This window comes from Lolium perenne, chromosome 4, assembly GCF_019359855.2.
Source record: "Lolium perenne isolate Kyuss_39 chromosome 4, Kyuss_2.0, whole genome shotgun sequence".
NCBI classification, from domain to species: Eukaryota; Viridiplantae; Streptophyta; class Magnoliopsida; order Poales; family Poaceae; genus Lolium; species Lolium perenne.
The window spans coordinates 257897005-257952808 of record NC_067247.2 but is presented as its reverse complement, the minus strand read 5'-3'; the positions used below and the strand labels follow the sequence as shown (position 1 = coordinate 257952808).

The 55804-nt window shown below is 44.4% G+C and overlaps 3 protein-coding genes and 3 long non-coding RNA genes across 8 annotated transcripts; 2 read left to right on the top strand and 4 right to left on the bottom strand.

Annotated features, from left to right (window-relative positions):
* Positions 1-3632: 3632 nt before the first annotated feature.
* On the top strand, positions 3633-5355 carry LOC127332160 (annexin D3). Of its 2 annotated transcripts, XM_051358420.2 has the most exons (6): positions 3638-3801; positions 3884-4029; positions 4117-4350; positions 4459-4674; positions 4828-4914; positions 4990-5355. In XM_051358420.2, the coding sequence occupies exons 1-6, from the start codon at positions 3726-3728 to the stop codon at positions 5191-5193; spliced, it is 963 nt and encodes a 320-aa protein (XP_051214380.1). In that variant the 5' UTR covers positions 3638-3725; the 3' UTR covers positions 5194-5355. The 2 variants fall into 2 exon arrangements, with proteins under 2 accessions (XP_051214379.1, XP_051214380.1); XM_051358419.2 differs by having other exon boundaries at positions 3633-3801; positions 3884-4350.
* A 161-nt stretch (positions 5356-5516) lies between these two features.
* Positions 5517-9138, bottom strand: LOC127332161 (mitochondrial fission 1 protein A). Its single transcript, XM_051358421.2, has 5 exons — positions 8932-9138; positions 7921-8050; positions 6990-7111; positions 6315-6378; positions 5517-5904 (listed from the first exon to the last, which is right to left on the bottom strand). Exons 1-5 carry the CDS (start codon positions 9022-9024, stop codon positions 5804-5806), a joined length of 510 nt encoding a protein of 169 aa, XP_051214381.1. The 5' UTR covers positions 9025-9138; the 3' UTR covers positions 5517-5803.
* Positions 9139-10286: 1148 nt separating this feature from the next.
* LOC127332162 (uncharacterized) lies at positions 10287-13982 on the top strand. Of its 2 annotated transcripts, XM_051358424.2 has the most exons (6): positions 10290-10660; positions 10827-10933; positions 12511-12619; positions 12703-12864; positions 13074-13247; positions 13693-13982. In XM_051358424.2, exons 1-6 carry the CDS (start codon positions 10433-10435, stop codon positions 13726-13728), a joined length of 816 nt encoding a protein of 271 aa, XP_051214384.1. In that variant the 5' UTR covers positions 10290-10432; the 3' UTR covers positions 13729-13982. The 2 variants fall into 2 exon arrangements, with proteins under 2 accessions (XP_051214382.1, XP_051214384.1); XM_051358422.2 differs by lacking the exon at positions 13693-13982 and having other exon boundaries at positions 10287-10660; positions 13074-13686.
* Positions 13983-33868: 19886 nt separating this feature from the next.
* Positions 33869-35560, bottom strand: LOC139830634 (uncharacterized). Its single transcript, XR_011743552.1, has 2 exons — positions 35400-35560; positions 33869-34074 (listed from the first exon to the last, which is right to left on the bottom strand). It is a non-coding gene; the product is annotated as an uncharacterized lncRNA (long non-coding RNA).
* Positions 35561-35950: 390 nt separating this feature from the next.
* Positions 35951-37013, bottom strand: LOC139829901 (uncharacterized). The gene is made up of 3 exons (XR_007870249.2): positions 36473-37013; positions 36157-36383; positions 35951-36067 (listed from the first exon to the last, which is right to left on the bottom strand). It is a non-coding gene; the product is annotated as an uncharacterized lncRNA (long non-coding RNA).
* Positions 37014-40180: 3167 nt separating this feature from the next.
* Positions 40181-40984, bottom strand: LOC127332163 (uncharacterized). Its single transcript, XR_011756770.1, has 3 exons — positions 40693-40984; positions 40377-40603; positions 40181-40287 (listed from the first exon to the last, which is right to left on the bottom strand). It is a non-coding gene; the product is annotated as an uncharacterized lncRNA (long non-coding RNA).
* Between the last annotated feature and the right edge of the window lie 14820 nt (positions 40985-55804).

Genomic DNA, 55804 nt, shown 5'->3' with positions numbered 1-55804 from the left:
CGAGGAAACTTCCCGCGCGTCTGGTGGCCCCAACTTGTCGGCGAAAGACACCGATCGTCGTCCTCATCGCATCGTCTTCCGCGCGCTGTAAAAGCCTGCCACCGGTCAGTATTCGCCGGACGCGTAGCGCGCGGATCCGCGGTTCTTCCCCGACAACCACGAATCGTCGATCGCGTTCTTCCGGCGCAGGTACGAACGCGAACTCCGGGCGTACGACGGCCCTCCTCCTCCTCCGGCAAGGAATAACGCCGCCGGCCGCCGCCGATGGTGGAGCGCGTCTGGCCGCACCCTCGAGAATGTGCTCGCGCACATCGAGGACGGGAACTCCCCCGTCCTTGGGATGCCGCCGCCGGTGGCGGCTACCGTGTCATGCCGGCACGGTAGTTCCTGGATGCCGAGGAGGATGGCGGCATCCTCCTCCTCGTCTGGCTCGCGGTCGGCGTCCAGGTCCGGCGGGTCGACGCCGGCCACCGTCAAGAAGGAGTGGGCGTCTCCTTCGACCGTCAAGAAGGAACCGGCGTCGCCACCGCCAACCAGAGGGCGCAGCAGCGGCGCCCTCGTCATCCGCGACCAGCCTTCCTCTCCGCAGAGCGGGCGGAAGAGGAAGTCGTCGAAGAAGGAGGCCGTCGCAAACCAGCTCGCCGAGGAGGAGGCGAAGCGCGCGGAGGACGCCGAGGTGGCGGAGGCGATCGCCAGGTCGCTGAAGGACCTGGTGCCCGCCGACAACAACCTCCCCGAGGACGCCGCACTGGAGTGGTCCAGGCGGGACTGGGAGCGCCAGGAGGCGGAGCAGCAGCGGCGGCTGCTGGATCTGGCTGCCGCGCGTCAACTCGCCGCCCGCGCCGCCAGACCATCCGCCGCTAGGAACGCCGCGCCCAGGGAGGTGGTGAAGCTCGAGGAGAGCAGCGACGACGACATCTACCGTCCGTCGCCGCCACGCACCGGCGACGCTGGCCAGGGCACTAGCCGCTGGTACGAGGCGCCGCCGCCCTAGGACAACGCCGGCTCGAGCGACGACGACGACGGCGGCGACTACACGTCCTTATACCGCCATTTAGGCATGTAGTAGGCCTATCGCCGAATTCAAATATATGTACGAATTCGGCCTATTTATGTACGAACTCGCCTCTATATGTTAAATATCATTAAATTTCGCTTATGTTTGAACGAACTCGCCAATTTTGTCTGAATTCGCCGAAGTCTCCTGGGCTCGCGGCTGGAAAATTGGGCCTCCCCAGGCCAAATTTTCATCCAATCCGGACGACAATATCGCCGGATTTGGGCGTGGGGAGCCCAAACGGCTGGAGATGCTCTTAGCACGTGTGGACGTGCTGGCTATGCAATTGTTGGCCTGCCACGTACTGACCACCCAAAGTAAATATATGTTAAATACTGTAATAAAAGATGGCTTTTCCAAAAGAAAAGACATGTAAAGATACATGTGGCTGAAGACATGCTGCAGTATGTGCGATCTATTGTTGGCGGATGTAATTTTTTTCTTACCTTATTGATGCTTCTTGAACCACAACTTTTTTTTCTCAACATAACAAAATATAGTTAGGATATGCGTAATGTCAACGGAGGAGGCGACGGTCAAAGGCATCTGATTTGGCACCAATGATGAATAGAGGAGATGAAGAATCTAAAACTACAAAACCGCAACTAAAAAGTGTCAAAAAAAATTAGGCTACCCATGTTGCATGCGGTGCTTCTAAGTTTTCACAAAATGGAAATGTGTTACTGTATCTTGTGCACCTACACAGTTTAATCCAAAAATAAGACACTGTGTTGGTTGCACACACACAAAAAAGTGTGAATAGCATAGGTTACTATTAACTTAGGTCATTTTCAGTGCGCGGAGGTCACCCGTGTGGTCATATTTTGGTACAAAATTTCATAGACACGCAAGATACAACATAACCCTTTTCTATGATTTTTTTCACACTTTCAAAGCTTGAAAGGATGACATGTGACATGGGGTGTGGGTGCAACTATTTATGGAATATTCACTTTCGCGAAGAATGCAATGGGCAAGGGTGTGTGGAGGCCTGGCAGATGTGAGAAAATTCGTGAGATGTGGTGCATATGATAGATAGATGACTAGGAGACAAGAGATCTTGCATGTTTTTCGCAAAAAAAAAAAGAGAGATCTTGCATGTTCTTTTTAATCGGATTAGTTGATATAACTAGAAGATTAAATATCAAGAAACCACAAATCTTCCAACGAAGTTTTGGGAATTCCACCATTTTCAAAAGAACCATCACTAAACCATAGCTAATAGGACGCACTATTATTGTCCACTCAGTATTGTGTCTCTTCTATTCCCAAATATTTAGTATGGGTTTTATTTTGTAAAAGAAGGACAATAGTTCATAAAACCATAGATTGTTTTTTTAGCAAAAGCCAAAATTGAGTTTTGTAAGAATTATTTTAGGGTTTGAAATTAATATAATGCTAGGTGGTATGATGCATGCTGGCATGATAATGCAAAAAGGAATTAACTAACAAATCTAATATGTAGGGGTAAAGCCTTGGGATGTTACAACGGACACTACAACAAAGGATCTCACCCCGAGATCCACGCCCAGGTCAAAGAAGACTTCGGACTTGGACATGAGTCGAACCAAAACAATCGAGTCTGACCAAGACTCACGTCCAGGTTAGTAGGTGACGTGGCAGCATGTATACACCTTTTTTTACTCCAATGTACTATGATATGTGAGGACTACAATTCTAATTGTTGTATGTTGAGTTACAGCATGATATTTAGGTGGGTTGTAACAATAACGGTTTGACAGTTGTGATTAAGTCAAAATAATTCTGAAGTTGTGGTTCTCTAGAACTTTCGTCTTAGTAGCCGTGGTTCCTTGATATTTACTTGACAAGATACAAAATGGTGATTCTAACATTGTGGTTATGTAGCAATTAAGGTTACAGTATTGTGTGTTACTATTTTCCCAGTTGCTACACTTTTGTGAAATGTGCCAAATTATTTGTTTCTCCCTTTAAGTAATTCACCTTCCTCTTTGCCACATCTTGTGGATTTAGAATTTCATTTCATTGTAGTTTTGCTGTCAACCATTTCCTAATCCTCGTGGAGCACACACGAATATATTATTCTGCCGTGGCATGCATGGCCAGATTAATATGAAGACGAGTTCCTTTGAGAAAATGTCCAGTCCAGGGTGGGGACGTGCGCTCCACAAATCTTTTTTTTTTTAGAGAAATAGGGCATCGCCCCGGCTCCAAAAGCTCCACAAATCCATCCGATGCAACCGCTCGAATTTTTTTCAGGTTAAAGATACACGAGCTATAATAGCTCAGCTATTTCAACGATCATGCCCATCTGGCTGCTTTGACAATAGAAGGGTTTATTGATTGATTAACCATTAACTAGAGCTGTAGTTAGTTGGCACATGATCTTCTCAGGATCGTATCGTTCAACAGGCCTAATAAGGGGAAGAAATAGATTTTTTTTTCTTTGAAAGAGCAAGGGCAATGCACACTGGGAAAACATGAACTGTACATCGGGCCCGACCGTTCGATCTAGACTCTTGTAGGGTCGCATATGCTTGTACCGAGAAGAAAAGCTAGCTGCAATTCGTTCACGAATTCGTCCCCCTTCCCTCTCAACTGAACCGTCCATTCCCCTGTACGTTACCGAACCTTGGGGTTGCCATCTCCGAACTGATAGTCTGAGAACAGGTAGCACGCGCCGGGAGAGATGGCGACCATCGCCGTCCCGACGCCCCTGCCGTCCCCGGCCGCCGACGCCGAGAGCCTGAGAAATGCCATGCAAGGTAACCCTGCGTGCTTCTAGTGGCGTGTTAATGGTGACTTGTCGTCAAGTTCTCATTGATTTTGTTCCGTTTCTGCTTCAAGGTTGGGGCACCGACGAGAAGGCCCTGGTGGAGATCCTCGGCCGGCGAACCGGGGAGCAGCGCGCCGAGATACGGCGCGCCTACGCCAGCGTCTACAAGGAGTCGCTCCTCACCCGCCTCGACTCCGAGCTCTCCAGCCACTTCCAGGTACGCTCCCGTCTCGCATTCACAAGCGATCGATGTAAGATCACGATCGATGATGGACTGGTCTTTTTGCATTTTCTGCCCGTGAAGAAAGCGATGATCCTCCTGACGACGGACCCGGCGGAGAGGGACGCGAAGCTGGTGAGGGCGGCCCTGGAGAAGAAGCGGGGCGACGACAAGGACGCGTGGGTGCTCATCGAGGCCTCCTGCGCGTCCACGCCGGACCACCTCATCGCCGTCCGCCGCGTGTACCGCTCCCTCTTCGGCTGCTCCCTGGAGGAGGACGTCGCCGCCTCCTCCGCGTTCCAGCAGCCGCTCAGAACGGTAGGTGACAACGTCATCACAGGAGAAATTCACTATTACAACAAATTCAGGGAGTAATCAATCATGTCTGTCAGTCGCTGCTTAATTGTCCTGCTTCTTTCTTTGCAGCTGCTGGTGAGCCTGGTGAGATCGTACCGCTGCGCGGAGGAAGCCGTCGACGCGGACCTCGCGAGGCTGGAGGCGGCGACGCTGGCGGAGGCCATCTGGAGGAAGAAGCAGCCGCACGGGAGCGAGGTCCTCCGGATCGTGAGCACCAGGAGCAAGTCGCAGCTCACAGCCACGTTCCAGTGCTACAAGGAGGAACATGGCAGCGACATCGAGCAGGTTAATTTGTTGTTTACCCACCACAATTATATCAGACTGCTAGTATTTTTTCATGATACATAAAGCTCATTCCACTTGATGAATCAACCACCAACAGCTAGCTTAAGCTTAGCAAGTCAACTGAACTGAACCGCTTGTTGTTGTCCGCTGCAGGATATCGACAACTGCAGCAGCCAGTTTGCAAGGATGCTCAAGATCGCCGTCTGGTGCCTCACATCCCCCGAGAAGCACTTCGCAGAGGTAAGAGTGACCTCGGGACAGCGCTATTCCATTCCATTCCTGCAAAAGCCATGACACAAATTCTACATTCGTCAGGTTATCAGATATTCCATCCTTGGACTTGGAACAGACGAGGACGCGCTCACCAGGGCAATCGTGTCACGGGCTGATATCGACATGAAGCACATCAAAGAGGAGTACAAGGTCAGGTTTAAGACGACGGTGACAAAAGATGTCGTCGGCGATTGTTCGGGGTATTACCTGGATATCTTGCTGGCCCTGGTAGGGAGCGAGGACTGAAAGAATTTCTATTTGCAGGAGGGATGTGTAAAGTTGTGGGTGTTTGTATCAAATAAAGGTCAACAGACTGTACTTATCATCTTGTGTTGAGGAAACTGTTTTCGATGGTGAACTGCAACCTTGTTCGATGTGCAAAGACCAAATAAGTACCTCATTTTCTTATCGAGGCCTCTCATCTGTCCATCTTATGCTATTATCCAATTCCGACCCGTATTATCAGGAGACAGAACAGCTCATTCTCTGTTTGTAAGGGGGGATAGTACGAGCACAGGCAACAATCTATTATCATTCCATCTGATGCTATTATCCAATTCTGAACTGTGTTATCAGGAGGCAGAACATCTCATTCTCTCTTGACATGCATTCATCTATTCAGAAGCAGCAACAATACAGAAATGGAGAAATTTTGGAAACCGAGAACTCATGGTGGCCTTGTATCTACCCTCAAGCTTACATTACATACGAAGCCTCTTGTTTGAACACAAGGTAATCAGTCTACCATGAAAAGATGACCGAGTCTGCATATGGTTACAAGTACTAAAGTAGGACAACACAACTTCACATCAAGTTCTTGCTCATCTGATCATCTTATTCACTTCATACTAGAGCCTCATTTCTTCCTGGATGATGAAGCGGCCGCTATGATTCCACCAGCAACAAGCCCCACAAGTCCAAACGCGCCAGTGACAATGGCCATGCCAATCATACCATCTGCATTTATACACCAGCCAGTCAGTCATGTCAATCCTTTGAATGGAACCAAGTGGTACAGGTCAGAAATGGTGTGGCAAATAATTAGAGGATGGACCAACATTTATTTTCGAGGCATGTGAAAAACAGAGAGTATAACTCTTAACATGTGCTTTCTTGATCTCAAATTTAATGGGTGCCCCCACTGACAGCAGTGGCTGACGACGTCCAAGGCTTGCAGTATATGTGAAGAGCATTTGCTACTAAAGAACATTTGCCCTGTCGAGTGTATTTGGCATTTACAGTAGCATTCCCAAATTAATAACTACTATACTCATTTATCTAGTCTGAGATGGCAAAAACTAAAGAACAATGTACATTTAGTTACCTAGTCCGAGATTGGACATAGCATGTTAAGTGACATATCCTACCTCTTTTGGTTTTCTCCTCAAGGAGCCTTTGCAAAGTGAGAGCTTGCCTCCAGTCAGGTTGAATCTGGCGAAAACGTCATAGTGCACGTTAGTTAGCAATTTAGCATCGAATTCAGAAATGTGTCATGATTTAAATAAACACTACAGAGTTAAGCTACAGACTAACCATTTATCTACAATAAGTCAAACTATCATCACCAACAAAATAATAATAAATAAGAAAAATGACATTACAATCATCAGAACTGGCAGCAGCCTGTACCAAATAGAGCAATTATGCATAGCTTTCCAGCATGATATATTTATTTTTTTATAAATGTTTTAATAACATGATCATAGTTCATATATAAGTCCATGTTTTTTTCAAATATAAATAAATAATGACATGGCTTATTTTGATAAAGAAATAACATCAGGATAAAAAGTTAAAACTCCCTCAATTGGCACCATAAAAGCTTTCAAACTGAGTGGAATACAGTCTATAAAACACTTCTCTACAGTGACTCAAGTTAGCCTCACCAAGGAAAGAATAATATAGAACAAAAATGAAATTACCCCATAAAAGTTCCGGAACTAAGTTAAATATAGTCCATATCCATAACTGTAATGATGATAATAGTAATTATGAGCTCATGGCTGTAGCAACAAATGAAATGATATGTCAAGTAATCAAACCTGTATGCATCTTTCGATAAGTTCACGACTTCTTGTGTAATCCCCATTTCTGTAGTGTCCAACAGCCAACAAATAGAGCTTCACCCTCGTTTGTAGTGAGGTGTTAGACTTGCCCAAAGAAACTGCAAAATGCCAGCATAAATCATGAGCTCTTCCGGAGCGAAAGCAGCGGTAAAGAATGTAAGAATAACAAGCGAACACCAATCTTATAGTCAGCAGGATTGGCTTGATTGAAATGAATGTCCTAGATTAGAAGCTTAGGATTGCCTACATTTAGGGGCTGAGTAACATACATTGCTGTTCACTTATATGTGCTGCAAATCAACTTAAATTCTGCACGCTTTTACTTTAAAAAGATGGTGTCACATATTAATGACAGTTCAATAAAGTTTAAGTTTCTTCAGATGTGGCTGTTAGAAAGGAAGCGCTGGAATGGGCATCCAGAGGGCTGGACACTTCAAATCTTTTTAAGAATACTAGATAGGTTTCTGCAACATTGCTTTAAGAAGAGGAAAAATAGCACAACCAATTACAGTAACTGATGTTCCAATCAGTCCATAAAGAGAAGATCAGAGCTCCAATTGACGACACTTGTACAACACCTAGGCATGCCATGTGGGCATGGCCCTCCAACTTAACAAATCTTCTCAATAGATAGATTCTCCAAAGAATTTACGATCAACAACAATTGAAAATTTAAGAAATAGAATATACTAGTACCATTTTGAAACAAAATCAGAATGAACATGGGGAACAAACACTGAGAATGATCATAAGTCAAGTACTACGTGAGTTCTATTTTGTTCACTTAGGAATACAACCTTTTAACAGAAATGTTCAGAAAATGCAGTGAATGTTCGTATCTTAGAAGAAGTGAACTAGTCATATCAGTCAATTCCTGTTATCATCGAAAGGTGTATAGATGCATCACCTTCAAGCATTCCAATGCCGCGGTTGACATCCTCAGGCTGCCCAGAGTGAACAAGCGCCCAGGATAGCCTCATGAGGCTCTCGTTCTTCTGTTCTTGATTTGCAGCATCAGCAACCTCTCTCTCGCAACCCTGATACAAAAAACACGGACAATAATATATATTAGACCAGAACACGTAAGGACTAGGCTAGCGTAATAATGCATGATCAAGCACAATCCAACTGGACATGGAAGCACATAACTGGATAATGGTTCATCTAGCTTCACATAGAGTAGCGTGAGGGTGGAGCGAGTAAGCTAATTCTACAATTCAACAGCATATCTAGATCATATCTCAGAATCAAGTGACCAGTTAAAGTAACATGAAATGCCCTAAAAATGTTTGATCCTTGAGCGCCACAGCCAATGAAGTAACAAAACCGATCTGGAACAGATGAAAGCACACATGAACTGGGGAATCGTTAGCCCCTGAAATCCACATGACCACACCACAATTTCCCGACAATTCGCTGAGAATCAAGGGCTACCGTGCCAGCACGTGGTGCCAACACACATCTTATTCGTTAATCCAGGCGCAATCCGGAAATTCGGCCCCGGAAACACACCGCGCTTTGATATGGGTGACACATTTTGGGACGCACGGGAATTGGCTCAACTGAGTAATCAAGTGGCAGAATCACATAGTCTGATACCCGAACGCCGCTAGAAGTAGCATAACGAGCACCTATTTTAGGTAGACGAAAGCGTGGAGCAAGTATCTAGGTATTCGGCAGCGGAGCAGAGCAAACCCCCCAAAATCCCCATGCCCCGACGCAAAATTCCACGCAATTCCCCGAAGCGCAGGAACTAACAAGCCGGCACGGACTACCAAAACGCGCCTAATTCGTGAATCCCCGCACATCCCAGCGGGAATTCGGCGCCCCAAAACAACAGAGCGGAGTACGAAGAAGGTCAAAGCATCCATGGTGCTTCTGGAGGAAGGGGCGGAGCGGGGGACGGGAGGGTGCTTACGGCGATGATGTCGCGGTCGCAGACGGGGAGGGTGTCGCTGCCGCGGAAGATGGAGCTCACCGACTCGAAGAACTGCCCCACGTGCCCCTCCATCTCGTCTCGTCTCGTCGCCGCCCTCTCTTTTCAGTTGCTTTTTTCTGGGGTCGTTTGATCCGTGTTTGGGCGAGTTGTGTTTTATAGGAGGTTTTTGCTTGGGGAAGGAAATGGAACCTTGGTGACTAAGGAAGAAAGGAAGGTACCCAACCGAAATTGCTAAGTAGTTGAACTAGCCGCCACCGCCAGCCGGTAGCCAAGCGAGGAACCGATCCATCCATTCATGGCGTGACGGTTGTGTCAACGAGTCCAAAGGAGTTGTGCCAATGATGGGCCAGAAATTTCTGGAAACAGGGACAGCCAAGCTTATAAAATGCTAAATTTTCAGACATAATTGCTTATACGAAATTGTAAAATACAAGTTCTGAAAACATCTGTATGGTGCCACTGCCTCGTTTTCTTTTAAACTAGCATTAAGAACAGATTGAGGAAAAAAAACTGTATTATGTGTATTGGATGTGATCTTCTCGGAGCATGAAGACATTAATGAGATTTTATCCTTCATTCCAATTATTTGTTCCCTTCCCCTCACCCGAGAATTGCATTTCCCTTCACATATCAGGTCACACGCTAGGTCCGCCGGTGATTTATGGGTAACTTCATGAAGCAGGTCTTAACTTGGCACGTACAATGACATCACGAGCATAGAATTATCGCTGATGCAAGAAAAAATAGTTCAAGAACAGAAAGATGTGGACGAGTCGATCTCCATTCCTCCACTGCACTATGCTCTTACACTATCAGTTTCACAAACTTTAAAAGTTAAACACCATCGCTCAGCCAACAAATTTGGTCAGCAAGCCAATTTGTCATCAAAATATGTTCTAGATAAGGTTTAAAATAACGTGCTAAAAAATATTGGCAGCCTCCTTGAAACGCTATACACGCTATATCATGCTAATATCATGATATATTTTAAATAATTTTTTTTAAAAAAACATATGTAACATAAAAATAAATAATTTTCGTAAAAATGAAGGATATAGACATATAGTCTAAAAATGATAGAGCCATACATAGACAACCACTTAAACAATATATTCGCAAAAAAAAACCACTTAAACAATATCTCTAATTTCTAAAAGCCTAACATTAATATTCCACGACGTAACAACATAGCATAAATAAATATTATCTCCATTCAGAAAAGAAAACACAAATTGCAACCTATCACCACGATGAATAGAAAACTTGTTTTGTTAAAGAGGGTTCTAGATGGTTCTCAAACCGCGGATCATAGTACCAAAACCCGGAAACCGCACGGATTCCAGCACGGTTCTTGCCCGAGACCGAGAGGAAGAAGCAAGCAAAAGCAGAGAGGAGCCTCACTCTGTCATCGACCACCCTTGCGCGCACGAATCTCAGTCCGCGAGGTCACGGATTCACCCGCATTTCCTTCCCCGCAAAAATGTCGGCCGCAGCGAGGGCACGCGCGCCGGCGCTCTTGGCCGGCCTGCGGCGGCTGGGGACGTCTGCGACTGAGGCGGAGACGAGGGAACGCGGGGCGAGGTGGGAGCTCTTTGCGGCGCGGGAGTACTACGACTACCGCAAGTCCATCTACGGCGACGTCACCCACCGCGCCCTCCTCGTCGACGCCGTCGGCACCCTCGTCGTCCCCGCGCAGCCCACCGCCCAGGTTAGTCCGGCCCCTTCCCCTTCTCATCAATGCCGATCCGGTGACTGTCGCGTGCGGCGTCAGACTGTCAGGTGTCGGCGGCGACGCCATGATGCAGCGCTCGCTGGTCATCGTGGATGGATCTGTCAATGCCTGTATCTGATCGGCTCGTTCCACCTCTGTTTAGGTGTACAAGAGCATTGGCGAGAAGTATGGGGTGAAATACTCTGAAGATGAGATCCTGGCGAGATACCGGTGGGCGTATGGGCAACCGTGGGGTAGATCACGGCTCAGGTGTGGATTTCTGACACATATACGCGTCCTAATGACTGGCTTGTCTAATCTGACTCTGAACATTTTTGAAGTGCAGACGCACTTCTTCAGCCTAGTGCTCTCATTAGACACCACTAGTCTGTCACTTGTATATCAGCTGCTTTTAGTTCAGGTGCTGATTAGTGGCATCCCTTATTTTGCAAATTACAATAAAAAGGGAAATGATGGAAAATTGGCATCACCAGATTTGCAAATTACAACGATAGGGACTATGCCTTTGTCTCTGGGACCATAATCGCCAGCACCTTTAAATGGACTCAAATGGCTCTTAAAATCTATTAGTGGAACTTCTATACTGGAAATTCAGCTGAATGGTGTTAAGTGTTAACGGACGCATTCAGCTATGGTCTCAAGACCCTGCAAGCCCTTCACTCTGACTGTTTTAAGTCCCCAAATCCATGTGCTAATTCCAACGAATTTACATCAATTCAGCTAGGACCTCTCGTACGTCTTATGGGATAACCATCAAGGACTCGTTCTTCTACATGCCTGCACACTGCTGCAGTGGCAGAGCTTCTCTATAGTCAAGGTGGACCGTGACCTCTTCTACTCTTGAGTAAAATCCTTAAATATACCACTTAAATATCAAACAGTACTCAAAATTTAAGCACACGTAGTCTGCTTGGCCTCCTCGCATTTCCTGCCAAGCTCCGCCACCGCTTCTGCACTGCAGCTCTTGTTTATGCATGGATCCCATGCGCAAGACACCCCTTTGCCTCTTTCTGTTAATTGTAACTTCCGATAGCTCTTGCTGTACTTCTCAGTTCTCAATATCTTGCTATTTTATATAAACACAGAACCTCGTGATTGAACATATATCAATGGCTAGCTAAACTTGCATGTTAATCACCACCGGTGCTGTGGCTTCTGAATTTCTCATAAGTCTTCTTCATTTCTTTCACCAAGGTCACCATGTGTAATACATGCGTATGGGCGGTGCTGCGACCTCCTCCTCCAAAACATTCGATTCCATTGCCTCTTAAGCCACTGCATCGTCCGCCACCACATAATCCTCATCCTCGACCATCCCTGTTTTCTCCTATGCCATTTATATGGCGAACATCGGGTCACACATTTGCCATTTGCAATCCAATAACTATACCAACTTACCAAGTGGTGCACATTTTGTTTTGCCACCCTCTATCGGCATAGTCAGTGCCTTAATCATCAGGCTAGCATCTTTAATAATGTCTAAAAGGTTCGGTTATGGAGTTGCCAGAATTTCCAGCATGATAGAGCTTGTTTTGTTAAAGCTTGACACAGTTTCTGATCTTATGTGCCTCCCTGGTTCATGCAGCATGTTAAATGCTAAGCTCTTTATGTTCTTCCACTTATTCATTCTTCCCTTATTACTTATTAGCAAAACCACTTTATGGAAAATTATCCTGAAATAGTATTATGTGGGTTCCTGCACTCATTTAGAGGATCTTCAATCGCTTGAGCATAATCCCTTCCTTTGTTGTGTGTGGTATGTTACTGATCTCAGGTCCTATCTGTTGACCGAAGATCTCATTCTATTTATTTCCAACTTGGTCCAGATATGTCGATGACGGAAGAACCTTTTGGCAACACATAGTCTCATCTTCTACAGGGTGTTCAGACTTGGAGTACTTTGAGGAACTATACCAATACTATATGACAGAAAAGGTGAGGCTTAACTGTGGTTAACAAGTCAAACTAATTTTCTTTGCCTGATAGACACAATGAGAAATTCTGTTTATGCTTGCTAGGCTTGGAAGCTTTGTGATCCTGATGCTGAACATGTGTTTCAAGCTTTAAGAAATGCTGGTATTAAAACTGCTGTTGTCTCCAATTTTGATACCCGTCTACGGCCACTTCTACAGGCCTTGAAATGTGATTGCTGGTTTGATGCAGTTGCAGTGTCTGCTGAGGTATGTTGACTGATATTGCAAAATGGCTTAGATGTTAAGGTTCAGTGCTCTCTCTGTTCCTGTACAGCTGCAAGTTAGCATGTTTGTGTTATATTCTGCCTATGAGCTATGTGTAGTCAGTTTTATTTATTTTTCTTCCAAATTCCGTGTTATCATTATTTCTAGGAAAATCTTCTGTGTGTAATTTCTTCTCAATACTGTACAAGCAGGTTGAGGCAGAAAAGCCAAACCCAACAATATTTTTGAAGGCCTGCGAGCTTTTAGATGTCAAACCTGAAGAAGCTGTGCATGTTGGGGATGATCGTAGAAATGATGTATGGGGAGCTAGAGATGCAGGCTGTGATGCGTGGCTTTGGGGCAGTGATGTTTATTCTTTCAAGGAGGTATTTCTGTTCTTCTCCATCCCAACATTGATCATTTTATTCTCGTGGAAATTGTTTCAGGAGCAGAGTATCTTACACATCTCTTCACTAGGAAAATGATGCTCACATTTGTGGTTAGTTCATTTGTCCCCCACAAAATAATACTAGTAGTTTGGATACTAAGGACATGTTAAGTTTGTCATTACGCAAAAATGGATGGATACTCTAACCTGTCACCATTGGGGTAAACTTCCCTTTTTCTATCCGGAGGAGCACACCCACTTGAGGCTCAGATGAAACCAGGAAGAAGGGTGTGCCAATAGCCAAGAGCTTTCTGTCCTTGGATTCAACTCGCATCAGTCCTTGTTTGTGCTACTTTACTCGGTTGCAAGTCAGATATACACAGTAAAATGCAGTCTGTCTAATTCGTATCGTTGCTTATACCGGACCTTTGATCGTGATGCAGGTCGCCGAGAGGATTGGAGTCGAGGTGAAGGGATAACTGGCACTGGCTATCGTCGCGGGCAAAGGGGTTTCCTGGAGTGTGGTCATGATGCACGTAGGTAAATAGCAGTGACCCATCCTTGCTGCTCTAGCGTCTGATGCACAAATAAATCATGTTCGTTCAGTAATTTAGAAGCGTTGAGCTGCTGAGAGTTGGAACATTTCCCGTGCCTTAGTTGTCATTGTGCACTCGGTGTGTTTAGCTACTGATGTGATCGTCTCTTCTGATCTTCAACACGTACTGTTGGTGTACCTGGGCTGTGCCGTTTCTTCCTTCTCCTTCTTGAAGCAGAGAAAAACCCTTCTATTTCTGTGGGTAAAAACAGATCGAGTTCAGGAAGACAGGAACCATCGCATCAACTTCTACAAACAGATCAACTGCTACAAACAGAAATTTACAGAACGATCCCATCAACAGATAATTACGTTTAAAACCTGAGTTTGAACTTGCTCTAGCAGCTTGCACCACAGACCACTGAGTCCTTGCCGAATGGCCATTTGGAGAAAGACGACCAGCGATTTCATTCTGCTGACGACATGATATTGACATCCTTGTGTCTTGAGAGCTTTTCCAGCACCTCTCCTGAGCAGATTGTCTGCCGAGGTTCCCGAGGGTTCGTGTCCTCAAATCCGACCAAACACAGATCCGTAACTTGAGTGGCAGTTTCATGTCGCACGAGAAATATTTGTGCGAAAACCAGGGATTTGGTTGCCTGCGCACATGCCTAGCTTTTGTACTCCAGAGGGCAGGTTGGTATAAATGACAGCTGCCAGTACAATAGTTTGTACCATGGAGTTCAGCAACCGAATCAAGGAATGATACTCAAGGAAACGGTACATCAGGAGTTCAGGAAAGCCGATCAGGAGGTCGCCACAAAACCCATCTAAGATTTCGTTCGCCTTGGGGCCCTTGGCTCTCACTGGCGGAGGGTTTTTGTTTTTTCTTTAGGTTGTTTTTAGACCATCTTCAGTCGCGTCCCCCGAACCGTTTTCCAAACGGCGCTGGATCGAGCGTTTGGGGGACGTATTTTATTCGTGCCGGGTTTGGGGGACGTCGCTCCCCAGTCGCGTCCCCCACGCCGCTCCTAAACATGAAAATATAACCATTTATTAAATATAGCATACAAATAAATATGTTTGCGGAGATTGTTTTTAAATTAAAATATAACAAACAATAAAACAACTAAACAAATAAATAGGGCTAGATCAAGGTGCCGCAACATTTGCTGATAATCATTTGATCCTCCACAAATGCTCAACGAGATCAGTTTGAAGTTGCTCGTGAACATTGTTGTCACGGATCTCTACGTGCATGACGAGGAAATCAGCAAAATATGCAGACAACTCATGATCAACCTCAGCAAGAGGGTCCTGACACTCATAGGGACCAACATGTGTCCTGACATTTTTCTTGCGGTCATCCTCGATGATCATCTTGTGCATGATCACACAAGCCTGCATCACCTCCCACATTTGATCGTGAGACCAGCTTAGAGCAGGGTACCAGACAATTGCAAATTGAGCTTGAAGCACACCAAATGCCCGCTCGACATCCTTCCTGCAAGCCCCTGTCGTGAAGCAAAGTGGGAATTCTTCTGACCTAATGGATTCGAGATTGTTTTGATAAAAGTGGCCCATTTTGGATATATACCATCTGCTAGATAATAGCCTTTGGTATATTGGTGGCCATTGACCTCATATTTGCATGGTGGAGCATGACCTTCCACTAGTTTGCTGAACACTGGAGACTGCTGCAACACGTTGATGTCATTGTGTGATCCCACCATGCCAAAGAAAGAATGTCAAATCCACAGGTCATAATCTGCCACAGCTTCAAGCACCGCACTGCAATATCCATGACGTCCTTTGTATATACCTTGCCAAGCAAACGGGCAGTTCTTCCATGACCAGTGCATGCAATCGATGCTTCCAAGCATTTCAGGGAATCCTCTGGCAGCATTTTGTGCCATGATCCTTGCAGTCTCTTCCTCAGTTTGCCCTCTCAAGTAGTATTTGCCAAACTTTTCCACCACAGCTCGGCAAATCCAGCATCGGCGGAGGGATGGGAGGCGCGGGAGGGAAGGAGCGACGAGAAAAAAGACGCGAACCAACGGTTCATGGAAATAGTCGCCAACATGTGGGAGCCCGCCTCGCTTTTCGTTGTGTCCGGCGTGCCCGGAGCTTCCCTGTGGGGCGGGGACGGCCTCGGGGCGCCGGACACCGTATCGGGGAGCGCCGGAGAAAAAGCGGCTTTGGGGGACGCGGCTGGGAACGTTTTTTTGTCCGGCGCGCCCCAAATCCCTTTAGGGGACGGTTTGGGGGATGCGACTGGAGATACTCTTAGTTCCTTTTTGGGATAGTAGGACGGTGGCTATATCTAGTTAGAATGAGGTCCTCTTTGGTCTATTTTTGCTCTGGTGGTGCATCTAGCACCGCTCGAGGACGCGTCAAGTCGTTGTCCAGCGGATCTTCTGGAATCTAGTTGTTTTTTTTGTTCGTTGGTGTAGTTTAGGTTAGCCTTTTTCAATCTATGGTTACTGCTCTTGTCTTCTAGAATCTTAGCACAACGACTCTCCACATATTTATTATCACAAGTTCTACAACTCCAAAGGGCAGGTTGGTACTATAAATGATAGCTAATAGTTCATAAGTCCCCTCCGCTAGCCACAAATCAAGGCGACCAGGAGGTGGTTACAAAACCCATATCCATCTAAGGTTTCGTTCCCTTTGTTGGTGATGTCGATGTTCCGCTTTGTTTTTTGTGGCCTTGGGACCTTGCCTGTCGCTAACATAGGGTTTCAGTTCTTTGTTTTGGTAGTTTTTGGTTGCTTTTTACGATGGTGAGGCGGTGGCTACATCCTAAAGTGAGAATAAGATTCTCCGATCTATCCTCGCGTCTTTGGAGGGCACATGAAGTTGTGTGCCCGGAGGATTTGTGGTTTCGGGTTAATCTATTTTGATATTCGGTTGTCTTTATTTGTGATAGTTGGTTCTTTAGGATTATATCTACTATAACAAGTTCTATTATGTAAAATTTTCCCTGCTCCGGTGATGAGTGAGCAAGAACGTCAGCGGCCTATTATAAAGGAAGACTTCATTAATCTGTGCAAAGATTTTCATAAGGGTCAAGCTCCTTTGGAAAGTATCAATAGCTCATATATAACTTTGATTCCAAAGAATTTGTCTCCATAAACAGTGAATGATTTTAGGCCAATCTCTCTGACAAATACATGTTTGAAATTCCTCACAAAGCTAGCTGCTAATAGACTCCAAATCCAGATTACAAGATGCATACATGAAAACCAATATGGGTTTATAAAGGGAAGAACTATTCAAGACTGCTTGGCCTGGACTTTTGAGTATTTATACCAATGTCACAAATCCAAGAGGAAAGTTATTGTGCTAAAACTAGATTTTTAAAAAGGCTTTTGATACAATTCAGCATAAAGCTATCATCAAGATAATGGAGCTAAAAGGTTTTGATCCAACATTCATTCTTTGGGTATCAGAGATTCTTGCCTCTGGTTCTTCTGCAATTCTATTGAATGGAGTCCCTGGTAAAACATTCTTATGCAGAAGAGGAGTCACACAGGGAGACCCATTATCTCCTCTATTGTATGTTCTAGGTGGAGATTTATTGCAAACTTATGTCAATAATGCATACATGACAGGAAGATTGCAAGCACCAATTCCAAATAGAGGAAGCAATGATTATCCTATTGTCCAATATGCATATGATACAATTATCATGTTACCAGCTGAGGCAGATCAATTGCAAGTTTTGAAAGAAGTTCTTGAGGAGTACACAGCTTTTACTGGCCTCAAGGTCAATTATCACAAATCATCACTTATACCAATTAATATTTCTCAAGTGGAAGCTGAGACTCTTTCTAAATATAGTGCAACATTGCCTCCATGCCATTCCCATATCTTGGTATTCCCATGGGCACAACTAAGCCAACAATAAGAGATCTTTCCCCACTCACTGATAGAATTGAAAGGAGGCTTACTGCTTCTGCTTCTTTTTTATCTTATGGTGACAAATTAATATTGGTCAATTCTGTTTTGTCCTCGATGCCTATCCATTATCTTAGTACACTGGACATACCAGATGGAGTGATTGATTTAATTGATAGAGCCAGAAGGAATTGTTTGTGGAGGAAACGGAAAGATGATGAGAAAGTGCATTCTTTAGCCTCTTGGGATATGATATGTAAGCCAAAGAATAAGGGAGGATTAGGTATCATCAATCTGAAGATTCAAAATAAGTGTCTTATGATGAAGCAGTTACATAAATTCTATAATAATGTGGATCTTCCTTGGGTCAAATTAATTAGAAATTCATATTACTATAAGGAAGTGCCACATGCAATCACTATTTGTGGATCCTTTTGGTGGAGGAGCATTATGAAACATTTTGATATATACAGACAAGTGACACATTGTAAGCTTGGGAATGGGGAGACAATTCTCTTTTGGTCAGATAATTGGAATGATTGGGTTATTCATGAAAAAATTTCAAGACTTTTTTTCTTTTGCCAAGGACAAATTCATTTCAGTCAAAGAGGCCTTACAAATTACTGATCCTGCACAAGGTTTTCATTTTCCTATATCAAATGAAGCTGCTGCTGAGCTAAGAACACTTCAAGATATGTTAACTGGAGTTGTCACATCGAACAATAATGATCAGTGGCTTATCACAAGTAATAAATCTGGAGCTTTTATTCCAAGCCAGGTGTATAGACTGAGCTTTCAGCATATAACTTCTCATTTTCCTTTACAATGGATCTGGAAGAGTAAGTGTACCTCCAAACACAAGTTTTTTGCATGCTCATCTTGCATGATCGAATCAACACAAAGGATATGCTAAGGAGAAGGCACTGGCAAGTAACCTCGGATCATACTTGTGTTCTTTGTTGTATTGATGCTTTGGAAGACTGGTCCCATTTATTCTTTGAATGTACCTTTAGTGTCAGAGTGTGGATATACTTGCAAATAAATTGGGCACAGGGATCAGGACCAGAGATGTTGAAGAATACCAAAAGAAGATTTAAGGGTCCCTGTTTTGTGGAGATTATAATTTTGGCTTGCTGAAATATATGAAAGCAGAGGAATAACAAGATTTTCAAGAATATACGGCCAACGTTCAGAAATTGGAGAGAGGGATTCTTTTCTGATGTTACCCTGCTTAAGCATAAGGTAAAAGAGAGTATTGTGCCCATTTTGTCATCATGGACTGACAATTTGTTGTAAATAGTTGTAGGTAGTTTCTCTTTTTTTGTCCTTTGTACTTTTTGTATATACTTTCTTTGTTTCATAAGTAATAAAAGGCTGTGGGGGGCTCCCTGCAGTAGTTAGCTTCAAAAAAAAAAATCTTCGACTCGTACTAGTGTATAATCATCGCTAGGTGGTTCAAAGTCTTATTTATAATTTTCATTGTTAGAGTTGATTGTGCATCTTATGATTATTAGTAGATTGCTATATTTTATTTAGGAAAAAGGTTGTTAGAGTTGTATAGTTCCTTTTCCGTTATTCCCCAGTGTATGAGGGGCTTACCAGCACATTGTCACACATGTACATGTACTGGCCTATGGCCCTCTGTGAATACTAGTTGCTATTCTCCAACATGGTATCAGAGCTCATGGTCTAGCTCTTTGCACGTTGCAACTCCGTGCTCGATCCGCGCTGCCACCGATGATCTTTCCGGCCGCCGCTACTCAACTTTTCTTTTCCTCTCCCAATCTCGTCGGGATCGAGTCTGTTTCCAAGTAATTTTGGCCTTTTTCGTCCGATTTTCGAGCTCCAAAATCAGGATCCCGTCGACCGTCTCCGTTCCAGCAGCCACTGTGCCACCTCCGGCCGGCCCTGGGATGCCCCGTCCGGCCGCCGTCGCGCCGCCTTCGGCCACCGCCGCGCCTCCCTTGGCCGGCACCGTCCGCCTCCGTGCCACCTCCGCCGGCCTCGGCCCTCGCCGCCCGGCCCGCCTCGATCCGGTCACCGCCGTGCCGCCTCCGGCCATCGCCGCGCCGCCCCTGGCCGGCACCGGCCGCCGCCGTGCCACCTCCGTCCCATCCTAGTATGTGCTTGCCGTGGTCGATCTGACCACGCGCGGGCTGCTGCTGGTCTGCCCAGATCAGATCTAGATCTGACCCCAAAAAAATGGCGTCCTCCGCATCTGGCTATGTCAGTATTCCTCGGTGCCCAGTGATGTTTGATGGTACCAAGTATGGGGAGTTTGCTGCCTTTATGCGGATTCACATGCGTGGTCTTCGATTGTGGGGTGTTCTTACCGGTGAGGTCTCTTATCCGCCGCACCCCACTGCTCCTGTGCCTCCTACTCCACCGTCTGTGCCACCGGCCCTTGCTGAGGATGCTACTCAGGCTGATCGGGATGCAGCCAAGTCTGCCGAGGCTACTGCTGATGAGGCATATGAGGAGCAGGTACTTGCTTATTCAGAGGCTCTTGGCTCTTACCGTGACAGTTTGGCTACCTTTACTCAGTGGTGTGATGAGGATGCCAGGGCTGCTGCTGTTCTTTCTCAGAGTGTTCAGCCACAGTTTGCTTCTGAGTTTATGGGCCTCGCCACTGTTGCCGAGATGTGGTCTCACATGCGTCAGCGCTATCAGCCTTCTGTAGATTCTCTGTACTTGTCTGTGTTGCGTCAGGAGCATGATCTTCAGCAGGGTGACTCCACTGTTGATGAGTTCTACACCTAGAGTGCGGCGATCTGGCGCCAGCTTGACTCCCTTCGCAGTGCTGTCTGTGGTACTTGCCAGTGTTGCCGGACAGTACGTTCAGATATGGACTTCCAGAGGATCCATGAGTTCTTGTCTCGACTTCGCCCAGAGTTTGAGCCTCGACGTGCTCAGCTGTTTGCTCGAGGCCGTGTTCCTATCTCAGAGGTGCTGACTGAGCTTCGTGCTGAGGAGACTCGTTTGCGTGGTGCTGGACTGCTTGGGACACCCTTTGTTCTTGCTGCTTGATGACGCGTAAAGCACACCCCCAAGTGGAAGGTGTGATGCGTACATCATCAAGTTTCCCTCAGTAAGAAACCAAGGTTATCGAACCAGTAGGAGATGAAGGCCACGTGAAGGTTGTTGGTGGAGGAGTGTAATGCGGCGCAATGATGACGCGTAAAGCACACGCCCGTTGGGAACCCCAAGAGGAAGGTGTGATGCGTACAGCGGAAAGCTTTTCCCTCGGTAAGAAACCAAGGTTATCGAACCAGTAGGAGTCAAGAAGCACGTTGAAGGTTGATGGCGGCGGAGTGTAGTGCGGCGCAACACTAGGGATTCCGGCGCCAATGTGGAACCTGCACAACACAACCAAAGTACTTTGCCCCAACTTAACAGTGAGGTTGTCAATCCCACCGGCTTGCTGTAACAAAGGATTAGATGTATAGTGTGGATGGTGATGTTTGCAGAAAACAGTAGAACGAGTATTGCAGTAGATTGTATTCGATGTAAAGAATGGACCGGGGTCCACAGTTCACTAGTGGTGTCTCTCCCATAAGATAAATAGCATGTTGGGTGAACAAATTACAGTTGGGCAATTGACAAATAAAGATGGCATGACAATGCACATACATGTTATGATGAGTAGTGTGAAATTCAATTGGGCATTACGACAAAGTACATAGACCGCTATCCAGCATGCATCTATGCCTAAAAAGTCCACCTTCAGGTTATCATCCGAACCCCCTCCAGTATTAAGTTGCAAACAACAGACAATTGCATTAAGTATGGTGCGTAATGTAATCAACAAATACATCTTTAGACATAGCATTGATGTTTTATCCCTAGTGGCAACAACACATCCACAACCTTAGAACTTTCTCATCAGTCCTGCATTTAATGGAGGCATGAACCCACTATCGAGCATAAATACTCCCTCTTGGAGTTACAAGTAACGACTTGGCCAGAGCCTCTACTAATAACGGAGAGCATGCAAGATCATAAACAACACATAGATGATAGATTGATAATCAACATAACATAGCATTCAATATTCATCGGATCCCAACAAACGCAACATATAGCATTACAAATAGATGATCTTGATCATGTTAGGCAGCTCACAAGATCCAACAATGATAGCACAATTAGGAGAAGACGACCATCTAGCTACTGCTATGGACCCATAGTCCAGGGGTGAACTACTCACACATCACTCCGGAGGCGACCATGGCGGTGAAGAGTCCTCCGGGAGATGATTCCCCTCTCCGGCAGTGTGCCGGAGGCGATCTCCTGAATCCCCCGAGATGGGATTGGCGGCGGCGTCTCTGGAAGGTTTTCCGTATCGTGGCTCCCGGTACTGGGGTATTCGCGACGAAGACTTTAAGTAGACGGAAGGGTGGAGTCGGAGGGCTGACGAGGGGGCCACACGCTAGGGCCGCGCGACCCCCCCTTGGGCCGCGCCACCCTATTGTGGCGGCGCCTCGTCGCCCCACTTCGTTTCCCTTTCGGTGTTCTGGAAGCTTCGTGGAAAAATAAGCCCCTGGGCGTTGATTTCGTCCAATTCCGAGAATATTTCCTTACTAGGATTTCTGAAACCAAAAACAGCAGAAAATATCAACTGGCTCTTCGGCATCTCGTTAATAGGTTAGTGCCAGAAAATGCATAAATATGACATAACGTATGTATAAAACATGTAGGTATTGTCATAAAACAAGCATGGAACATAAGAAATTATCGATACGTTGGAGACGTATCACGCAACACCAGGGATTTCGGCGCCAACGTGGAACCTGCACAACACAATCAAAATACTTTGCCCCAACATAACAGTGAGGTTGTCAATCTCACCAGCTTGCTGTAAACAAAGGATTAAACGTATGATGTGGGAAATGATGTTTGTTTGCAAAGAACAGCAGAGAACAATGATTGTAGTAGATTGTATTCAGATGTAAAAGAATGGACCGGGGTCCATAGTTCACTAGTGGTGTCTCTCCAATAAGAAATAGCATGTTGGGTGAACAAATTACAGTTGGGCAATTGATAAATAGAGAGGGCATAACAATGCACATACATATCATGATGACTAATATGAGATTTACTTAGGGCATTACAACAAATTACATAGACCGCTATCCAGCATGCATCTATGCCTAAAAAGTCCACCTTCGGGTTAGCATCCGCACCCCTTCCAGTATTAAGTTGCAAACAACAGACAATTGCATTAAGTACTGTGCGTAATGTAATCAACACAAATATCCTTAGACAAAGCATTGATGTTTTATCCCTAGTGGCAACAACACATCCACAACCTTAGAACTTTCTTTCACTGTCCCAGATTCAATGGAGGCATGAACCCACTATCGAGCATAAATACTCCCTCTTGGAGTCACAAGTATCAACTTGGCCAGAGCCTCTACTAGCAACGGAGAGAATGCAAGATCATGAACAACACATATATGATAGATCAATAATCAACTTGACATAGTATTCCATATTCATCGGATCCCAACAAACACAACATGTAGCATTACAAATAGACGATCTTGATCATGATAGGCAGCTCACAAGATCTAAACATGATAGCACATGCGGAGAAGACAACCATCTAGCTACTGCTATGGACCCATAGTCCAAGGATGAACTACTCACACATCAGTCCGGAGGCGATCATGGTGATGTAGAGTCCTCCGGGTGATGATTCCCCTCTCCGGCAGGGTGGCGAAGGCGGTCTCCTGAATCCCCCAAGATGGGATTGGTGGCGGCGGCGTCACAGTAACTTTTCTCGTATCGTGGCTCTCGGTGATAGGGTTTTCACGACGGAGAGTTTAAGTAGGCGGGAGGGCAGAGTCGGGGGAGGCACGAGGGCCCCACCCCATAGGCCGGCGTGGGCCCCTCCTTGGCCGCGCCGCCCTATGGTGTGGGCGCCTCGTGGCCCCACTTCGTATCTCCTTCGGTCTTCTGGAAAGCTCCGTGCAAAATAAGACCGTGGGATTTTGTTTCGTCCAATTCCGAGAATATTTCCTGTGTAGGATTTCTGAAACCAAAAACAGTAGAAAATAGGAACTGGCGCTTCGGCATCTCGTTAATAGGTTAGTGCCGGAAAATGCATAATAACGATATAAAGTGTATATAAAACATGTGAGTATTGTCATAAAACTAGCATGGAACATAAGAAATTATAGATACGTTTGAGACGTATCAAGCATCCCCAAGCTTAGTTCCTACTCGCCCTCGAGTAGGTAAACGATAACAAGGATAATTTCTGAAGTGACATGCTGCTATCATAATCTTGATCAATACTATTGTAAAGCATATGAGATGAATGAAGTGATTCGAAGCAATGGTAAAGACAATGACTAAACAACTGAATCATATAGCAAAGACTTTTCATGAATAGTACTTTCAAGACAAGCATAATAAGACTTGCATAGGAGTTAACTCATAAAGCAATAAATTCTTAGTAGAAAGTTTTGAAGCAACACAAAGGAAGATATAAGTTTCAGCAGTTGCTTTCAACTTCAACATGTATATCTCATGGATAATTGTTAACACAAAGTAATATGATGAATGCAAATAAGCAAGTCTGTAGGAATCAATGCACACAGTTGACACAAGTGTTTGCTTCTAAGATAGAAAGAGGTAGGTAAACTGACTCAACATAAGGTAAAAGAAAGGCCCTTCGCAGAGGGAAGCATGGATTACTATTTTTGTGCTAGAGCTTTTATTTTGAAAACATAGAAACAATTTTTTCAACGGTAGTAGTAATTCATATGTGTTATGCATAAGACATCCTATAAGTTGCAAGCCTCATGCATAGAATACCAATAGTGCTCGCACCTTGTCGTAATTAGTTTGGATTTACATGGATTATCATTGCATTACATATGTTTCAACCAAGTATCACAAAGGGGTACCTCTATGCCGCCAGTACAAAGGTCCAAGGAGATAGATCGCATTTGATTTCTCGCTTTTGATAGATCTCAACTAAGGACATCCATACCGGGACAACATAGAAAACAGATAATGGACTCCTCTTTAATGCATAAGCATTCAACAACAGATAATATTCTCATAAGAGATTGAGGATTAATGTCCAAACTGAAACTTCCACCATGATTTATGGCTTTAGTTAGCGGCCCAATGTTCTTCTCTAACAATATGCACACTCAAACCATTTGATCATGATAAATCACCCTTACTTTAGACAAGACAAACATGCATAGCAACTCACATGATATTCAACAAAGCTGTAATAGTTGATGGCGTCCCCAGAAACATGGTTACCGCTCAACAAGCAACTTATAAGAAATAAGATACAGAAGCTACATATTCTTTACCACAATAGTTTTTAAGGCTATTTTCCCATGAGCTATATATTGCAAAGACAAGGAATGAAAATTTTAAAGGTAGCACGCAAGCAATTTACTTTGGAATGGCAGAGAAATACCACATAGTAGGTAGGTATGGTGGACACAAATGGCATAAGTTTTGGCTCAAGGTTTTGGATGCACGAGAAGCATTCCCTCTCAGTACAAGGCTTTGGCTAGCAAGGTTGTTTGAAGCAAACACAAGTATGAACCGGTACAACAAAACTTACATAAGAACATATTGCAAGCATTATAAGAATCTACATTGTCTTCCTTGTTGTTCAAACACTTTTACCAGAAAATATCTAGACTTTTAGAGAGACCAATCATGCAAACCAAATTTCAACAAGCTCTATGGTAGTTCTTCATTAATAGGTGCAAAGTACATGATGCAAGAGCTTAAATATGATCTATTTGAGCAAAACAATTGCCAAGTATCAAATTATTCAAGACAATATACCAATTACCACATGAAGCATTTTCTGTATACAACCATATAGCAATGAACGAAGCGGTTTTCAACCTTCGCCATGAACATTAAAAGTAAAGCTAAGAACACCAGTGTTCATATGAACGAGCGGAGCGTGTCTTTCTCCCACACAAAGAATGCTAGGATCCGATTTTATTCAAACACAAACAAAAATAAAAACATACAGACACTCCAAGTAAAGCACATAAGATGTGATGGAATAAAAATATAGTTTCAATAGAGGTGACCTGATAAGTTGTCGATGAAGAAGGGGATGCCTTGGGCATCCCCAAGCTTAGATGCTTGAGTTTTCTTGAAATATGCAGGGATGAACCACGGGGGCATCCCCAAGCTTAGACTTTTCACTCTTCTTGATCATATTGTATCATCCTCCTCTCTTGACCCTTGAAAATTTCCTCCACACCAAACTCAAAACAAACTCATTAGAGGGTTAGTGCATAATCAAAAATTCACATATTCAGAGGTGACACAATCATTCTTAACACTTCTCTACATTGCTCAAAGCTACTGAAAGTTAATGGAACAAAGATATCCATTCAACATAGCAAAAGAGGCAATGTGAAATAAAAGGCAGAATCTGTCAAAACAGAACAGTCCGTAAAGACGAATTTTTTAGAGGCACTTAACATGCTCAGATGAAGAAGCTCAAATTGAATGAAAGTTGCGTACATATCTGAGGATCACTCATGAATTTTCGCTGAATTTTATGAGTTACCTACAGAGAGACCTACTCAAATTCGTGACAGCAAGAAATCTGTTTCTGCGCAGTAATCCAAATCTAGTATCAACCTTACTATCAAAGACTTTACTTGGCACAACAATGCAATAAAATAAAGATAAGGAGAGGTTGCTATAGTAGTAACAACTTCCAAGACTCAAATATAAAAACAAAAATCGCTGTAGTAAAATAATGGGTTGTCTCCCATAAGCTCTTTTCTTTAACGCCTTTCAGCTAGGCGCAGAAAGTGTGAATCAAGTATTATCAAGAGATAAAGCATCAACATCATAATTTGTTCTAATAATAGAATCAAAAGGTAACTTCATTCTCTTTCTAGGGAAGTGTTCCATACCTTTTTTGAGAGGAAATTGATACTTAATATTCCCTCCCTTCATATCAATAATAGCACCAACAGTTCAAAGAAAAGGTCTTCCCAAAATAATGGGACAAGATGCATTGCATTCAATATCCAAGACAACAAAATCAACGGGGACAAGGTTATTGTTAACCGTAATGTGAACATTATCAATCCTCCCCAAAGGTTTCTTTATAGAATTATCAGCAAGATTAACATCCAAATAACAATTTTTCAATGGTGGCAAGTCAAGCATATCATAGAGTTTCTTGGGCATAACAGAAATACTTGCACCAAGATCACATAAAGCATTACAATCAAAATCATTTACCTTCATCTTAATGATGGGCTCCCAACCATCTTCCAACTTCCTATGAATAGAAGTTTCAAGTTTTAACTCTTCTCTAGCTTTTATGAGAGCATTTGTAATATGTTTTGTGAAGGCCAAATTTATAGCACTAGCATTAGGACTTCTAGCAAGTTTTTGCAAGAACTTAATAACTTCAGAGATATGACAATCATAAAAATCTAAACCATTATGATCTAAATCAATGGGATCATTGTCCCCAATATTTTGAAAAATTTTAGCAGTTTTATCGCAAACAGTTTCAGCAGTTTTAGCAGTTTCAGGCAGTTTTGCACGCTTTGCATTAGGAGTAGAAACATTGCCAACACCAATTATTTTACCATTGATAGTAGGAGGTTTAGCAACATGTGAAGCATCAACATTATTAGTGGTGGTAATAGTCCAAACTTTAGCTACATTATTCTCTTTAGCAAGTTTTTCTTGTTTTTCCCACCTAGCATGCAATTCAGCCATCAATCTAATATTTTCATTAATTCGAACTTGGATAGCGTTTGCTGTAGCAAATGACTTAATATCTTTAGTTTCATTAGGCATAATTTTCAATTTTAAAAGATCAACATCAGCAACAAGACTATCAACCTTAGAAGCAAGATCATCAATTTTACCAAGCTTTTCTTCAACAGATTTGTTAGAAGCAGTTTGTGTACTAATAAATTCTTTAAGCATGGCTTCAAGACCAGAGGATACACTCCTATTATTGTTGTAAGAATTACCATAAGAATTACCATAACCATTATCATTATTAGAAGGATGTGGCCTATAGTTGTTACCAGAATTATTCCTATAAGCATTGTTGAAATTATTATTTTTAATGAAGTTCACATCAACATGCTCTTCTTGAGCAAGCAATGAAGCTAAAGGAACATTATTAGGATCAACATTAGATCTACCATTAACAAGCATAGACATAATAGCATCAATCTTATCACTCAAGGAGGAGGTTTCTTCAACAGAATTTACCTTCTTACCTTGTGGAGTCCTTTCAGTGTGCCATTCAGAGTAGTTGATCATCATATTATCAAGAAGCTTTGTTGCGGCGCCTAAGGTGATGGACATAAAAGTACCTCCAGCAGCTGAATCCAATAGGTTCCGTGAAGAAAAATTCAATCTTGCATAAAAGGTTTGGATGATCATCCAAGTAGTCAGTCCATGGGTAGGGCAATTCTTTACCAAAGATTTCATTCTTTCCCATGCTTGAGCAACATGCTCATTATCCAATTGCTTAAAATTTATTATGCTACTTCTCAAAGATATAATTTTAGCGGGAGGATAATATCTACCAATGAAAGCATCCTTACATTTAGTCCATGAATCAATACTATTCTTAGGCAAAGATAGCAACCAATCTTTAGCTCTTCCTCTTAAGGAGAAAGGAAACAATTTCAGTTTTATAATGTCACCATCTACATCCTTATACTTTTGCATTTCACAAAGTTCAACAAAATTATTAAGATGGGCAGCAGCATCATCAGAACTAACACCAGAAAATTGCTCTCTCATAACAAGATTTAGTAAAGTAGGTTTAATTTCATAAAATTCTGCTGTAGCAGCAGGTGGAGCAATAGGTGTGCATAAGAAATCATTATTATTTGTGCTTGTGAAGTCACACAACTTAGTGTTCTCAGGAGTACCCATTTTAGCAGTAATAAAAATAAGTAAAGCAAACTAAATAAAATAAAGTAAATGCAAATAACTAATTTTTTTGTGTTTTTGATATAAAGAAAGCAAACAAGACAGAAAATAAAATAAAGTAAAGCAAGACAATAACAAAGTAAAGAGATTGGATGTGAGAGACCCCCCTTGCAGCGTGTCTTGATCTCCCCGGCAACGACGCCAGAAATTTAGCTTGATGACGCGTAAAGCACACGCCCGTTGGGAACCCCAAGTGGAAGGTGTGATGCGTACAGTGATACGTCTCCGACGTATCGATAATTTCTTATGTTCCATGCTTGTTTTATGACAATACCTACATGTTTTATACATACTTTATGATGATTTTATGTGTTTTCCGGAACTAACCTATTGACGAGATGCCGAAGTGCCAGTTCCTGTTTTCTGCTGTTTTTGGTTTCAGAAATCCTAGTAAGGAAATATTCTCGGAATTGGACGAAATCAACGCCCAGAGTCTTAGAATTGGACGAAGCTTCCAGAACACCCGAGAGCTGCCAGAGGGAAGCCCTGGGGGCCCCACACACCAGGCTGGCGCGGCCAGGGGTGGGCTGCGCCCCCCTATTGTGTCGTCGCCTCGTCAGCCCTCCGACTCCGCCTCTTCGCCTATATAAAGGTCCCTGACCTAAATATTCGATACGAAAAAGCCACGGTACGAGAAACCATCCAGAGCCGCCGCCATCGCGAAGCCAAGATCTGGAGGACAGGAGTCTCTGTTCCGGCACGCCGCCGGGACGGGGAAGTGCCCCCGGAAGGCTTCTCCATCGACACCACCACCATCTTCATCAACGCTGCTGTCTCCCATGAGGAGGGAGTAGTTCTCCATCGAGGCTAAGGGCTGTACCGGTAGCTATGTGGTTAATCTCTCTCCCTATGTACTTCAATACAATAATCTCATGAGCTACCTTACATGATTGAGATTCATATGATGATGCTTGTAATCTAGATGTCATTATGCTAGTTAAGTGGATTTTACTTATGTGATCTCCGAAGACTCCTTGTCCCACGTGTGTAAAGGTGACAGTGTGTGCAACGTGTGGGTCTCTTAGGCTATATTTCACAGAATACTTATTCACTGTTATGAATAGCATATTGAAGTGCTTATTTATATCCCTTTATGATTACAATGTGTTTTGTATCACTATTAATCTATGTGCTACTCTAGTGATGTTATTAAAGTACTCTATTCCTCCTGCACGGTATAATGGTGACAGTGTGTGCATCGTGTAGTACTTGGCGTAGGTTATGATTGTAATCTCTTGTAGATTATGAAGTTAATTATTGCTATGATAGTATTGATGTGATCTATGCCTCCTTCATAGTGTGATGGTGACAGTGTGCATGCTATGTTATTACTTGGTGTAATTGCAATGATCTATCATGCACTCTAAGGTTATTTAAATATGAATATCGAATATTGTGGAGCTTGTTAACTACGGCATTGAGGGTTCGTGTAATCCTACACAATTAGTGGTTTTCATCATCCAACAACAGAGTGTAGAGTGGTTTTATTATGTGATCAATGTTGAGAGTGTCCACTAGCGAAAGTATAATCCCTAGGCCTTATTCCCAAATACTGAAATCGCTGCTTGTTTACTGTTTTACTGCATCTGTACTGCCTGCAATATTTCCACCATCAACCACACGCCAGTTGTAGCATCAAGCTATTTTCTGGTGCCGTTACTACTGCTTATATTCATTCATACCACCTGTATTTCACTATCTCTTCGCCGAACTAGTGCACCTATACATCTGACAAGTGTATTAGGTGTGTTGGGGACACAAGAGACTTCTTGCTTTGTGCTTGCAGGGTTGCTTGAGAGGGATATCTTTGACCTCTTCCTCCCTGAGTTCGATAAACCTTGGGTGATCCACTTAAGGGAAAACTTGCTGCTGTTCTACAAACCTCTGCTCTTGGAGGCCCAACACTGTCTACAGGAAAAGAAGCGTGAGTAGACATCATACAACAGCAAGTTTCCCTCAGTAAGAAACCAAGGTTATCGAACCAGTAGGAGATGAATTCCACGTGAAGGTTGTTGGTGGAGGAGTGTAGTGCGGCGCAACACCAAGGATTCCGGCGCCAACGTGGAACCTGCACAACACAATCAAAATACTTTGCCCCAACGTAACAGTGAGGTTGTCAATCTCACCGGCTTGCTGTAAACAAAGGATTAAACGTATGGTGTGTGACATAGGCATCCCCAATGGGCCTGCCGAAGATAGTACCCGGGGTTTACTGAAGGCCCACGACTCGAAGAATAAGAAGAATCGGAAGCCCAAGTTGATATTAAGGAAAGTTAGAGTTGTATTAGGAGATGATGCTTGTAATCTTGCGGGATGAGTTGGAAACCCTCCCGGACTCTGTAACTTGTACAATACGAATCCCCGGCTCCACCTCCTATATAAGGGGAGTCGAGGGACAAAGAAAGCATCGAATCATTGTCTCTCATACCCTAGTTTTCATAATCGTCGAGTACTTTTCGGCTGAAACCTTCGAGATCTACTTGCCCTCTACTTCCAACTAAACCCTAGTCTACAACCCGTAGGCATTGACAAGTTAATCCCTTGTCAATTGGCGCCGTCTGTGGGGATTAGAGGCGTCAAGGATCTGAGCTCGATGGCACATTCAAGATCGTCGACTTCATCAACAGCAAGCAATGCGATGGATCGAGGTAAACAGATCGCAACTGGTCCTATCGATTTTGTTCCTCACCCGCCCTCCCGTTTGGATGCATATGCGTATCTGGAGGAGCCTATGGAGATGGCGTTCGGAAGATTCCACTTTCGCGTCGAGAAAGAGGGAGCGTATCGTCTCGAAATTCCGATCTCGTCGGGATTGTCGGCGGTCGATTCCGATTTTTCGAGCTCAACATCGTCAATCGAGTCAGGCGAAGAGGAGACTTCATCGCCACGCTTCATCAGCACCAGGGCAAGCGAAAAGCTCGCCAAGATCTTCAGCGACATGTCCTTCGAGTCATCCGTGGACTCCTATATAAGCGATGACTCGAGCAGTGTCGCCAGCTTCAACTTCATCGACAAATCCACTACAGTGGGAAAGGTCTTCACCAATCTTTATGATGGTGTCAGCAAACCCAGCACAGATCTGAATACAAAATACCATCAGATTTATGCCATCGGAGAGCCAAGCCGCGATCAGGAGGAAACATCTGAGGCTTTCGACGATTTGGGAAATCCATACGTTGATCCCTCTGATTTACGACGAGGTCTAGGCAACAAATATATCGGACCTGAGCCTCGCGATAGAGTTCAACTCCCGCAAGCAGCATGGGATAGAGCCGCAAGAGCTATGGATGGCTCAGAACCAATGGCCACAACAGCCACGCCAGAAGAGTTGCAAGCATATCAATATAGGCTCGCACGAGCTGCAAGGGAATTGGAAAAACAGACAGCTGCCCTGAACAGAAGAAAGGAGGCAGCCTCCGCGTCAAGCAGGCGAAGGGCAGAGCTGAGTCGACAATCTGGAACCTCGGGAGATAGCCACAGGGAAGCTCGGAACAGAGCAAGATCAAGGTTGCAACATATACCTGAAGGAGAAAGAGAGCACTTGGTTCAAAACCTCGACATGTCTTTTATGTCGATAGACACGAGAGGGAATATTATCCCCAAAACACCAGAAGCTGGGTATATGGCGACACAGGCCTTTATCCTTGCATCCAGGCCACCTCCGGGAGATCCAAGGGAGGCACTGTACAACATGGCAATGGCAGGAGTTGGAGCCATGGGAACGGCGTTTGCATCAACACCTCCCGAAGGAACAGCAAGGCAAAATAGTCCACGACCTGCGGCAGCAGCAGCAGCTCCCGAAGGAACAAGTGGAGCAAGAGACACAGCAGCGCAAGCAAGGGTGGACAGAGCACGGCAAAGTAGAAGGGAACATCGGCATTCCCCATAACTAAACGACGAGGATATGTGCGGTTTGCCATGCTTTACGAGGAGAGTCCGAAAAACTCGAGTCCCTTCGGGATTTAAGTTGCCTGATAAATTCAAGAAATTCGACGGCCTGCAAGATCCAGAGGATTGGCTAGTTGATTACCTCGAGACAGTGAAGCTCACAGGAGGGACCAGAGCAACAACTATGCAAAGCATCCAGGTGCATTTGAGTGGAGCCGCGCGATCTTGGATAAAGAAACTTCCTCCAGGATCTATCGACAGCTGGGATAGCTTCGAGGACATATTCGTCAAGAATTTCCGGTCCACCTGCAAAAAACCCGCATCGCTAGAGGAATTGAGGGCGTGTCGACAGAAGCCAGATGAATCAATGAGAAAATACATCCAAAGGTGGAATATCATCAAAAACTCGGCAGAGAATATATCTGACGAGAGAGCGATAGATGCGTTTGTCGCAGGAATCAGGCGAGGAGATTTTGTCGAGGATTTGGGGAGAACCAATCCAAAGACAGTATCCGCATTGATGGAGATAGCAAACAGATGGGAAGACGGAGAAGATGATGTTCACAACAAACAGCATAGGTCACCAGAGGAGGACCGCGGCCGAAATTATCAAAATAGGCGACGATTTCCTCGGCAGTATTCGGGCTATGATGCACCTGGGCAAATTTCGGCTGGCTTCCGAGCAAGCGCCGGAGGAAACAATAGAGATGATTACCAGAGGAGCAACGAGCAGCGAGGTGACAATAGAGATGACTCTCGAAACAACAGGCAAAACACCGGGTCGAGGTTTCAGAGGCCTTTCGTGTCTCCCGAGGAGATGATGAACATGCCGTGTCAGATGCATTTTTATCTTGACAACAACGGAAAAAGACAGTCGGGACACTTGCAGAAGGATTGCCGAAATTTTCAGGCAATGTTAAGGTGGGCAGGGCATGTCAATGCTCAGGCAGCGCCCAGAAACCCTCAAGGACCCAGGAGTGAGATTCACCTGCCACCTCCTCCCGCAATGACGGACGATAATCGACATCAGCTCAGAATAGCGGCAGCACCTGCACCACCGCCTTATGTTGATCCCAATTCCAATGGAGCAGTCTCGATGATTCAGAAAGGCAGGTGTGACGCCCCAAAACCGGTACCATGAGGATCCCAGCGAATCCGCCGAAATCCGCACGATATCGATTTTAGGAGACGCACCACGAAGCGCCTCGTACACGCCGAAGCATGCACACGATGCGGGTGGAATCAATCACGAGAGGTAACATTACAACAGGATTACAATAGAGCCCACAAGATACAGATATATATTACAACAACGACTCCAATGAGTCAAGATACAAATATACAATACAAAGATCCAAATCATACATAAGATCAAATATGTCCGAGTACGGACAAGATACAAATTTGGACTAAGAGTCCTGAAGATAAACGATGGCGTCCATAACCCTGCCCAGGCCAAGCCAGAAGGGTAACCTTGCTAGCGTCGTCTTCATCGAACATATCTTCATACCTGCCCGGTTATATCCCGTAGAAGCAGCAATAAGTACGGGTTCGTACTTAACAAGACTTCAAGACGTATAAGCATTCGTCAACCAGTCGTCCTTTGTACTTGAGGCACGCAGGGGACTTAGAGGATGCAAGAGGAACGTCATAGGAAATATGGTGGGGTTAAGCGGCAGCGCGCAAGCACTAAAAACCTATAGAGACACTCTACAACATTCGTCTAATCAGAGAAGGTGAGAGAGCACATAACTAACAGTTCTATACTCTGCAAACATAACACAGCCGATGTGTTCCCCCTTCACCAAGAAGTACTTGCAAAGGCACTCACACGGTTGTCAAGTTTTAACCAGTTATTATTGAAGTTGTGCTAACTTACTACACAAGTTATTATGATTGAAACAACTGGTGTAAGTTGTCTATGGTCGAGTCATACAGCTCCAAGTCGTCCATAACCGTGGACACGGCTTATCGATAAGATGTACACTCTGCAGGGGTTGCCCAAATGTGCCCACACGCATGATCAACCCACTTGCGACAGGTGGATATCACGACTCGCACTCTCCTTCATGACAACAATGTCCAGGAAGCCAGCTAACCAAGTTAAACCCGTATCGAAGTCCGGCCGTATCTCCGAAGCGGACTTAGCTATGTGCGCCAGCGTGCTAGGTGGTTTAAACACACACTGGGGCGATAAACCACTTCACAGAGGCTCCGCGACCTATACGTGCATACCAGAAACAAGGGATACATGGCACCCAGGGGCTTCCCAAAATAAATAAGTAACATGCTGGCATACACGCAAACGACAAATGGTAAAACATTGCAAACTAGTTGTGGCCACTGGACAAAGCTGTAGATTCCGGCAGTGGTCGAGGGGAGACCCAGAAACACACCCACGTGTGGTTAGAGCGCTCAGTCTCGGAACAGATAATAAGAACTCGGGGTCCTAGGTTTTAAAGAAACACAAGTGAGCCGTCACAAAATGATCAGCTGACCCACCGATGCCTCCGCTTAACAACTATTAACAAGTAACCACGATTCCCTCAACATATATAACCATGTAGCATGTGTCATGATTCCCAACAGATAACCGATAAGATAGCGGTAACGGTAACGAGATAGAACAGCACTAGCATGCACTATGACTCACAAGGCAGACCCGATAACCAAACAATAGCTGTAGGTGGTTGGTGGAGGCAATATAGGCTGCTTGAGGTAACAAGTGGAAGGGACACGTGACAAGAACGCAACTCAAGGATAGCATGAGGGAGAAGGTAAAATAAAATAGGTGAGCGACTTCTGCAGAGGCAGAAGTATAAGGGAAATGCTTGCCTGTTAAAGCTTGCCGAGGGACATCCGGAGGACTTGTCGTATCTCACCACACCACTTCGCGATCCTATCCGGGAAGAAGCAAAGCGCTACAACAACCAACGGATGCACATCTTACTACTACGGAAAAAGAATCAGCATGATCATGATATGATAGGCATGTCATGGCAAACATGATGCGATGCAACTTATTCATATTAAGCGGAATCGGAATCCCGACACACAATTATTAGGTTCGAGTTGCATTTCTACCGGCAAAGTTAAATGGTTGTTAGCATGGCATAACATGGCAGGGGTGAGCTACTTCAATATTAAACGGAGCGAGGAAATCCTTGTTGGATATCCGAAATACTCCGTAGTTCCATATTAGGTGAATGCACAAACTATCACGGCTGGACATGATGCAAGATGCAAACAGGCATATGGATGGCATATTAATGTTTCTTACATTTTTCTGATCAATTTTCATATATAACTCATTTTATTTCGAGTTACGGTTTAGAAAATATGATTTTAGCAAGATTCAAACATTTCCTGCAAAATAAAAGAGAAACAAATGTGTAGGCGACGAGTTGGGCTGGACCTGCGTAGAGGCAGCGGAGGATAGCGGCCTGCTGCGCGTTGGGCGATGGATACACCGGGAGAGATACGGGCCAAGGCCAGCACTAGATCTGAGAAACAAAAAGGAAAGATTGGGCTTAAAATTGCCGACGCTGGGAATTGATCTCAGGATCTCCTGATACACATCAAAGGAACGAACCAGTGGGCTGGTAGAGGATTGGTGAACAGTAGCAGACACGTGATGAGATGAAGTAGTGTAGGCCGGACTTGACGGTGGCAACCATGTTGCAGATCGATCCTCGATCTGGCAGCGGAGCGCGCGCCTGGATGCGGGAGTCTGCGCGTTCGAAGTGGAAGACCAAGGGGAGTTCGTTGGTGGAGGTCTTGGCGTCGGGGAACCGCCGGAGGAAGCCCGACGATGAGCATCTGCTAGCAAAAGCGACGGTGAACGCCGGCAGCATGGAGTACAGGCTAGGAAAAATTCAAGAAGAGGTCTGGGAGATTCTCCTTCTCACCAGGAACATGTTGCAGGCCACTTCCGGGCCGGAGGAGGACGGACAGCGCCGAAATCGGTGATTTTCTCGCCGGACCTGGAGAAGGAATTGGCGAATTTGGGAACGATTGGGAGAGCCCCGGCTTGATTCCTTGGAGGAGGATGACGAGGACGTCGAGGCGGTTCTGGAGATGGCCTCAGCTCGTCAAGGGGTGGCCGGGAGCAGCGACGCCATGGTGAGGTTGAGGAGGATACATACGGTGGTGTTCACAGAGAAGCAAAAAAACAAAGGGGAAAAAGACATGGCGGCGCGAGGGAGTAGAAGGGCGCGTCTAGGGTTTCCTGGGCTCGATGGGGATTAAAAGGAGGAGAGGAAGCAGGTGGTAGAGGCGTGAGTGCTCGGTGACATCGACAGTGAAGGCTCACGTCTCCTGCGTGTGTGCCTGGGGAAAAAGACGAAGGGAGGAGCGTCTCCGCTTGCGAACGGGTACGGTAAGAATATGGGCTCGAGGAGGAGAGAAAAGATGGGCCGCCGGGAGGGAGGTTGCTGGGCTTTGGGAGATAGGAATAGGTGGAGATAACTGGGCTAGGAAAAAAAGAGAGAGCAGCCCAGGTAGAGGTTAGGGTTTTCTTTTTATTCTAAAAATCATTCTCCTTTTTTTAAAAACTGTTTTGCAAATTGATCTCTGAAAACCATTCAAACAGATGTTTAAATTTTTAGTACAGAGGTGGAGAGAAAATAAAAGTAATGGCTATCATTACCAGCAATTTTATAGCAAGATAAAATAGTTTTGTTTGTAGGATTTGTTAAATGAAAAGATAAGGGATGGTTTATTATAAAAACCATATGAGAGGGAAAAGAAAATAATTAGAGTTTATAAAATAATTTTATTTAGTAAAACATGGATGATATGATGCATGATGTCATGATGATGCACAAAAAAGAAAAACAACAGACAAAATCTAATAGGGATATTCCTGGGTCGCTACAATCGACACCACTAACAAGGAATCTCGCCCCGAGATTCCACGTCATCCTAAGGGGGAGAGAGGTGAACTATCGGATCTTCAGGCGACGTGTCGATCTCCTCGACACCACTAACAAGAATTCTTGCTCCATCTGATCAGGCGACACCACTAACAAGGGTTGTTGCTCCGCTGTCGATGATGCACTTCCGTCGGGATCCTCCGAAGATTGGTCCTATTAGGTTAAAGGCAAAGATCGTCCAACCCACGTGGAAGCCTAAGACTCGGAGAAGCAGATAAGAGAAGATTCAAAACTCGAAAAGATAAGAGGAGAAAGAATATAGATAAGGAGAAAAATTAGAGCTAATCAGATCTATCCAACGAATTTCAGAAAATAGTTTAGACTCTCTAAACTCAACGACCGTTGGCAAGGTTATCGTAAAGGCTGGACTATGGGGTATCGTCAACCTGATGTTCTGATACCAACTTGTGACGCCCCAAAACTGGTACCATGAGGATCCCAGCGAATCCGCCGAAATCCGCATGATATCGATTTTAGGAGACGCAACACCAAGCGCCTCGTACACGCCGAAGCATGCACGCGATGCGGGTGGAATCAATCACGAGAGGTAACATTACAACAGGATTACAATAGAGCCCACAAGATACAGATATATATTACAACAACGACTCCAATGAGTCAAGATACAAATATACAATACAAAGATTCAAATCATACATAAGATCAAATATGTCCGAGTACGGACAAGATACAAATTTGGACTAAGAGTCCTGAAGATAAACGATGGCGTCCATAACCCTGCCCAGGCCAAGCCAGAAGGGTAACCTTGCTAGCGTCGTCTTCGTCGAACATATCTTCATACCTGCCCGGTTATATCCCGTAGAAGCAGCAATAAGTATGGGTTCGTACTTAACAAGACTTCAAGACGTATAAGCATTCGTCAACCAGTCGTCCTTTGTACTTGAGGCACGCAGGGGACTTAGAGGACGCAAGAGGAACGTCATAGGAAATATGGTGGGGTTAAGCGGCAGCGCGCAAGCACTAAAAACCTATAGAGACACTCTACAACATTCGTCTAATCAGAGAAGGTGAGAGAGCGCATAACTAACAGTTCTATACTCTGCAAACATAACACAGCCGATGTGTTCCCCCTTCACCAAGAAGTACTTGCAAAGGCACTCACACGGTTGCCAAGTTTTAACCAGTTATTATTGAAGTTGTGCTAACTTACTACACAAGTTATTATGATTGAAACAACTGGTGTAAGTTGTCTATGGTCAAGTCATACAGCTCCAAGTCGTCCATAACCGCGGACACGGCTTATCGATAAGATGTACACCCTGCAGGGGTTGCCCAAATGTGCCCACACGCACGATCAACCCACTTGCGACAGGTGGATATCACGACTCGCACTCTCCTTCACGACAACAATGTCCAGGAAGCCACCTAACCAAGTTAAACCCGTATCGAAGTCCGGCCGTATCTCCGAAGCGGACTTAGCTATGTGCGCCAGCGTGCTAGGTGGTTTAAACACACACTGGGGCGATAAACCACTTCACAGAGGCTCCGCGACCTATACGTGCATACCAGAAACAAGGGATACATGGCACCCAGGGGCTTCCCAAAATAAATAAGTAACATGCTGGCATGCACGCAAACGACAAATGGTAAAACATTGCAAACTAGTTGTGGCCACTAGACAAAGCTGTAGATTCCGGCAGTGGTCGAGGGGAGACCCAGAAACATACCCACGTGTGGTTAGAGCGCTCAGTCTCGGAACAGATAACAAGAACTCGGGGTCCTAGGTTTTAAAGAAACACAAGTGAGCCGTCATAAAACGATCAGCTGACCCACCAATGCCTCCGCTTAAGAACTATTAACAAGTAACCACGATTCCCTCAACGGATATAACCATGTAGCATGTGTCATGATTCCCAACAGATAACCGATAAGATAGAGGTAACGGTAACGAGATAGAACAGCACTAGCATGCACTATGACTCGCAAGGCAGACCCGATAACCAAACAATAGCTGTAGGTGGTTGGTGGAGGCAATATAGGCTGCTTGAGGTAACAAGTGGAAGGGACACGTGACAAGAACGCAACTCAAGGATAGCATGAGGGAGAAGGTAAAATAAAATAGGTGAGCGACTTCTGTAGAGGCAGAAGTATAAGGGAAATGCTTGCCTGTTAAAGCTTGCCGAGGGACATCCGGAGGACTTGTCGTATCTCACCACACCACTTCGTGATCCTATCCGGGAAGAAGCAAAGCGCTACAACAACCAACGGATGCACATCTTACTACTACGGAAAAAGAACCAGCATGATCATGATATGATAGGCATGACATGGCAAACATGATGCGATGCAACTTATTCATATTAAGCGGAATCGGAATCCCGACACACAATTATTAGGTTCGAGTTGCATTTCTACCGGCAAAGTTAAATGGTTGTTAGCATGGCATAACATGGCAGGGGTGAGCTACTTCAAACGGAGCGAGGAAATCCTTGTTGGATATCCGAAATACTCCGTAGTTCCATATTAGGTGAATGCACAAACTATCACGGCTGGACATGATGCAAGATGCAAACAGGCATATGGATGACATATTAATGTTCCTTACATTTTTCTGATCAATTTTCATATATAACTCATTTTATTTCAAGTTACGGTTTAGAAAATATGATTTTAGCAAGATTCAAACATTTCCTGCAAAATAAAAGAGAAACAAATGTGTAGGCGACGAGTTGGGCCGGACCTTCGTAGAGGCAGCGGAGGATAGCGGCCTGCTGCGCGTTGGGCGATGGATACACCGGGAGAGATACGGGCCAAGGCCAGCACTAGATCTGAGAAACAAAAAGGAAAGATTGGGCTTATAATTGCCGACGCTGGGAAATGATCTCAGGATCTCCTGATACACATCAAAGGAACGAACCAGTGGGCTGGTAGAGGATTGGTGAACAGTAGCAGACACGCGACGAGATGAAGTAGTGCAGGCCGGACTTGACGGTGGCAACCATGTTGCAGATCGATCCTCGATCTGGCAGCGGAGCGCGCGCCTGGATGCGGGAGTCTGCGCGTTCGAAGTGGAAGACCAAGGGGAGTTCGTTGGTGGAGGTCTTGGCGTCGGGGAACCGCCGGAGGAAGCCCGACGATGAGCATCTGCTAGCAAAAGCGACGGTGAACGCCGGCAGCACGGAGTACAGGCTAGGAAAAATTCAAGAAGAGGTCTGGGAGATTCTCCTTCTCACCAGGAACATGTTGCAGGCCACTTCCGGGCCGGAGGAGGACGGACAGCGCCGAAATCGGTGATTTTCTCGACGGACCTGGAGAAGGAATTGGCAAATTTGGGAACGATTGGGAGAGCCCCGGCTTGATTCCTTGGAGGAGGATGACGAGGACGTCGAGGCGGTTCTGGAGATGGCCTCAGCTCGTCGAGGGGCGGCCTGGAGCAGCGACGCCATGGTGAGGTTGAGGAGGATACATACGGTGGTGTTCACAGAGAAGCAAAAAATCAAAGGGGAAAAATACATGGCGGCGCGAGGGAGTAGAAGGGTGCGTCTAGGGTTTCCTGGGCTCGATGGGGATTAAAAGGAGGAGAGGAAGCAGGTGGTAGATGCGTGAGTGCTCGGTGACGTCGACAGTGAAGGCTCACGTCTCCTGCGTGTGTGCCTGGGGAAAAAGACGAAGGGAGGAGCGTCTTCGCTTGCGAACGGGTACGGTAAGAATATGGGCTCGAGGAGGAGAGAAAAGATGGGCCGCCGGGAGGGAGGTTGCTGGGCTTTGGGAGATAGGAATAGGTGGAGATAACTGGGCTAGGAAAAAAAGAGAGAGCAGCCCAGGTAGAGGTTAGGGTTTTCTTTTTATTCTAAAAATCATTCTCCTTTTTTTAAAAAACTGTTTTGCAAATTGATCTCTAAAAACCATTCAAACAGATGTTTAAATTTTTAGTACAGAGGTGGAGAGAAAATAAAAGTAATGGCTACCATTACCAGCAATTTTATAGCAAGATAAAATAGTTTTGTTTGTAGGATTTGTTAAATGAAAAGATAAGGGAAAAGAAAATAATTAGAGTTTATAAAATAATTTTATTTAGTAAAACATGGATGATATGATGCATGATGTCATGATGATGCACAAAAAAGAAAAACAACAGACAAAATCTAATAGGGATATTCCTGGGTCGCTACAGCAGGCCATCCAATAGAGCTCAGAAAGTAATCTCGCGACAGGTGTTCATGGCAGAAAAGATGCCTCCACCAAAAGTCGAGTATCTTAACTGGTCAGGGCAAGATATTGGCTTCACAATAGCGGATCATCCACAGCAAGTTCCTCGACCAGGGTAATCAGCACTTATCTTACCAGCAGTAATTGCAGGATTCAACGTATTTCGAGTGTTCATAGATGGTGGTAGCAGTTTAAACCTTATGTACGCAGATACACTAAGGAAGATGAACATATCCCTAGCAAACCTAAAACCAACCGACATGCGATTCCACGGTATCACACCGGAGAAGCCAAGTTATCCGCTGGGGAAGATTAATCTCGACGTTCAGTTTGGGACCCGAGAAAACTACAGAATAGAGAGGCTGGAATTCGAAGTCGTTGATTTCCCATCACAATACCACGCTTTGTTAGGACGCCCAGCATATGCTAGGTTTATGGCGGTACCACATTACACGTACCTGTTGTGGAGGATGCCTGGGCCTAAGGGACCAATCACAGTCAAAGGAAGCTTTGCGCTAGCCGATAAGTGCGATAAGGATTTTCATCGAATCCAAACTTTCGGGATGCAAGCAGAATACATGGCGTCAAGACTCACAACTGACTATGATGTGCTGCCAGATGTAGGAAGGCCAAACAAAGAATCAACTTTCAACACTGAGAAAAATTCTAAGGAGGTGCAGATTCACCCGACAGACCCAAAAAAGACGACGTCCATTGCAAAGGACATGGACCTTGCATAGGAAAGCGCACTCGTCGAATTCCTCCATGAGCACTGGAAAATCTTCGCATGGTGTCCAGCTGACATGCCAGGAGTACCCAGGGAACTTGCCGAGCACCACCTAAACTTGGATCCATTAGCGAGACCAATAAAACAACCTTTGCGGCGTTTTTCGGAGCCAAACCGCAAAGCTATGCTGTCAGAAATCGATCGACTAAGAGAAGCTGGTTTTATCAAGGAGCTACATACAGAGGCCACATGGGTAGCAAATCCAGTGTTGGTGCCGAAGAAAAACACTAAAGTCCTTCGCATGTGCGTCGATTTTACGTGTCTCAATAAACATTGTCCAAAGGATCACTTTCCCCTCCCAAGGATCGATCAAATCATCGACTCCACGGCAGGATGTGAACGTCTTTCCTTCTTGGATGCATACTCTGGTTATAACCAGATCAGATTGAAAGAAGAAGATGAGGTCAAAACAGCGTTCATCACACCTTACGGCGTGTTTTGTTACAGAACAATGCCTTTTGGTCTAAAAAACACGGGAGCAACATACCAGAGGATGATGCAGAAGTGCTTGGCGACACAAATTGGGAAAAACGTACAAGTGTACATCGACGATGTCGTCATAACATCAAAGAAGGGGATGACGTTAATCGAGGATCTGAAGGAAACCTTCGACAACCTCGACAAGTTCTGCCTCAAGTTGAACCCGAGGAAGTGTTCCTTTGGTGTCCCCGCAGGAGAACTTCTTGGGTTTCTAGTCTCAGCAAGAGGGATCGAAGCAAATCCCGAGAAAATCTAAGCTGTCATAACAATGAGGAAGCCAACAAAGTTAAAGGAGATACAACAGTTAACTGGGCGAGTCGCAGCTTTAAGCAGATTTGTCGCCAGACTGGGAGAAAAAGCGTTACCGTTCTATGCTTTAATCAAGCAAGGAGAGAAATTCTAGTGGAACGAAGAGGCAGATCGAGCCTTCGAGGATTTAAAGCGCACAATTTCGACACCACCAATCTTGGTGGCACCGAAAGAGAAGGAACCTCTCCTGCTATACATCGCAGCCACACCTCAGGTGGTTAGCACGGCGTTAGTCGTTGAAAGAGAGGAAGAAGGAAAACTCCATGGAGTGCAAAGGCCAGTATATTTCATCAGTGAAGTTTTATCGCCTTCCAAACAGCGGTACCCGCAGTATCAGAAGTTAGCATATGGAGTAATCACAACACCAAGAAAATTGCGGCACTATTTTTCGGCACACCCGATAATAGTGGTCAATGAATGTCAACACCCGGATTTTTAAGTCCAGATGCCTATTATGCCGTACATCGCAATCCCAGGAATATTGTTTTTGCGAGACATAATAGTAAGTAGCATAGAGTCATCATTTATTACATCACATATTGTCTTACAACCATAGATCACATGATCCAATATTACACGAATATATTGTTCAACATCACAAATAGTAGCGGAAGCGAAGTAGTAGTGGACGAACTATTCCACAGGCAACGCTTGACGTTAGAAGACGATCCTAGTTATCGTAGACGTCCTGCTGTCCGTCATCCTGATACTGGTGCTCTCCTTCATAGTCTGGCATTTGAATAGCCAGGGCAAAGCCATGAGTACTTTTAAAGTACTCGCAAACTAACTCTAAGATAAATACTCATTAAGTGTAAGGGGATGCTAAGCTCTAGGTTTCTTTGCATAAAGCCAAGTTTTAGTTTCATAAATCTTTGGTAAAAGCCTAATTCATGTGCTAGACTAAGTCAAGTGGGAACATTAGTGTCATTCCCACAACTCATTATGGATCACCATAATGTCACCTTTCAAACCACCATTCATTTCTAGAACCAAAACATTTTAATGATAACGGAGATAGTATGGCCTTTCCAATCGTCCGTAACCGTGGACACGGCTATTCGAATAGGTTTAACACTCTGCAGAGGTTGTACTCTTGTGCCACAACTTTTGATTACATCCGTCGAGGGTAACCTCGAATCATCGTAACACAGTACGCGGATCATCAATCGAAACCTTTCACTTGTATATGCTAGTATGAGCACCTCTCCCTATGAGCTTGGCCTCCCGGTGAAAACCGCAGTCAACCCGGAATCGCACAGGGCTTGGGCCGTACATTCACCTCATTTCAACATCAACCCACAATTAACGGAGGCAGCCGCAGCGTAACCCCTATGATGTTTGTTCAGAGGAACCCATACTAAAATACACAAGTTTCTAGTTAAGCCCTACCCATAATCAGGTATTGTGGGGGTACTTGTATAATTGGAAGGGTATCGCATTCAAACTCAATCATCTATTTTGTCAAAAAAATCACCATCTCTCTTGGTCATATTCACCTTCAAAAATCTTTCACTTCAGTTCAAAACACAAATGTTCCCATCTAGAGTAGTCAATTTTAGTTCTTAGCAATAGCAACTAGTCATGAGGGGGTGCTATCTAGCTTTATTCGCTTAGGCTAACTTTGATGCTCTTGTTCTACTCTAGACAAGTGAATCATAAATCAAAAGGGTACTTTGAAATAAATAAGCAAAAGCAAATGTAAGTAAAAACATGGGATAGGTAATACATAAAAGTAAAGTGTGATGGTGCCTTTGCTCTTGTAGAGCTAAGCACTTGTGTTTAGCAAGGGTTAGCTTGCCTTGAGCTGGGTAGTTATCGAAGTTCTCTTCTTCTTCCTGAGAGTAGCCTTCCTCTTCTTGGTATTCCTCGTTACTAGCGTCTATATACGAATACGAGGTATAAATACTAAACCAAGCTCACATGCTAAACTAGAGGCACTCAAAATAGTTCACACACTAGTCCTATCATCAATCAAACATGGCATGGTGGGTTATTTGATGAATTATTAATTAGGAGAAAAATAATTTCCTCTCATTATTCCTAAATCTTAAATTTGGTATGTAGATCTTTAAAAGAAAACATTCCTTTTCATTACCTCTTATTAAGATTTAATCTCTTCATATAATAATAAGGTATGAAATATAGGTTGACCCAAAGTCAAACATTTCATATCTATTATATGTGAGTTCAATTTAATTGAAGTGTTACACTTCACATAGTTTTAAAAACTTAACATTTAAATGAATTAAAATCTCTAAGTAATAATTCTCAAGGGTTCATTAGCCTAAGTCATTCCCCCTGGTTATTAGTACTTAGGATCAAAATTTAAATGAGAGGGAAATCTCACATTAGGGTTGAGTTTGAATTCCTCTTTAAAAAAAAAAATGTTCTAGAAATGACTACATAGCCATTTTATTTGATCTAGTCCATGATCATACAAACAACAGGGCTATGTTATTGCATAATCAATTAGAGGACATCATTTGTGATTTATTAGAATTGGAATTACTTCAAAATCTATTTTGGTTGAATTTTAAATAAAGTTTGAAAGTGCAAAAGTCCCTGTCTTGTCTTTTTTGTCAAATTAAATCTATAACGAAAATGGAGATGGGGCCAGTGGCATTGGATGGGTAAATTCATGGGCTTTCCAACGGTATAAAGTTTGCTCACTTTGGTTTGGTAGAATTCAAATTATTCAAATTTTACTAATATTCAGCAGAGCAAAGTTTGAATAAAGAAAAAAACTAGATTTGAATTTGTGGGCTTCGGCGGGAAAGGTTATTGGGCCGAAACGAAATTCGGCAGCACTTCGCAGCCCAACACGCGGCTGGCGCGCTCGGGCCGTGCTGACAGGGTGGGGGCCACCTGTCGGTGTCTATTTAAACGCCGAACCGGTATGCGAAAGAATGGCCGTAGGATTAGAACAGAGATCTACGGCTGGGGAGCGTCGTCGTCACCGACGGGATTCCGACGAGGGCACGGCGGCAGTAGGGGGTCGGGGAGCCTACCGGGCCGATGCGGGACTCGGGCGATGGCGCGGTGAAGGTGTAGTCGATGGGGAAGAGGTTGGGAGCAGCGGCGGCGCTTGGGGTGGCGCCAATCGTCGACGGTGAGCTGCGTCCCCCGGCGGCTCCGATCTTGAAATTGCTCCTCCTCCGGCGGCAATCGAACGAACTAAGGTGGTGAGGATGATCAGTGGTGAGAGGGGAGTCGAGTGGTGTGAGAGGAGCTTGCTGGGAGGGCCTCTATTTATAGCGGCGAGGGGTGCCGCGGGGTGCTGCAAGGGCGCGGCCATGGCGTGGCGTTTCCGGCGAGCGAAAGGGCAAGCGAAGGACAGGAGCGTGTAGGCCTTGTCCTGGAGATGCTCAAGGAGTAGCTGGCGCAGAAAAAGGGAGATGGGATCGCTCGGGCGCGTGTGATGAGTGTGGCGGTACCCGCGGTACTTCGCCGGCGAGGACGACGGCGACAAGGCCTCTGCGCGTGCTTGAGCATGTCTAGCAGGTAGAGGGAGTAGAGGCGGTTCTCGTTCCAGAGGTAGGGATGCAGGGCGAGGACGGTGGCGTGCAAGTGGACGACGTCCTTGCGTGTCCAGGGCGTGATCACCACGCCGGCTGGCACTTCCTGGCAAGGTTTGGACACGGGCGTTCTGGGCAGTGCCGTGCAGTGGCGATCGATCCAGTTGTACGGGCGTGATCCTTATGTATCAGGGATGCTCGAGGACATGGAGAAACGACGAGGGAGTGGCCAGGGAGATGGGTGCCAAAGGTGGCCGGCATGGCATTGTTTAGCATGTTCTAGGGTTTCTCCTCCACTTTAATCAGCCATGCAAGTACTGGGCTAGAGGCAGGGGTTGTAGGGGAGGCTGATGATCACTTTGCCAAAGTGGTTTAGGGTCAAAACTGCTGGATAATAGCATGTATCACTTAGTCTAGATCTTTGCACCACCTGTTCGACCAAATGGCCGCAAGAAACTTTCTTTCAAATTTTGAAAATCTTTTTGGTGATTCTCATTTATATAAATGTTGGGATGTATTGGTGGTGGTGGCACTCAATTTGGAATTGATTTGCAAGTTTTCAAAATTTGGGGTGATCTTCTTCTCTCTCTCGGGTTCCCTCTTTGCCCTCTTATTCTGGTCAACCTAGTCAACTTTAGGGAGGGTGGTCAACATCAAAGTTTCTCACCTTGACATGGTCTTTGATGACCTGGCTTTAGTTGACCTTGCTTAGTTTAAGATTTGAGAAAAACAGAGGGGTAAAGAGGTGAAGAAAATATTTTTGTGAGATGTGACCATTATCACATGTGTGATGAAATCTTGATTTCTTTTGATTTGATTCTTGATCCAAGGATGCAATTGTGTTAGTTTATCACATTGAAGTATTTTAGAAGCAAGGGAGCAAGCAAACTTGGCCTTGGTTGAGGATTGGTTATTTTACATAGAGTGTATGTGAGTGAGAGAGGGGGTTTTCCCAAATTTCTTTATTTCTCCTCAATTTAGGGTTTAGTGAACTTTGTTAGGGTTCACATAGCAAGGTTTACACATACTAACACTCATCATGGCAATCGCACAAAAGAATATCACTCAAATGCATTTATCTATATGTGGCCCTATATGCATAGAAAAAGTTTTTGTTAATTGCAAAATTTGAGTTTGGGGAATTTCTCTTTCTTGTTTATTATTGTTGAAACTTGAGATGTTACAATGAAGCTCCTCTATCAAACATACTGAACAATCCAGAAGCTACAGGGCGTGTCTCCCTTTGGGGAATAGAACTTTCCCCTCAGGACATCACGTATGAAAAAAGAAAGGCAATCAAGTCGCAAGTTCTGCCAGATTTCATTGCAGAGTAGATGGAGCTGCAAAATACAGGACCTCCAGGTTTGTTGAGAACTTGGACCATGAACTTCGATGGATCCAAGAGAGTAGAAGGAGCTGGTGCAGGGGTGATACTCATATCACCTGAAGGCGACAAATTGAAGTATGTCCTACGGATGACGTTCCCAAATGCATCTAACAATGAAGCAGAATATGAAGCCCTTATACACGGGATGAAGACGGCGAAAGCTTGCGGCGCAACTCGACTAAAAATCTTTGGCGACTCACAATTGGTAGCTCAGCAGGTTATGAACCAATGTGATGCAGTCAATGATAGCATGGTGGCATACAAGGAAGTGTACAATGAGCTTGAGAAGCTGTTTGATGGATGCGAAGTAAATCATATCAGTAGGCTGAGCAATGATGAAGCTGACGTTCTCGCAAACATCGGGTCGCAGTGCCTTCCAATCCCGCCAGGTGTTTTTTGGGAAGAAATAGCTGAGAGATCCACAAAGCCAAAGAAGGCGCAGAAGAAGACGAAGGAGGAGAAAACTTCGGCGCCTCTCAAAGAAACTCCAGACGAAGAAGAGGACCAGGAGCTGGTGATGATGGTAGAAGTCCCATGGATGCAAGCGTACATATCGTATATCCTAAGGAAAGAAATACCCGACGATCCAGTGGAAGCAAGGCGAGTTATTCGACGATCCAAAGCCTTCACAGTGGTCAAAGGGGAGTTATACAAGCGAAGTATTTCGAGCGTGCTACAAAGGTGCGTTACACCCGAAGAAAGAAGGAAAATCTTAAAGGATGTACATGAGGGAATATGTGGTCACCACGCGAGCAGTCGAGCTATTGCAGCCAAGGTTTTTCGGACTGGATTTTACTGGTTGACAACGATCGAGGATGCAAAAGAGATAGTACGAACCTGCGACACGTGCCAAAGATTTGCCGCAAAACCCCACTCTCCGGCGGCAGAGTTGATGCCAATACCATTGTCTTGGCCTTTTGCCCAATGGAGACTCGATATGGTGGGAAAATTGCACAAGGCTTCGCCAGGAGGATACGAGTACATGTTGGTTGCTGTCGATAAATTCACCAAGTGGATAGAAGCGAAGCCGATAAATTCACCAGATGCAGCGTCAGCAATAAAATTCGTGAAGGGCATCGTTTTTCGATTTGGAGTACCACACAGCATCGTCTGACACGCGACCGTGGGGAACCCCAAGTGGAAGGTGTGATGCGTACAGCAGTAAGTTTCCCTCAATTAGAAACCAAGGTTTATCGAACCAGTAGGAGTCAAGAAGCATGTTGAAGGTTGATGGCGGCGAGATATAGTGCGGCGCAACACCAGGGATTCCGGCGCCAACGTGGAACCTGCACAACACAACCAAAGTACTTTGCCCCAACGAAACAGTGAGGTTGTCAATCTCACCGGCTTGCTGTAACAAAGGATTAGATGTATAGTGTGGATGATGATTGTTTGCAGAAAACAGTAGAACGAGTATTGCAGTAGATTGTATTCGATGTAAAAGAATGGACCGGGGTCCACAGTTCACTAGAGGTGTCTCTCCCATAAGATAAATAGCATGTTGGGTGAACAAATTACAGTTGGGCAATTGACAAATAGAGAGGGCATGACAATGCACATACATGATATGATGAATATTGTGAGATTTAATTGGGCATTACGACAAAGTACATAGACCGCTATCCAGCATGCATCTATGCCTAAAAAGTCCACCTTCAGGTTATCATCCGAACCCCTTCCAGTATTAAGTTGAAAACAACAGACAATTGCATTAAGTATGGTGCGTAATGTAATCAATAACTACATCCTCGGACATAGCATCAATGTTTTATCCCTAGTGGCAACAACATATCCACAACCTTAGAGGTTTCTGTCACTCCCCCAGATTTAATGGAGACATGAACCCACTATCGAGCATAAATACTCCCTCTTGGAGTTAAGAGTAAAAACTTGGCCAGAGCCTCTACTAATAACGGAGAGCATGCAAGATCATAAACAACACATAGATAATAGATTGATAATCAACATAGCATAGTATTCTCTATCCATCGGATCCCAACAAACACAACATATAGAATTACAGATAGATGATCTTGATCATGTTAGGAAGCTCACAAGATCCGACAATGAAGCACAATTAGGAGAAGACGACCATCTAGCTACTGCTATGGACCCATAGTCCAGGGGTGAACTAGTCACTCATCACTCCGGAGGCGACCATGGCGGTGAAGAGTCCTCCGGGAGATGATTCCCCTCTCCGGTAGGGTGCCGGAGGCGATCTCCTGAATCCCCCGAGATGGGATTGGCGGCGGTGGCGTCTCTGGAAGGTTTTCCGTATCGTGGCTCTCGGTACTGGGGGTTTCGCGACGAAGGTTTTAAGTAGGCGGAGGAGATAGGTCAGAGGGCCACACGAGGGCCCCACACAGTAGGTCGGCGCGGCTAAGGGCTGGGCCACGCCGCCCTAGTGTGTCACCAGCTCGTGGCCCCACTTCATATCATCTTCGGTCTTCTGGAAGCTTCGTGTGAAAATAGGCCCCTGGGCGTTGATTTCGTCCAAATCCGAGAATATTTCCTTACTAGGATTTCTGAAACCAAAAACAGCAGAAAACAGCAACTGGCTCTTCGGCATCTCGTTAATAGGTTAGTGCCGGAAAATGCATAAATATGATCGAATAATGTGGCATGGAACATAAGAAATTATCGATACGTCGGAGACGTATCAGCATCCCCAAGCTTAGTTTCTGCTCGTCCCGAGCAGGTAAACGATAGCAAAGATAATTTCTGGAGTGACATGCCATCATAACCTTGATCATACTATTGTAAGCATATGTAATGAATGCAGCGATCAAAACAATGGTAAATGACATGAGTAAACAAATGAATCATATAGCAAAGACTTTTCATGAATAGTACTTCAAGACAAGCATCAATAAGTCTTGCATAAGAGTTAACTCATAAAGCAATAATTCAAAGTAAAGGCATTGAAGCAACACAAAGGAAGATTAAGTTTCAGCGGTTGCTTTCAACTTGTAACATGTATATCTCATGGATAGTTGTCAATGCAAAGTAATATAACAAGTGCAATATGCAAGTATGTAGGAATCAATGCAGAGTTCACATAAGTGTTTGCTTCTTGAGGTGAAGAGAAATAGGTGAACTGACTCAACATAAAAGTAAAAGAAAGTCCCTTCGCAGAGGGAAGCATCGATTGCTATATTTGTGCTAGAGCTTTGGTTTTGAAAACAAGAAACAATTTTGTCAACGGTAGTAATAAAGCATATGTGTTATGTAAATTATATCCTACAAGTTGCAAGCCTCATGCATAGTATACTAATAGTGCCCGCACCTTGTCCTAATTAGCTCGGATTACCTGGATTATCATTGCAATGCATATGTTTTAACCAAGTGTCACAAAGGGGTACCTCTATGCCGCCTGTACAAAGGTCTAAGGAGAAAGCTCGCATCGGATTTCTCTCTATTGATTATTCTCAACTTAGACATCCATACCGGGACAACATAGACAACAGATAATGGACTCCTCTTTAATGCTTAAGAATTCAACAACAGTTAATTTTCTCATATGAGATCGAGGATATTTGTCCAAAACTGAAACTTCCACCATGGATCATGGCTTTAGTTAGCGGCCCAATGTTCTTCTCTAACATTATGCATGCTCTAACCATTCCAGCGGTAAATCTCCCTTACTTCAGACAAGACGGACATGCATAGCAACTCACATGATATTCAACAAAGAGTAGTTGATGGCGTCCCCAGGAACATGGTTATCGCACAACAAGCAAATTAATAAGAGATAAAGTGCATAAGTACATATTCAATACCATAATAGTTTTTAGGCTATTTGTCCCATGAGCTATATATTGCAAAGGTAGAGGATAGAAATTTTAAGGTAGCACTCAAGCAATTTACTTTGGAATGGCGGAGAAATACCATGTAGTAGGTAGGTATGGTGGACACAAATGGCATAGTGGTTGGCTCAAGTATTTGGATGCATGAGAAGTATTCCCTCTCGATACAAGGCTTAGGCTAGCAAGGTTATTTGAAACAAACACAAGGATGAATCGGTGCAGCAAAACTCACATAAAAGACATATTGTAAACATTATAAGACTCTACACCGTCTTCCTTGTTGTTCAAACTCAATACTAGAAATTATCTAGACCTTAGAGAGACCAATTATGCAAACCAAATTTAAGCAAGCTCTATGTATTTCTTCATTAATAGGTGCAAAGTATATGATGCAAGAGCTTAAACATGAGCACAACAATTGCCAAGTATCACATTATCCAAGACATTTTACCAATTACTACACGTAGCATTTTTTGTTTCCAACCATATAACAATTTAACGAAGCAATTTCAACATTCGCCATGAATATTATGAGTAAAGCCTAAGGACATATTTGTCCATATGCAACAGCGGAGCGTGTCTCTCTCCCACACAATGAATGCTAGGATCCATTTTATTCAAACAAAACAAAAACAAAAACAAACCGACGCTCCAAGCAAAGTACATAACATGTGATGGAATAAAAATATAGTTTCACTAGAGGAACCTGATAATGTTGTCGATGAAGAAGGGGATGCCTTGGGCATCCCCAAGCTTAGACGCTTGAGTCTTCTTGAAATATGCAGGGGTGAACCACCGGGGCATCCCCAAGCTTAGAGCTTTCACTCTCCTTAATCATGTTGTATCATCTCCCTCTCTTGATCCTTGAAAACTTCCTCCACACCAAACTCAAAACAACTCATTAGAGGGTTAGTGCACAATCAAAATTTACATGTTCAGAGGTGACACAATCATTCTTAACACTTCTGGACATTGCACAAAGCTACTAAAAGTTAATGGAATCGAAAAATCCATCAAGCATAGCAAAACAGGCAATGCGAAATAAAAGGCAGAATCTGTCAAAACAGAACATTTCGTAAAGACGAATTTTATTGAGGCACCATACTTGCTCAAATGAAAATTCTCAAATTGAATGAAAGTTGAGTACATATCTGAGGATCACTCACGTAAATTGGCATAATTTTCTGAGTTACCTACAGAGAATTAGGCCCAGATTCGTGACAGCAAAGAAATCTGTTTCTGCGCAGTAATCCAAATCTAGTATGAACCTTACTGTCAACGACTTTACTTGGCACAACAATGCACAAAACTAAGATAAGGAGAGGTTGCTACAGTAGTAACAACTTCCAAGACTCAAATATAAAATAAAGGTACTGTAGTAAAATCATGGGTTGTCTCCCATAAGCGCTTTTCTTTAACGCCTTTCAGCTAGGCGAAGAAAGTGTATATCAAGTATTATCAAGAGATGGTGCACCAACATTACCTTGGGTTTTGCACCTACCTTTCTTGTTCGTTTTCTTACTCTTTGATTTAGGGAATACATGTCTACCCCCCGGTGTAGAGGTGAATTTTAGGGTGCCTTCTCCCATATCTATGACTGCTCCCAATAGTTTCAGCAGGGATCTTCCGAGTGTGATTTGTCCTGTTCCTACACATTCAATAACAAGATAATCAATGGATATTGTTCTTCCAAGAATGTTTGTATGCACTCCCACAGCTATTCCCTTAGGAATTATAACAGAGTTATCAATAAGAGTTATTCCTTCTCCCCCTTCAACGAATCCCCAAAGTGCCAAAGATTCATGAATACTCTTAGGCATAAGGCAAAATTCAGACGTAATATCACAATTAGCATGAAGAGTTTGATCACCAATAACAATTTTAACAGTAGGATCCCATAATGAAGGTTCAGAGTTCACTAAAACTTTATCAAGACGGTTACGAACATATCTATAATTTTCGTTCAAGCGAGATGCACTTGTCTCAAGATTGTTTAATCTATTATAAATGCTAATAAGGGCTGAATCATGTGATGCAACCAATTTCTTTATGGCATTAAAAGCTTGATCCCCATTGCAGTGAAGGAAATCTCCTCCCACTAAAGCATCCAAGGCATATCTATAGCGAATCATAAGACCAAAATAAAAGTTACTAAGAAGCAAACTTAGAGTCATTTGAGGTTCAGCTTTACGATAAGAATCAAAAATTCTGGACCAAGCATCTTTAAAACTATCCTCATCCCCTTGTTTAAAAGTGAAAACTAATTCCTCAGGTGAAGAAGTAACAGGTGCAGAACTAGACATGGTAACAAAAGTAAAATGCAAGTAACTAAATTTTTTGTGTTTTTGATATAGCAAACAAGATAGCAAATAAAGTAAAACTAGCAACTAATTTTTTTTGTATTTTGATTTAGTGCAGCAAACAAAGTAGTAGATAAAATAAAGCAAGACAAAAACAAAGTAAAGAGATTGGAATGTGGAGACTCCCCTTGCAGCGTGTCTTGATCTCCCCGGCAACGGCGCCAGAAATTTAGCTTGACACGCGTACAACACGCGACTGTTGGGAACCCCAAGTGGAAGGTGTGATGCGTACAACAGTAAGTTTCCCTCAGTTAGAAACCAAGGTTTATCAAACCAGTAGGAGTCAAGAAGCACGTTGACGGTTGATGGCGGCGAGATGTAGTGCGGCGCAACACCAGGGATTCCGGCGCCAACGTGGAACCTGCACAACACAACCAAAGTACTTTGCCCCAACGAAACAGTGAGGTTGTCAATCTCACCGGCTTGCTGTAACAAAGGATTAGATGTATAGTGTGGATGATGATTGTTTGCAGAAAACAGTAGAACGAGTATTGCAGTAGATTGTATTCAATGTAAAAGAATGGACCGGGGTCCATAGTTCACAAGAGGTGTCTCTCCCATAAGATAAATAGCATGTTGGGTGAACAAATTACAGTTGGGCAATTGACAAATAGAGAGGGCATGACAATGCACATACATGATATGATGAATATTGTGAGATTTAATTGGGCATTACGACAAAGTACATAGACCGCTATCCAGCATGCATCTATGCCTAAAAAGTCCACCTTCAGGTTATCATCCGAACCCCTTCCAGTATTAAGTTGAAAACAACAGACAATTGCATTAAGTATGGTGCGTAATGTAATCAATAACTACATCCTCGGACATAGCATCAATGTTTTATCCCTAGTGGCAACAGCACATCCACAACCTTAGAGGTTTCTGTCACTCCCCCAGATTTAATGGAGACATGAACCCACTATCGAGCATAAATACTCCCTCTTGGAGTTAAGAGTAAAAACTTGGCCAGAGCCTCTACTAATAACTGAGAGCATGCAAGATCATAAACAACACATAGATAATAGATTGATAATCAACATAGCATAGTATTCTCTATCCATCGGATCCCAACAAACACAACATATAGAATTACAGATAGATGATCTTGATCATGTTAGGCAGCTCACAAGATCCGACAATGAAGCACAATTAGGAGAAGACGACCATCTAGGATTGGCGGCGGCGGCGTCTCTAGAAGGTTTTCCGTATCGTGGCTCTCGGTACTGGGGGTTTCGCGACGAAGGCTTTAAGTAGGCGGAGGAGATAGGTCAGGGGGCCACACGAGGGCCCCACACAGTAGGTCGGCGCGGCCAAGGGCTGGGCCGCGCCGCCCTAGTGTGTCGCTAGCTCGTGGCCCCACTTCGTATCATCTTCGGTCTTCTGGAAGCTTCGTGTGAAAATAGGCCCCTGGGCGTTGATTTCGTCCAATTCCGAGAATATTTCCTTACTAGGATTTCTGAAACCAAAACAGCAGAAAACAACAACTGGC

What these genes read in the sequence shown, in the direction of transcription:
- LOC127332160 (XM_051358419.2), top strand. Translation starts at nt 3,726, where the DNA reads ATGGCGACCATCGCCGTCCCGACGCCCCTGCCGTCCCCGGCCGCCGAC. An exon ending in TCCAGCAGCCGCTCAGAACG is followed by an intron (nt 4,351 to 4,458) that starts GTAGGTGACAAC and finishes CTTTCTTTGCAG; the next exon opens with CTGCTGGTGAGCCTGGTGAG. An exon ending in CCGAGAAGCACTTCGCAGAG is followed by an intron (nt 4,915 to 4,989) that starts GTAAGAGTGACC and finishes TACATTCGTCAG; the next exon opens with GTTATCAGATATTCCATCCT.
- LOC127332161 (XM_051358421.2), bottom strand. Translation starts at nt 9,024, where the DNA reads ATGGAGGGGCACGTGGGGCAGTTCTTCGAGTCGGTGAGCTCCATCTTC. An exon ending in GCGACCGCGACATCATCGCC is followed by an intron (nt 8,051 to 8,931) that starts GTAAGCACCCTC and finishes TTTTTGTATCAG; the next exon opens with GGTTGCGAGAGAGAGGTTGC. An exon ending in TTATCGAAAGATGCATACAG is followed by an intron (nt 6,379 to 6,989) that starts GTTTGATTACTT and finishes CGTTTTCGCCAG; the next exon opens with ATTCAACCTGACTGGAGGCA.
- LOC127332162 (XM_051358422.2), top strand. Translation starts at nt 10,433, where the DNA reads ATGTCGGCCGCAGCGAGGGCACGCGCGCCGGCGCTCTTGGCCGGCCTG. An exon ending in CCGCGCAGCCCACCGCCCAG is followed by an intron (nt 10,661 to 10,826) that starts GTTAGTCCGGCC and finishes ACCTCTGTTTAG; the next exon opens with GTGTACAAGAGCATTGGCGA. An exon ending in CAGTTGCAGTGTCTGCTGAG is followed by an intron (nt 12,865 to 13,073) that starts GTATGTTGACTG and finishes CTGTACAAGCAG; the next exon opens with GTTGAGGCAGAAAAGCCAAA.